The 70647-nt window shown below is 31.3% G+C and overlaps 7 protein-coding genes and 1 pseudogene across 12 annotated transcripts in view; 7 read left to right on the forward strand and 1 right to left on the reverse strand.

The window, feature by feature from the left end:
* Positions 1–2893: 2893 nt before the first annotated feature.
* Positions 2894–5917, forward strand: LOC111294680 (WUSCHEL-related homeobox 11-like). 2 transcript variants are annotated; one of them, XM_089743177.1, is made up of 3 exons: positions 2897–3613; positions 4324–4499; positions 5451–5917. In XM_089743177.1, the coding sequence occupies exons 1-3, from the start codon at positions 3046–3048 to the stop codon at positions 5466–5468; spliced, it is 762 nt and encodes a 253-aa protein (XP_089599303.1). In that variant the 5' UTR covers positions 2897–3045; the 3' UTR covers positions 5469–5917. The 2 variants fall into 2 exon arrangements, with proteins under 2 accessions (XP_022743818.2, XP_089599303.1); XM_022888083.2 differs by lacking the exon at positions 5451–5917 and having other exon boundaries at positions 2894–3613; positions 4324–4789.
* Positions 5918–12358: 6441 nt separating this feature from the next.
* LOC111294066 (uncharacterized) lies at positions 12359–14443 on the reverse strand. Its single transcript, XM_022887234.2, has 3 exons — positions 13796–14443; positions 13129–13548; positions 12359–12972 (listed from the first exon to the last, which is right to left on the reverse strand). The coding sequence occupies exons 1-3, from the start codon at positions 14250–14252 to the stop codon at positions 12704–12706; spliced, it is 1146 nt and encodes a 381-aa protein (XP_022742969.2). The 5' UTR covers positions 14253–14443; the 3' UTR covers positions 12359–12703.
* A 31660-nt stretch (positions 14444–46103) lies between these two features.
* Positions 46104–49597, forward strand: LOC111294420 (zinc finger protein VAR3, chloroplastic-like; annotated as a pseudogene). Its single transcript, XR_016327388.1, has 4 exons — positions 46104–46540; positions 47001–47284; positions 47472–47570; positions 47674–49597. The product of XR_016327388.1 is annotated as a zinc finger protein VAR3, chloroplastic-like (transcript).
* Positions 49242–54123, forward strand: LOC111294681 (putative lysophospholipase BODYGUARD 4). Of its 2 annotated transcripts, none has more exons than XM_022888084.2 (5): positions 49242–49381; positions 50634–50966; positions 52130–52479; positions 52903–53096; positions 53663–54123. In XM_022888084.2, the coding sequence occupies exons 2-5, from the start codon at positions 50696–50698 to the stop codon at positions 54006–54008; spliced, it is 1161 nt and encodes a 386-aa protein (XP_022743819.2). In that variant the 5' UTR covers positions 49242–49381; positions 50634–50695; the 3' UTR covers positions 54009–54123. The 2 variants fall into 2 exon arrangements, with proteins under 2 accessions (XP_022743819.2, XP_089599304.1); XM_089743178.1 differs by having other exon boundaries at positions 49243–49381; positions 50639–50966.
* A 1394-nt stretch (positions 54124–55517) lies between these two features.
* On the forward strand, positions 55518–58399 carry LOC111295197 (putative lysophospholipase BODYGUARD 4). Of its 2 annotated transcripts, none has more exons than XM_089742869.1 (4): positions 55518–56281; positions 56910–57259; positions 57421–57620; positions 58173–58399. In XM_089742869.1, the coding sequence occupies exons 1-4, from the start codon at positions 55849–55851 to the stop codon at positions 58249–58251; spliced, it is 1062 nt and encodes a 353-aa protein (XP_089598995.1). In that variant the 5' UTR covers positions 55518–55848; the 3' UTR covers positions 58252–58399. The 2 variants fall into 2 exon arrangements, with proteins under 2 accessions (XP_089598995.1, XP_022744324.2); XM_022888589.2 differs by having other exon boundaries at positions 55527–56281; positions 57906–58399.
* A 1417-nt stretch (positions 58400–59816) lies between these two features.
* LOC111295095 (NADH--cytochrome b5 reductase 1-like) lies at positions 59817–64884 on the forward strand. The gene is made up of 9 exons (XM_022888460.2): positions 59817–60197; positions 61590–61731; positions 61849–61939; positions 62046–62123; positions 62560–62640; positions 62866–62955; positions 63502–63567; positions 64315–64401; positions 64527–64884. Exons 1-9 carry the CDS (start codon positions 60083–60085, stop codon positions 64617–64619), a joined length of 843 nt encoding a protein of 280 aa, XP_022744195.2. The 5' UTR covers positions 59817–60082; the 3' UTR covers positions 64620–64884.
* A 1240-nt stretch (positions 64885–66124) lies between these two features.
* Positions 66125–69323, forward strand: LOC111294221 (putative arabinosyltransferase ARAD1). The gene is made up of 2 exons (XM_022887453.2): positions 66125–67679; positions 68256–69323. Exons 1-2 carry the CDS (start codon positions 66729–66731, stop codon positions 68808–68810), a joined length of 1506 nt encoding a protein of 501 aa, XP_022743188.2. The 5' UTR covers positions 66125–66728; the 3' UTR covers positions 68811–69323.
* Positions 69324–69894: 571 nt separating this feature from the next.
* The window catches only part of LOC111294222 (S-sulfo-L-cysteine synthase (O-acetyl-L-serine-dependent), chloroplastic-like), a 5481-nt gene continuing 4728 nt past the window's right edge, over positions 69895–70647 (forward strand). For both annotated transcript variants that reach the window (XM_089743179.1, XM_089743180.1), the window contains exon 1: positions 69895–70239. In XM_089743179.1, the coding sequence (XP_089599305.1) occupies positions 69997–70239 (243 nt within the window). In that variant the 5' untranslated portion in view covers positions 69895–69996. The remainder of the gene's footprint in view (positions 70240–70647) is intronic.

Genomic DNA, 70647 nt, shown 5'->3' on the forward strand with positions numbered 1-70647 from the left:
TTTAAAAATAAATATCTCAAATTCAAATATTTTTTTTAAAATTACATATAAAAATATTATAGTATATGGTTGCGGAGTATACTTGAGCAAGAGTGACAGATTAATAATAAATGAAAATGGAGAAATTTTCTTTTTTTTTTTTGTGAATTTCAGGTAATTTTTAGGCTTGATATATTTCAATAAAAAAAAAAAGAAAGGTAGAAGAAATCCCTATTTTCATAATTTATTTTATTCTAGCAATAAAGAAAATTTTTTGAAATGTATAAAAATCTTAAATTACCTGTTTTAATCACATCATTACGCCAATATAAATCCACCTGCCATCTTGTTATCAAAAACATTGTACTAAAACTCAGTTTTTATATATTTTTTTAATTAAAGTGTCAATTAAAGCCCCGGTTGGCTGTCATTTGGCAGCCAATTAAGACTTCTGGTATGTGTTTTTTTTTTTTTTTTAATAAAAAAATGAGGCTTTTTTGGTTGGCTGGTGTCTAAAGTTGTAAACAAGTTATGGTGGGTACATTGGAAAAAGCTTGTCAAAGAAAAATAAGAGAGAGAAAGAAATCTAAAGGAAGAGGGTGGAGGGATAAGGGAAGAGAAGGGGGAAGAAGGCCAATTGAAAAACCAAAGAAATCAAAATCTCCAAAAACAGTTAGCAATGATATTTCTGTACATGTGAAAACTCATTGAATTTAAACTGAAGAATTCTATAAACCTCAACTCTCAGTCCCACAGGAAATTTGAAGTTGAAGCTTGGAAATTGGAAACTTTGAAAGTTATTTGAAAGGATATATGTATAAATTGTACAAAAAAATTGGCAGCATAAGAATAAAGAAAGAGATTGCATGTATTAAGATTTTAATTTCATGGTAACTAAATGAATCAATTGAATTAAATTTTAAATTTATTTATATATTATTGAATGAATTTGCTATTAATCATCATTGATATAAACATTAAGGTGACCACAATGTTATGCCAATATCATTTTCAAAATAATATGATTATTTTTAATGTATATAACAAAATTAAAATTTGAAAAACAGGAAAAATGTTTATACTTTAGAATTTAGTTGTTTTTTTTTTCTTTTTTAAGAAAAATCATAATGCAAATTTCTTTTTTTTTCCCTCTTTTTTACCATTTTTCATTCAAACTCAATCTATTAAGGGTTGCAAAAAATATAAATACACTCATGATCTCTTGATATATATGCTCGGTCCACTATTTTCTATTTCAACCCTTGTATTTAAAAAAATTTAAGAAAAAGGATTTAAACTGTCTTTTTAAGCACAAGAACACATGCATTTCATTAATTACCATTGAACCAAAAACTCATGCACTATTCCGTCACCTTTTTAATATAAAATGAATCATATACTATATTTTTATTCTAATAATTGCATCATTTTTTTTTAAATAGCGAGGAGAATCAATCTTGAAATTTTGTTTAATCTTAATTTCTTTCTCGAATAATTTTAAGTCTGAGCTTATATTTTTCAATATTGATCATGCATGCATCAAGTTAAGATTTTATTTTGAAAGTATTTTTTAAATCAAAACTTGATTGACAAAATAAATGAAACTCATCTCTTTAGGATCACAATTAATTCTTGTGAGTAGCTACATCATTTTACAATATACAATACATGTAGCTAGCTTTGAGTCATGAAATAAATGTAAAGAAAGACAAAACAAAGCACCGTTCTATCACCTTTTTCTTTTTTAAAAATTTTTTTTTTTATGGTTGAGTTTGTTCAGTATTCTATTAATAAATTACAAAACTGTTAAACCGATACCCTTATCAAATAGAAACTAGACCAGCATGCATCTACACGATACAAATCCTTAGAAACTAAGGAAAAAGAAGAAAAACAGAGACTGAAAAACCCAGAGTCGGTTCCTGTTTTACACTCTCTATATGAATATAATATATGTAAAATACAGAGAGAGAGAGAGAGAGAGAGAGTGTAGACAAAGTGTTCGAAGTTTAAGCCAACCTTAGTGACCTATTTTCCTCCTCTCGTTTAATATAAAAAGTTCTGAGAGAAGATGGCGGTGCCTCTGTAATCCACGTTAGCTTCATGTCAGAGTTCAGACTCCCTTCGTTGATAAATTATTCCGCTATTTTTTGACCGTCACTTTGGAATTTTCTATATATTTTACTTTATTTTTGCCGTCACTTTTAGATTTTATTATTATGAAAAACAATAATAATAATAAGTTGTCTCTTCCCTTTACATTGATCCAGCTTTCCATGCATTCCTTCACATGCACTTGCCATACAGCCGAAACCCTAGCTTTTCTTCTTCTACCCTTTCACATCCTCTTTCTTTCTTGTTTCCTTTACCATTTTGACCACTCTTTTTTGGGTTTTTCCATGCATTTATTTTTTTTTTTATTTTCTGTAATATTTGCATCGTTTTTATGTCTATTAATATTTAAATGGCTCATCTAATCTTTGAAAATGGTCAAATTTTTTTGGTGTGGCAAATTTGAACTTATTTCAAAGGATTATGTAATTAACAGAATAAATGCAATAATAACCATACCATATACAAAAATAGATATATAAATTAAGTATAATGTAAAAATCCTGCACATCAATTGGCATTCTCTTGGCTGCTAGTCTGCTAGCTAATTATGTTTCGGTGCTGATCTAAAATGATATTTTAATAGATTAAAGTCTAAAAGACACCAAAAAGTATGCTTTTCACCTTTTGTCAAGTTTGAATAAAAGGATGCAAAATCCTAAAACCAAGGAAACTAGCTTGAGTCGGTCGATGAGTAGCAAGAGCAAGAAGATGGAACACTTAATTTGATAAATTAGCTTTGACAGGCAATGAAGTAATTTCAACTCTAGGAGGTGCAAGCAACAAAAGGGTAATTTGGTAACTTTAGAAAGTAACATTCCATCAAGATATTTATATAAATTCACTCTCTCTAATGTATTATTGACTGCGTGTTCATGTGCTTTGTTTTTCACCCTATATTTTAAACCTAGGTTTCAGCTTCAAGACCATTTCTTTTTTTTTTCCTTCTTAGTAATGGAAGATCAAGCTCCAGGGCCAAATAGTTCGATCCATGGTTCAGAGAGGAGTGAACCAGTCAGATCAAGGTGGACTCCAAAGCCGGAACAAATCCTCATACTTGAGTCCATCTTTAATAGTGGCATGGTAAACCCTCCTAAAGATGAAACTGTGAGAATAAGAAAGCTGCTTGAGAAATTTGGTTCTGTTGGCGATGCTAATGTCTTCTACTGGTTCCAAAATAGACGTTCAAGGTCTCGCCGCCGACAACGACAGCTGCAAGCTAGCCTTGCAGGAGAACAAAGAAACCAAGCACAAGTAATTGGTGGTGGTGGTTGTGGTGGTGCAATTCAGCATGAAAATAGCAGCAGCGCGCCTGCTATGGGGTTTGCAAATTCTCCTTCTAATGTAGCTTCTTCTCCTCCTTTCCTCGTTGGTTCCTCTTCTTGTGGTGTCATGGTTGATGATGGAATGGAAAATCTACACCCAATGTCTCCTCATATGGGGTTTCAAGAAATTGGGCAAAGCTCCAGTGTAACATCAGTTTTGTGCCCATCAGAAACCTCGAATTTGCACTACCAGTCTGGTAATTGCATGGCAGATAGAGTTGATTAATTCCTTCTTTTACTAACATTTTGTTTGGAATCTCAATTTCTTTCATGCAATTTATGAAATTAATTTTCATGTTGGAGGACTGTGGATTATGGTCATCCACTTCAAAACTATACTTTCTTCGCCCAAATTTTTGTTTTAAATTCATGAATTTAAAAATCAGAGTTTTGTTTTAAATTGAAAATGACAGAGAATAAAGTATCTATAACAGTAACTTTCTTGTGATGGAACAGTGTATTTATTGTTTGAAAATAGAGTTGCACTATACCCCGTAAATATACTGCATTATTTTTTTCATATTCAAGCTTTATCTTGGCTTATTCAAGAAATTTTTATGTGTTTTCAAGAGAAATCAATTTTATACAGGAGGAACTAATGATTGAAAGAAACTTAAAGAACCTAAGCCAAGCGCTTTAATTTTTCTGAAGTTTTCTTAAAGATTCTCTGCTTTACGAAGTCTTTAGACCTAAAAGCTAGCATTATATTTTGAGAATAGGCTGCTATTACACCGGTTTTTCAGAATTTCTGCTGCTATTAAGTGCTGAAATTCTGCAACTGACTTAAAAGCTGCAAATCTTGCAGTTGCAAAATGGAGAAATGTTATCCTAATAGCTAGGAAATAAAGTTAATTATTAAACTAACTCATGAATTCCCTTGTAATTAATTCTTTTAGCTGTTTTTCAGGATTCATCACAGTCTTCATCAATGGAGTACCAACAGAAGTTCCAAGAGGACCACTTGACATGAAAGCCATGTTTGGTGAAGAGGTAGTGTTGGTCCATTCCTCGGGTGTGCCTGTCCCCATGAATGAGTTTGGCTTCTTACTTCAGAGCTTGCAGCATGGCGAAAGCTATTTCCTTGTAAGTACATTTGGGAGACAACTATGTGCCAAGCTCTATGGCTAGCCACCAAGAATTTTAGAGCTGGCTGTTGCCGTAAAATTCTATGTTTTTCAATAACTTTGAATTCACATTTCTTTTCATCCGCTCCGTTCTTCTTTTTCATCGTCTCACCGGCACATCCGTCTTACTTGTATGGAACACTACCTCTCCCTCTATCAGAAAAAATCCCTCTACATTTGGAAATTTGCTTTGGCAATACAGAGATTTTGATTCCAATATTATATCCTAGTAGTATAAATCAAAATATTTCTTTCTCAAGTTAAATTTTTTTATGTACTTTCTTATAAGATCTTTTCATGGCAAAGTACATAAAAATTTTTTTGTTTAAAGTGGGGTGAGGGAATTTTTTGGAATTCGTCTAAAATTCTCACACGGCGCACACAATCTTTAAGTTTATAAAATTTAAAGATATGTACCGTACCCTTAATTAATTGTTTTTATGTTAGGTTTCTACACTTAATTTTTTAATTTAATACTTATGCTCATAAAGTAGCATCAAATTAGTTCGAATCAACTTATCTTTTGACCTTAATACGGTGTTTGGTAGATGTGAAAGAGGAACGAAAGAGGTTGGAAGAAAAATTATTTTCTTTTCTTTTTTTTTCTCGCATGGTAGGAGAGAAATAGGAAAAGAAAAAAATGATTGGATTTGTAATTTTTTTTCAAATTCAATATTTTTAAATGTTATGAGAAAACATTTATTTAATTTAAATTAACAATTTTATTTATAATTTTAAACTTAACTTCTCCTTATATTTTTCATCTTTCATACTAAATACAATGGAAAGTAACTTTTCTAGCTTCCTTTCGTTCTTTTTTTCCCTACATTTTACTTCTGTCCAAACATAGTATAAGGTACATAATTTATCAATTACATCTCATTCAGCTGTATAAAAAAATTGATTACAGGTTTCCAAAACAACTTAAAGAGGAATTACAGTTGCAAGCAAACTAGTGGGAGCTGCCAGTATTTTGTGATGATATGCAACTATGCAACAAGACCCAAGTTTCCTTACCTATTTTTGCTTATTTATATCTCCTTGATTTCTTTCCTTTTTATTATCTCTTGTTTTATAGGAACTCACTCAACCTCAATATTACATAAATCTACAGAAACCTTTTCTACAACCCAAGAGGGTAATGAAAGCACAGGATACATATTTATGTAAGTCATAATTTTATGCTGCATACTATGTTACCTCCTATATCAGGATCATACAATTAGTGATCTTGATCCCAGTACTAGTACTGCTTTACATCTGGTTTCCAGCCATGGTTTTACCATGTATATTTGGCTGTTCCCATGTTTCAAATAGAAATCTGCTGGTTTATAGGCATTCAAGGCTGAAAATTGGGGGCTTCAATTTTCCATTTTTCCTTCATGCAATTGCTTTGATACCAATTGGCAATGACAACATTAAAGGGTTGGTTTTCTTTCTTGTATTAAGATTTATTCGATCGTCCCAATCACTCGAGCGAATGCCTTAAACTGTTAGACTAATATATGGGGCTTGAGAGGAAAAACTTTGGAGCAAGTCAATGGTTGGTGGGTGGACACAAATGATTCCAAACTGTCTTTTACATTCCATCGGTCCTTCCTTTGCTGCTTAAAATGTCTTACATATGTTTTTTACTTGAAAGATTCTTTCATTTGATTAAAAAGGAATTACGGCAGATCAATTTGTCAAAGAATGGTCAACATAACCTCATTTTAATCAAAATTTACATCCATTTAATTAATTTATTTTGGCCGATAGAGTAAACTTTAACCAAAATGGCATTGAAACTTATTAGGATAATTGAAGAATTGAATTTTTTTTCCCCAAATAAAACAAAATCAACAAATTAAATGAAATCTAACACCCAAGGTTTAGCCTCAGCGGTTGTTCCCTTTTTTATAAGAGGTTCAAGTTCCTAATTTTGAGCCTTATAGAATTCTGGATTCCTTCAAATCCCCAGATTTTCAAAATTCTACTTTCTTTAGCTACTCAAATAGATGAATTTAACCTTTGGAATTCACAACTTCATATATTTTACAGTGAAAACTTGTATACATTGGTTTTCCTTTTGCTGTACTAACCTAAAAGATTCTCTCGAAAGAATATGTTCTCAAGCCTGTTTTGCTTTCTCTTTTTTTTTGTTGAGAATAAAATTAAATTTCTTATTAATTGAATCTCTTTTAAGAAGCTTAAATTTGAAGTTGTGGCATTTTAATCTTCTTTTTCTTTCTTTTCGGTTTTTCTATACAAATTATTTTCAAAACAAAGAAACTGATGTAAAAGTTAGACAACATGCAATAAAAAAACAGCATAGTTATCTACTGAAAAAATATATAGTTTGAACATAAGATTTAGTTTTATTGATTCATACAATGATTTTTAAAAGATGATATTTAACAAATTTAAAATTCATAACATAATTGTTGAGAATAATGACTCGAATCTCATAAAAGATTTGTTTGGGATTTGTTAGAAATTTGTTTGGGATTTATCAGATATTATTTGATGAATAAGAAGACTTGTAAAAGAAGAATTTTAAGAGAAAGAGGATTTTTAATAGATAAGTTTGACTTGCAAGAGAAAAATTCTAAAAGAAAAATGATTCTTAATAGACAAATTTGACTTACAGAAGAAGAATTCTGAGAGGAAAGGGATTTTTAATGAGCAAGTTTATATGGTTATAAATATGTGAAGTCTCTATAGGGTTAGGGATGAGAAAAAGATGTAAGAGAGTTCTAAGGGATTCTTAATGGGTAAGTTTATATGGTTATAAATAAGTGAAGTCTTTACAGGATTAGGGATGAGAAAAAGATGTAAGAGAGTTGTAAGATTTTGTGAGATAGACACCCCATAAAATTATTGGGGCTCTACGTCTTATGAGTGTATATGTTTGTTTGTAAGTAGACTAGATGAGACTGAGAAGGTCCACATATGTATGATATATGGAAGCATATGGGTATGTGTTTTACATCTTATGAGTGTATATGTTTGTTTGTAAGTAGACTAGAGGAGACTGAGAAGGTTCACATAGGTATGATATATAGACTAGGTATGTGTTTAGTTATGTTGAAAGGGTGCACAAGGGTTTGGGTTTGTTTGGGTTGAGAATACTTCATAGGACTAGAGGAGATTGAAAATGTTTTATGAGTATTGATTGTTGAGTGAGGTTGATGATTTGATGTATGTTTGTAATTCTCTACAACTAGTGGATCTTGTTCCTCATCTGTGAACGTAGGTTGATTGGATCGAACCATGTTAAATTATTATCTCTTGTATGTTTATTTATTGTTTGATTTTACTTCCTTTGGTGTGATTGGATTAGAGGCTTTTAGCCCAACAAATGGTATCAGAGCTCTGGTGTTTCCCAACAAGTGGTATCAAAGCTGAAGGTTTAAAACGTAGGAAGAGTCAAAGGTTTGAAATGTGAAAAGAGCTAAAGATTCAAGACATGTAAAGAGCTGAAGGTTCGAGATGTGGGGAGAGCATAGTTCAAGCTATGGGAAAAAGCAAGTCCAGAAGAGCTTGATTCAAGAAAAGAATTTGAGTTCAAGTTTTGAAGATTGATGATTGGTTTGCATGAAGACACACAAAGAATATGGTTGTGAGACTTTTATTGCAGGTGGAGCCAATTATGTCTAACATGAAGACAGATGATTTATGAAATTTGAGTCAAGATGGAGATTGTTGGGAATAATGACTCAAATCTCATCAAAAATTTGTTTGGGATTTGTCAGATATTACTTGATAGACAAAAAGACTTGTAAAAGAAGAATTTTAAGAGAAAAAAAATTCTTAATAGGTAAGTTTGACTTGCAAAAAAAAAATTCTAAAAGGAAATAGATTCTTAATATGCAAGTTTGATTTACAGAAGAAGAATTCTAAGAGGAAAGGAATTCTTAATGGGCAAGTTTGTATGGTTATAAATAGGTGAAGTCTCTACAGGGTTAGGGATGAAAAAAAGATGTAAGAGAGTTGTAAGATTTTGTGAGATAGACACCCATAGGAGTATTGGGCCTCTAAGTCTTATGGGTGTGTATGTTTGTTTGTAAATGGATTAGAGGAGACTGAAAGAGTCCACATAGGTATGATATATGAGAGCATATGGGTATGTATTTTGTTATGTTGAAATTATGCACAAGGGTTTGAGTTTGTGTTTATTTGGATTGAGAATACTTCATAGGACTAGAGGAGATTGAGAGTGTTTTATGAGTATTGATTGTTGAGTGAGGTTGATGATTTGAAGTATGTTTATAATTCTTACAACTAGTGAATTTTGTTTCTCATCCGTGAACATAAGTTGATTGAATCGAACCACGTTAAATTCTTGTTTCTTGTGTGTTTGATTTATTGTTTGATTTTGCTTCTGCTGGTGTGATTGAATTGGAGGCTTTTAACCCAATAATAATTACTCTAAGCATCATTACAAAACAGCTTAGTATTCCAATATAGAAATTTATCTTAAACTCTAAAATAAAACTATATATTATAACTAAGTGGTTGCTTGCTAATAATAATAACAACAATTGCAGCTGCTACATTCCACGAAGGAACCAAAAGACAGTTTCCCTGAAAGTACCCTTTAACTTAGAAACCAATTTTTTTTTCCAATATTTTTACAAGTTGTTGAAAAGATATTGCATGGACAGTACGTGGATTCTCCCATTGAAGGGAAGTCTCAAAATCCAAAGAAAATAAATGATTAATTCAAACAACTTGGCCTTCAACACCGACCAATATAACCAATCCGAAGCAGACGAATGTTTGTTATCCTAAATTTATTTTTTTCATAATATTCTGAGAAACATATGGCACATTTACTGAGATATGCGCCATGTGAAAATTCCCAAGTTACAAATTTTTATTGGCTGGCATGTGAATTATCAAAATTTTGCCTTTGTTGTTTTTTTCCCCCGAAGTTTTGCCTTTGTTGTTTAGATTCTATGTAAATATAATTTCTTATCTTGCTGACCAGGAAACAAATAGTCAACTTACATTGGGGAATCCAAAGGAGTTTGTAATTTGTAAATTAGAATCATGCTCATCATTTGAAAGGGGAGCAAATGGGTTCCTCCCTTTTCTCAAGTTTTTCTAGATGTTTGTGAAGATTAAGTGGACTCAACTTTGTTCTATGATTAGTCTTTCAATTTTAATCTTTTTGGGGTTACTTTAATTTGGTTTCATTAAACATTTTTTTAAAGATAATAATTTTCAAATTCAACACTAAATTCAGTTAATTTATACAATTATTTTAAAAAATCATATCTAATGAAGTTTAAATTTTGACAATTGCAATCTATTCTTTCACCCAACCAATTGTGACTTCTTTTATAAAAAAAAAAAACCTTCAAATCCACTCGAAATCTTTTCATTTCGTTATTAATTTCTACAACTAAGATTTTGTTTTTTCATAGTTTAAATATGTATAAAAAAAATATAAACTAAATTAATTACTCAGAAAATGAAAATTTGTGCTTTGTTTCCCAAGGAACAATGAAGAAAACAAGAAAAAAATTGGGCTATCTAATCTGATTTTGTCATTCATCGGTTGTAGCATAGGCAACATATCCTTTTATTCTCCCATAGAATATTATAATCAAGTCATGCACATGGTAGCTCAATTAAAGTGCAGTACAATTTAAAAAAAGAAAAGTATTTGAAACGATATCATAAATTTAGTTAACCTAAACCTAATTAGTTAAGTTGCCTAACACATGATTTATTGTTCTTGCACTCTAGAAACTTTGATGCAGTTTCCTATAACTTGTCCCATTGAAGAGCTTTTGTGGGCTGTCATCATAATCACAATTCACACATACCTTTGAGATCAATTTATCATCCACAAGTTCAACTATACATTTTTAGTCTATACATCTTCAACCAATTATCTTGCTTTCGATGGCCTTTGAAATCATAATTACCGATGTAGCTATGAGGGAAGATGTCATTTAATCGTTGAAATATATTTGTGGATTCAAATGTAATTCACAATTAAATACTTATAAGCATATAACTATCTATGAGAATTTACAGAATCTCTTCCTACCACTAATGGCATGTTGGCTTGGAATTTGGAGAGGGGGATTAGGAGTTTTGAATTTCATTTTGAGTTTTCTTGGCTACTCTATCTTTGTATGCCTCACAAGTTGGTGGTCAAAGAAACCCTAATCAGCATGTAAATTTCATTCCAACTCAAATTCCTCTACATGTAAGTGACAAATGAAAGATAGGGTAAATTTTTTTGTACATAAAAAGTTATAATCTGAGAATCAAAGAAGAGATTACAGGTATTACGATTCAAAATTTAAATTTATTAGATATTATTTTTTAAAAATAATTAAATTAACCAAATAAGTTATGATTTAAGTTCAAATCAGATAATTTTTTTGGCTATTCTAAGAAAATATTACCGTTCTATTGCAATCTACATCTGTTTTCTTCAACATAATTATTTTGCTAAGGCGTCACCTGTCGCAGGTACTGTTTATCTTGGTTGGATCCTTTACTTTTTTATTTGATTAAAAATCCTCGTCAAGTTTTTTTTTTTTTTCTTAAAGATCGGTTTTGGGAAGCCCTTGCTTCAAAGAGTGAGAGCCCACTGGGTTAAAGCCTATTTTAGATGCATGAAGATTATTGGATGGACCAGCAACATTTCTATTTTATTGGGCCTGAATTCATGTATTTACTCATTAGTTCTGCACCTTTTGCCTCATGTCCATATCCAAACCCAATAGCTTCTTAGCCCAATGTACAGAATTTCGTAAATCAAATATACGATGTGAAGAGTAAGTTGCTCAAATGCAAAAATATTGCTTTTTTATTTTGTTTGATGTAGAAAATATTTCCCAAAACATAATAAAAAAATAGTTGAAAATTGTGTTAAAAATTAAAACTTTTTTTTAAAAAATTGTAAGTGCTTAGAAAAATCTTAAGAGAAACATAATTTTCTCCATTATAAATTAAGACATATGTTCAATTTTATTTCCATAAACGAGAGTTAGATTTCTTTTTTCATAGACATATGCAATGGTATTTTTTTTTTTTAAAGGATATCGCTGTTTGAAAATTCAAAAAAACAAATATAAGTATTAAAATTAAAATTGTTAAATATCATATTTTAAAAATAATTATATAAATCAATTGAATTAAATTTTGAATTCAATTACAATTGTATTCTAAATTTTTTTTTATAGATTTTTAACACATGTTTTATCAAAATATATGCACTTATCATTGAAACAAACATGAACAAACCGTTAAATTATAATCTCCTTCAAAATTTCTCTACCATAAATTAGTATTGATTCACATTTAAAAAATTAAAACATTCTTATAATCGACTAGATAACAACCCTAAATTTCTATTTATTAAACTTATATGCTCCGGCCAAATATATTTTCTTATTATCTATGCATTAATGTATTCAATTTTTAAAAGATTACGTAACTTTCCTATAATTGACTACATAACAACCATGTTAGAGCCGAAAAAACATTAGGCTATTCCCTGACCACTTATTTTCAAATTTATTATTGATAGATTAAGGAATTCAACCTTTATAAAATTATATATAACATTTTTATAATTGACCATTTAACAACCAGGAAGATTTAAATTATGGAAACTTTGGAGACTGATGCAAGATTTGTAGACCCCATTTGATGTAATTTTGTTGATATTTCATCAGAGTGGTCCTGGCTTTAGCCTTGTCTCAGACAGGAAATTGACTGGCTAAAGGGAAAAGAAAAGAAACGAAAAGAAAGAAAATAAAATTCATGGTATTAATTGGTAGGAGAATTGGAGAGTGTAAGTCAAAGAAATCAAATCAAAGATAAACACGGTTGTGAGAAGTCATGAAAGATGGGCAGATTCATTCAATTGAGTTGATTGTATTGTTAAACTCATAACTGCTTAGAACTCTCTCTTTCTCTCTCGTCGTTTTTTTTCATTTAAAAAAAAAACTATGGTTTTTTTTTCATTTATGGAAGTAAACTGTACATACAAGACCATAGAGATGATGACTGCAGAAGATCACATTTTTGCCCATTGGATAGAGCTTTCACATGGCTAATTTTGCCCAACAAAAGTTTTGCTCTTGTTTCTTCTGTTTTCAGCTGAGTCTCTTTAGTTTTAACCAAAAACAACCCCCCTCCCCCAAATCGTCTTTAAGAAGCTCCTACTCCAAGGAAATCAATGAAGGGCATGTTGATCTTCTGATTTCCATTTGCACTTTCCCCAGACATGGAGTGGTTGGTCCTATTTGTGGCCACTGACTCGGTTGCTGAAACTTCTGAGTTCGAATCTGACGATTGAGCAGATTCGTCCACACCCGTAACCACTCCCATTGGTCCTTGCTGGTAAAATACATTAACGGTGCCAAAAAACTTGTCAAAATCCCCATTTCCCCTGGTCACAACTTTTTCACCTACTGAACCTGCAAAACACAAAATTACAAAGCATTTATTTAATAAATTATTATAAGATCATGATTAAAAAAAAATTCAATCCACCATGACAAATATAAGCACTGTATATTTGGAAAGCAAATAATCATCAAAAGTGTTGGTAAAAAAAGGAAAAATAAACATACCCATTTGGTGAACTGGACTAAAACTGCTGAAAAATCCAGGGGGTACTTTAGCTGATAAAGGAGTGAGGGATAGATCAGTGCAAGTAGAGGCAGATTCATCTATGTTGCTAGAAATGGTTGATTGATCACTGCAGGCATTGTTTTGAACAGTCACATCTAATCCTGCCTGAGTGGCAGAAGAAGAAGGCTTTCTCCTTCTATAAATGCTTGATTCCTCTCTATGTTTCCTAGCCATGATCACATGCCAATGGTTCTTTACTGCATTATCAGTCCTGCCAGGAAACAGTCTAGCAATCATTGCCCATTTGTTACCATACAATCTATGAGCAGCTAAGAGCCTCTCCTCTTCTTCCTCAGTAAAAGCTTTCTTGTTAATTCTTGGATCTAGCTGGTTAAACCATCTTAATCTACAACTCTTCCCTGACAATCATACAAAAAAACCAACATCCATTTAGCAAAAATATTAAACTTTTACAAAACTAATGATAGCAAAACGGAACTTTAATTTGGTTTAACCAATCAGATGCAAAGCATTGGTAAGATCTTCCCTTGTAAATGTAGGAGAAAATAAAACAAACTCTCCATTTTTCTAGTGGAGATCAATCCAAACCAAAAAGACTTACATAGAATGTTGATCATTTTTGTTTGACATAAAATTTTGAGTTACCTGATCTTCCCTCAAGATGTTCAGCTATCAAATTCCAATTTTGAGGACCATGTTGAGCTACAAGCTCCTTTAGCTTAGCATCTTCAGCTTCTCTCCAATGACCTCTAGCACAAAGCTTAGTGTGTCCATTTTTGCTACCACCAGTACAACAGGAGTTCTTATTACGTTCCTCTTCACCACCAAAATTCAAAGACAGTACCTTTTTTTCAACACCCAAAAATCCATCTTTTCCATCAGAAGCAACAGCTCTCGTAGTGACCCTGCTTTCTAATGGCTCAAATGTCAAACATTTATTGCTTTGTTCCAATAAAGAGCTTGAAATCTGAAACCCCATATGAGATAGTGTTGTATCTCTCTCTGTAGAATGAGGAAAAATAGCAGGAGGAGCTAAAAATTTCATCTCTTGAACCACCCCAGAATAGCAGTTAAAATCATTTTTTAGATTTTGCAGACTCATTGTCACCAAAATCCAGGATAAACCCAGAAAAGAAAACCAAGAAAAAAATTTGTTAAGAGGTCTAAGAAGAAAGGAAACAGATGATCAAATAAGAACGAAGTTAGCCATCGCTCTCAACCAGTTGAAGGGACCGTTTGGGAAGATGGAAAGGAGAAGAAAGAGAAGAGACAGAAAATAGGAGGATGAGTTGATCTATTGTAAATAAAAAAAAAAAAAAAAAAAAGGTGTGGGGTAGAGAAGAATTAAAGGAAAACAAGCTTTAAAAGGGAAGGGTTTTTAGTTTTTTTCTTATAAAGTAAAAAGCAAAGTAAAAAAGAGTAAAAATATTCGTGAATTATAATTTAATAATTATTTAAAATTTTAAAATTTTATTATAATTAATTAAAATTTTATTTTTATTTTGATTCAATTAATTTATTAAATGAACAAAATTTAATAATGTGATAAGATTTAATTAATTAATTTTTAAATTATAGTGATTAAATTTTTAAAAAATTTTAAAGAAAAAATAAAGAAAAAAAAATTATTTTATTTTATTTTATTTTTATATTTTTTAATTATGTTACATATTAAATTTTAATTTATTTTATTAATGTCAGATAAAATTTTATTTTAATTGATAAAAATATTTATGATATTAATTTTTTGTCAAAATAAAAGGTTAATTAAATATAATATAAATTAATAAATTATAATAAAAAATAAAATTTTAAATAATTTTTTAATTATAATTCAGAATTTTTTTAACCTTTAGCTTAAAAACAAAAAGAGAAGAACCCACGCGATTCTTGATATCTTTCACTTTTCTCTTTCCTTCCTATCTTTGGGTGTTTAAAACGGCAAAGAAAAATGAGGTCAGGCCAGGGCCGGAGGGCTCAGGAGTCAGGGCCGAGTACAGGGAAAGGGACTGATTTAATAAAGAAATGAAAGAAAAAAAAATGGAGAAAAGTCAGTGGGTTTGCATGCAAGTGAAGAACCGCTCGTGTGGGTGAGTGTGTCTTTGTCTCTGTCTGTCTTTTGGATGTGTTGACGGGTATTCATGTTGGCTGTGCCTCACTTTCTCTTTTTCATCGGGCTTTGGACAAAAACGAGAATCTGTTTGTCTCCTTCTCAAAACCTTTTGCTTCCTTCTCAAAACCCTTTGCTTTTCTCTGAGAAAAAAAAAAACAAAAAATAAAAGGGTTACATCTATGGTTGAGACTAACTATTGCAATTAAATTAAATAATTTAAAAAATAATATAATGATATGATATAAATATAAAATAAAATAATTTAAAATTTTAATAATTATTATATATAAATTTAATAAAATAAAAAAATATATTTCATCTTTTTATATTTTTATGTTGATACCAAATATCACGTAATGATCAAAAGGGATGAACTTTCCAACATAAAGATAGATTTGTCTATTCTTGGATAAGTGCCTCTCTTTGTAAATTAAACATATTAAGAATATGATTAATCATTTTTAATATCATTGTTGTGTTAATTTTTTTTATAAATTGGCACCCATGCATGTATATTTTTCTCTTTTTTTAATATTAAATAAAATATATTTTAATATTTTAAACTTTATAATATCATTTTTTATTATTAAATTATGATTTTATTAAAAAATAATTATTTCTATCTTTTAGGCCAAAAAATTAATAGTGATTGCATATTCCATATATAGAAAGAAATCTTCAATTGGTTTAATTTTAACACTATACTTCAATTTAGGTCAATACATGTCAAAATTTTACAGTAATTGCATATTCTATCATTAATTTCTTAAATGTACTAAAATGAAAAAATGTTAAGATTATTTAGATGTGAAAATAGGGGTTGATACCTTAAATTCTTACTCTTGATGATGGTTTTTTTTTTTTTTTCTAGTTGGAGTACAATTAAATATGTAATGCCCTCTAGAATAATAGGCCTAGTTGCTCACTCAAAAGCCAAATTTGTGTTCATTTAAAGTTACAACTTTAGATTTTCTCTTCTTTCTAAAATGATGCACTTGAGTAATACTAATATTGAAAAGCCCTGCTTTTTGGTTGATATATACATGTACAAAAATGTGCATTAATTTTTCTTAGTATCATAGATGTTAATGGGGCAAAACAAAAGCAATTTGTTCGTCATTTACGAGATGGAAGCTTTGCATGCACATGACAAAGCAATGGAACTCGTAAGCAGCCAAAAAACAAGTTGCAATATTACGTAAACGTTGGTGCAAAACCCTACAAACATGAAGAAATTAAAATTTTTGAATGATTCCCACCACTTAGACCCATCACCAAACTTGAAAGCTGGAAGTATAAATATCAGCAACATCTGTGTGATATGTACATCAGTGAAATGTGAATTTTTAATTTTAGAAGCTCATAATTTTCGTAATTAAGATTTAATTTTTTAATGATCTCAAATATTTTAAAAAAATATTTTTTAAAATTTAATGGTCTAAAATGTAATAGATATAATGATAATAAATTAATTAAGAAAGTGATTGATGATAATAAAGCAATTGCTTGACTGGCTTTTCACAATTAAAAATAGTATTCTTTTTAGATTGTGGGAATCAAATATTTTAATTAATGTAGCTTTTTTTTTCTTTATCATTTTATAGAAAAATAAACAAAAAAAAATCTGTTACTTTCTTTTGGTGGGGTGAGTCATTAAACCTCCCTTTTCTTTTTATTGATTTTTAGGTGACTTTAATTATTTTTGTAAACTTTCCAAAGGCAATGTCCATTTAGCAAACCTATAAAAGATTAAAAGTTATTATATATTATCCTTTTTATTCAATCTTTTTGACTTTTGAAATCATTGTCCCACTTTTATGCTTTCATAAATATTTTATATTTTCCATTAAAAAGTTGAGTATTTTATATTTACTGATTAATTATTTTGCCCATATGCATTGGCTTTGATCTTATTATAAAAAGCGAATATTGAATCATGCATATTACACATGTTAAGTACAGTGACTGACTAACTAAGAAGTTTTGAACCATAATATTCTTTTTTTAATTAAATATTGAACTATGTAGTTTTTTTTTTTTTTTGTCCTATGGACACAATGTAACCCATTAAATTTTGCAGTTGGTGAGATCAAGAGAATTAGTATATATACATGCCAATTAAAATGCTTCTATAAACCTAAACAAACAATTTCTTTATCTAAATTATCTGTGGATTTTAGTTTACTTTAACAATAGAAAAAAAATAGTATTATTCTTCTTTAACTTGTATAGCTGTATTCATGATCCAAAAATTAGGTGAACAAAAGAACAGAATTCTTTGGTATCATTTATTAATTATAAAAACTAATAGTGAATAAGTTTCCACTAGCCAATTTCCTTGTAGAGTTTAGTCATAATATATATGTTTTATCACTTCTCTTTAACGGCAAAATTATTCAAAATTTTATTTAATTAATTCATACAATTATCTTTAAAAGATAGCATTCAGTAGATTTGAAATTCAATTATCAGTGCTGAGAATCTCTTCTCTATTTCAGATTGCAATCTACTTTATAAAAAAGGTTGAGACTAATCAATACAAAGTGGGAATAAGCACAAGGGTGTGTAGGAAAATTAGCATGAATTAGAAGGATAATATTTCGCATGCAAATCAATGATGTAGGAGGGATAACATGAGTTAGGAGGATAGATTATATATAATATTGAAACCCCATGATATCTACGTTGAGTTGATACATCTTTACCTGCAACAATAAACCCTATGATTTAAATAAACAAAAAGTAACTGAAAAAATTATGACTCCCAAATTATGCCTCCCTATTTTGATTAGCAATGTGTAATATTATTGTAAGAATCTAAATTGCAATGAGCTACTTGCTATAGGCACCAAACTTGAAGGTCGAATTTTGCAAATTTACCCCATATAGTAAAAAAAATTAAAATTAAAACTAAGACTAACTAAAACAAGTACTGATGTAGTAGTAAATTTAAATTATGGTATTATACATATTTTGTTGTAAATGGAGAAAGAAATCACACTTATCATGCATGCAAGAAAAACCTCTGTCACAAGAAAAATGTTTATGCAAATTAGGTTGTAACGTTTTACAGAGACTTTTGTTTTGTTTTGTTGTTTAAAGTAATAATTATGGGTTTGTTTTGTTTTATTTTGCTTTGCTTGTTTGACTGTGGAAGAGATCATTGTGGGTCTTAAGGGAGATCGCAATAAATAAATAAATAAATAAATAAATAAATATTAATACTAAATTATTAATAATTTTCTTCTGCCTATAATATTTTCTATAAATACTAAATTTTCAACCAAATATTACGCTTTTTAATCAAGAGTCAGATACATCATCATCACTATATCACACGCAAATATCATCTTTTTTCCTTATTTGGCAAGATTCTTAATGTTATAAGGCAAAGAGTAAAAGAAAGGGAAAAGAAAAACCCAAACTTGCAATTGCAAATACAATCATGAGACCATCATACCAAGTGCTTTGAAGGATTGAGAAAGGGAAGTAAAGGGGGTAGTGCTCTTTGTTTAAGTCCAAGTGACACGAATGATATAGACAAGACTATTTTTTTTGTACTAATCAAAGTAATTATAGTGTTGTGTTTTTGTTTTAAGTGTCATCTTAGGTGGAGGAGACAATTATTATGGCTTTAAACTCAATACCATAAGATTAAAGGATTTGAGTTTAAAATATAATTTGTTTGGTACAAAAAATTTAGTTGAAAGAAAATTATCTTACTTCAAATTAAAGCATCCCGTCGATTTCAGCAAATACACATTTAAAAGAGAATTGCTAATTGAAATGATCATATCTAATATTGATTTTAACTTTATTAATCGGTAGAAACCAAAATGTCATCGCAAGTGTTTATCACAGGACATTCTAGCAATTAGGAATAAAAATCTGAATTATAAAAAAAAAAAAAGGATAAGTTATTGATTTAAAATTAAAATTCATAAATATAAATATTTCATTTAAAATTTAGTATATATTAAAAAAAAACATGATAAGTTGTTAACCTATAATGATTTTTGCACAACATGGAAATAAACTATTTATACAAAGTTTATAATTAAAATTATAACAGAAAGGGAGAAAATAATAACAATAATAAAAGAGCCTCTGAGTACGTTACATGCATTGCAATGTGCATTTAATTTTTGATTAATTATAAAAAATTCTTGGTCAAATTAAATTAAAAAAAAAAGATATTTCAACAATTAAAAATTGAAATCCTATCTTAAAATTGTTCAACAATTACATTTTATTATGTAATTCGAAATTGATGGATATCTTCTAAGTACAGAAAAAGATAATTACATAATTATTTTCTTAGTAATTAAAATTATAAAAAATTTAATTATAATTACTAAAATTAAAAAAATGTATTTTATTAACAAATCAAATCATGCGATTATGAATATTTGACTCAAAACCAATATACCATCCACACACGTATATTATTCTCCTGCACATATTTAAGTCATACAAAAAATCAGCGATTGAACAGTTACAACTTTATTAAAAAAAAGACAACAAAAAAAAACAAACTAATTGGTTTTTAAAGGCTTTTGTCATTAGCGAAAATTCTTTTATTATTTAATTTGATATTGTTTTGTTTTTTAAAGCGGGTTTGGTTTTGCCTCGTGCAAGGATTTCGTCCCTTTGTGGAAACCGTTTCGAAAATTTGGAGGGGAGGGGCTTTGATGACGAAAGGATTTCCAACTCCGTTACACGTGCGGGTGGATCGTTGCCGAACACGTGTACGGTTGATGTGGGTTTTGTTGTCGGAAAGAGTGGAAAACGTAACTAACGATTTTTTGGTGGGTAAAGGGTGGGAGACCTTAACCAGATTTTGAACTTAGTGGGCCCAACTCTTTTCTGATTGAATCGAAAGACTAAAACACCCTTATGGTTAAAGAGTGAAAAGCATAATGTAAAAACATTTTTTATTTTTTCAAACGAAGGCAAAGCCTTTAAACGTGGGAGAGGAGTTGGGGGAATTAAAATTTACGTTCAGATTTTTTTGTTTTAAAGTCTTATAATTATTAATTTTAGATTTAATATAAAACTTGACCATCTAGCTTAACGGGTAGCCAATATCATAAATATTTTCTTTTTTTATTAAAAATTTTAATTATAAATATTTTATTATTTTTATATAATTTTATTATATTTAAAATTATCTAATTTATCGTGCATGATTGCATCTCAACTTTTCCACCAGAGCAAATTTAATTGAAATGGTTTAATTGAAAGTTTCAAACTGTCGGCAAGAAAATCACCGGCAACCCAATCAAGGAACTAAAGCAAAGCAAAAAAGAAACATTAATGGAGACAATAGCCGATGATTTGGCATTGTGTTAGAAACGTGATACATCAAATATGAACAAGAAAACAATACAGTGATTGTAACATAAAAAAAAACGTGTTTTTTTGGGTTAGTGCCGGTGTAACAATCTAAAGAAAAGAAAAAAATTCATGAGATGACATAGAATTTTAGTTAGGTCTTGTGTCCTTTTGAAACACAAAAGGACATAAAAAGCAGCCATTATTGAAAGAGGAGGCAACAAAGCATCTTGTATGTTACAACTTTATTTGACTTACCATTTTCTAAATGGAATTTTGGGTGATAAGACTAGCCTTTAACGACAAACTTTTAAATCAAACATGGAAATAAAAAATTGTCCACATTAGTGCTATTGTATATTCGATAAACTTGATGCCATTCTTATTAAAAATAATAATAAAAACTATTGATGGATTTAAAAAAAAAAAAAGTTTGGACAAACAAATTCTCCTAAAATCTTAGTGATTCGGTGAGAAATTTTCCAAGAATATATATTAATAAAAGAATAAAAAACCTCCATAGATACAACAATGTTACATTGGTAAACATTTCTTGTTTTAAAAAATAAAAATAGAACGAATATGTAAAAAAAAAAAAATCATAAAACCCAATCATTGTATAAAAATTTATTTCATTGATATTATCATTAACTTATAATTAAATTATCTTAATTAACGAACCCTAAACATGATGAAAACTCCATGTCTTGAAATGATAATTTGACTAAACCTAAAATAACTTTGTTATTTATTGTTGTAAATTATTGGATATTTCCGATTATTTTACTATATTTCCTTGTATATTTTAATGTGAAACTTAAAAAAAAAAAAAATGGAAATATGTGGACTTAAGTGGTATGAATGTAAATCTACTAAAGCACTAGGTATGGTTCGAATCCGTCGTGGAACATGAATTTTGAAGTTCAGATTTGATTTGATTCAACTTGTCTTATCGCTAAACAAATAAAAACTATTTTTATTATTATAATTTAATCCTAAAAATATATAAAATATTAGTATAAAAATATTTTAATATATTTTAAACAATAATCAAATATATTCAAATTTGATGATCAAATTTTGTCAAAAAATTTCAAAGATCAGTGAGTCTAACTCAATTCAGCCTAACCCATAAACATGTGTATGTAAATGTTAAACAGTTTGGTTTCCTTTTTTTTTTTTTTCTCTATTTATCTCTCCTAACAACTTTAAATTTTGATGTGATATCAATATAACTATAAACAAATTTAACAGATTAATTAGCTAATAACATAATCAATTTAACACTAAATATGTTCTTGTTAACTATATGTATGGTTAAAATTAATGCCGTGCTTGTGATACAATAAGATTTCGTGATTATTTTATTTTAAACCAATATCCTTGTTCATAAAATTATTAGTCAATGATTAAATTAAGAATGAAAAAAAAAAAAAATCCTTTGGTCGTCTCAACACCTATGGGACAATTTCTTTATAAGTGTCACTTTGGCACTAGATAAAATCAGAACAATCTAAGATTAGTAAGTACTCCGGTAACTAAGATTATAAACCATTAAATTGGTGTTCCTTTAAATATAAACATAATTAGATGGTTCATTTACATATGCGAAAAATTAAAAAAATCCTCACTTATGATCAATTCACGGATTTGCTTCACGGGAGAATAATTAATATCATAATAATAATAATTAAACTCTATATAACTTAATTTATATTTCTTAATCAATAAAAAAAGGTAAAAAACAAATCACATGGATCCAAATTTCGAGCAAATTAATCCGACCAAAAGGACTCTCACCTAATAAACCTAGAAAAAAAAAACAATAATTTTTCCTATAATTAAGCAGCAAAGAGAATCAAATTACATGGATAGATTCAGATGCTGACTTCTATGCATTACAGTTGTTTTAGACCTAAAGATAACGATCAAGATATTGATTTTTTAACTCTTTTTTTTCATTTCATCCCAAATCTCTAATTAAATTGCTGCATTTCCAAGAATCTCTTACTTAAAACAAAACAAAATTAAATTAAAAGAACAAAGAATCAGCTTAGCTACTAGACAGTCATTCAAATTTAGGTCAAGATCTTGAAAAGAAAATATACATTTTCCAATAAGCCAAAGGACATTGCTCTTGGCGTAGTTATCAATATCACCTAACTAAGCAAGATTCTATGTTACAATTTTTTTTTTTAATTTTTTCAATTTAAAATTAATCCTCTCGATGTCTACTTTAAACCATTTCTTGTTAAATATTAATTTTTTTGACTATTTATTGTTGAGATTTATCTTGAATCTCTTAATCTTACATTGAAAGTTAAGTAAAGTTATAAAATTTGAGAATTTATCTTGTATTACACATCAGAAATTCAGTAAAGTTATAAGAAATTTTTCGTTTATAAATAAAATGTTTTGATTTTAGTTTGATAATCTTTTATAGTTAAATACAAAAAAAATAGCTAAGTGAGTAAGTTAATTATTAAAAGAGTGTAATTGAGTTTTTGGTTTGAAAAAATCATTTTAGGTTGGATTCGGGGTAAATTATTTTGAGTTAGGTCAAAACAAATATATTTGTGTATTTTTATTCTTATTTTAATCTTATTCACAATTGTAAAAATTAATTAATGGATTAGGTTTAAAATATGTTATTTTGATTTGGACCGAAATAAATGTATCTATATATTTTTATTTTTATTTTAAGCTTATTATTTTATGTGTGAATGTTACATACATTTTGCAACACTTATTCCATTGATAAATATATAATTTTCTTACTTCAATTTTGATTAGATATAATATTCGATGATAGTAACAACGATATTACACCAAAGTAGTAGTCACTATCATGGTAGTTACTTGCTAATTGCGATTTGATGTTCCCATTAAAAAGAATAAAAACCAATCAAAATGGATGAACTTCTTATCTTATCATCAAACTTAGAAAATTAGCATGTACCAAGTGATTAGTGGTCCCCCTTTTAAATCAGCAACCAATATATGTACATATTAGAAGACCAAATTTTGATCGTCTTTGTTCTTGTAGGGTTCAAAATCAAAAGCTTTGTTGAAAAAATATATATATGTTGAATAATTAGTCAACATATAAATGCCTTTTTCTCTTTTTCATTTCACTCTGATTAGTTATTTTGCCTCTTATGATGTATCTTTTCGTTATGTTACGCTTTCACAGTATCAGTTTCCAAGGAGCATGATTGCATTTTCTTTCAAGATCATGTTAATATTAATTATACGTCTCTAGATATCATATCTAAAATTTTGTAATTTTACATGGACAACCCATGTGATATTCTAGATGATATGCCACATGTCAAAATGAAATAGCACGTCAATTAATAATTAAATTTAATGGTTGAATGATACAAAATTGAAATTTTAAAAATATTAATATTTAAATCATCATTTTTTATAATTGAATAATTATAATAATTTTAGTGATTAAACTTATAATTTATCTTTTTTTTTTTATGTATAAAAAGAGCTGCAAGAGGGTCGAGACTAGGGACTTTGAACATGTTTTCTTCTAAGGCTAACAATCATTAGGTCGAAATCTTACTCGTTATAATATTAAAATTTAATTACATCAAAGAAAAATCTTCATATGATTTTAGATTTCATAATAAAATAATTTTAAGTATTTATCTCAAAGATCATATATTCCAATCTTAAGATAATTAAGATGAGATTAATGATATAAAATGGATTAATTTTTTCGAATAGTTCAAGATCGCATGTAAAAGATAATATTCAAAAGAAGGGAGAAAATGGAAATATTTTGGAAGAGATGGGTGTTTTGTGGTATATTAGTGATTTTGGCTTAGTGGTAAGAAAGATATTTTAGAATTTTAAGATTATAAGTTAAATGCAATTGTAAGTGGGTTTGATTTAATTTTGTATTAGATTTGTTTAGTTATATTCTAATTCATTGATTGATTTGTTTGTATGATTATGCTATAATTTCTTAATTATATATGGATCTACTATTTGATTATAATAATTTATACTTGTAATTAAAAAAAAAAAAACCAAAGCTAAGGACTCATAAGAATATGTGAAAATATTTCATGTTCTTGTGATGTTGAATGCAGCCTTGTCCTAACTCCAAAAAGAAAAGAAAGAAAATAATTGGACCGAAAAGGAGTAATGAGGGCATACCTTTTCTTTTTTCATAAATGTTTGTGACAAATTTGAAGATTGGTTGGAGTTGTCCTTTTGTACGCAGAAGGAAACGTTAATTCGCAGCTTTTGTTGAAAATTAAAAGAAGATTTAAAGGGATAAAGATATCAGTGTTTTTCTGCTTCTTTATTTGACTGTACATGTTTCAACTTATATGTCCAAATGAATAGAACTGACCAGTTTCCTAAAACAACTAGAACTCCATCTCCTCTTCCATAATAAACACATGTTTTTTCTTTTTAACATATAATTTTATATGAAACAAATTAGAAAAATTGTTTTATCAATAAGTAAGTGATTGATTCAAAAGATTTTAGTTTCGAATTTTATTGATGATCATTTGAGATTATTTTAAATATATAATTTATAATTATTTGTATTAAATTATTAAATATATTTTAATTTAATTTAAAGATTGAATAATTTATTTATTTTAAATTTTTTTATTTAAAAAAATAATATTTATTTTTAAATAATTCCAGTGGTTTTTGCCTGCCCCTTTTTTCCATCCTTGGGTCTAATCCGACCAATTTATGATAATATTTATTTTTAAATAAATAATTTAATTTAATTTAATTTATATTTAAAAATATTTTTTAAATATTAATAATAAATTTAAATATACAAACATAATTGAACAAAAATTTATTAGATACATATCAACTGAACGTGAACTGACCCAAATTTTACATCAAGTTTTTTATAAAAATTGGGCTTTTTTTATTTTAGATCCCTAATGAGCCTAACATTGTGCTGTTATTGTGTTATTGTGGGCCTTGGGCTAAAATTCCACATCTTATTGGGCCATTCAGTTCAATTGGGTTGTGTTACAGTAATAATGAATCTTTTTAATTTGGCCTAACACCTAACTCCAACAATTTATTAAAAAACTTAAAACGCGTTTAAACATTTATAAAGGACTCAACTTTTCTCCCTTGCACGACTGATTAATTCCCCTCTTTGTTTTTTTGGGGTCTCTTGTGCGATAGCGGCTGTACTTTCTAAAGGAGATGAAGTTGAAGTATGCAGCAAGGAAGATTACGAGTTTATATTTTAAAATTAATTTTTAAATTAAAGTTTATATTTGATTTTAACGTTTTTAAAAAATATATTTTCCATCTCCAAAGATGGGAAAAATCTCTCCGGCCAAAAAAAACCATAAGGTAAGAAAAAATCTAACTGCTACTTGCTTCATAGCCATAAGCACAGAACCCAGAAGATAATGCCCTCTCCCTCTTCCACCACTAAAACCCCTATAGGTCTCTACGATTTAGCCCGATGACCCAACCGTATTTGGCTTCCTGCCACCACTTCCCCCGCTGCTACCACCACTATCATCCCTAATGCAAACTTGTGAGTTGTGAGTAATAAAAAATGGGCAGCAGCAGCAGGTTCCTAATCATCCTTTCCCCCTCTTCCCCTCTCCTCCACCACCACCGTCCTCCCTCCTCCCTCATTCGCCTCTCCCGCCACCACATTCAGCTATCCTTCCTCCAGCACCACCACTTTTCGTTACCTCGCCCTTTGCCACCCACAACTAAAAACGGAAAAAACTCACCTTTTTTCCTTCTCGGCGCTTCCCCGCGCCAATTCCACACTCAAATCGCCTTCCCAAATTTCGCTAACTCCCCCCTATTATCTTAACGATTTTGAGACCGTCAGATATAAATGAGTTTTAAAATAAAAATAAAAGAGAAAAGTTATCACTAATTTTTGTTAGAATATAATTGATCATCCAAAAATTTATTTTTTTAATAAAATTGTAAAAGTGAATTTAAAATTTATCAAAAAGATGAATTTTAATCTACGAAAATCATATTAAGGTCAGAAGTCAATTACGTGTAGGGAAAGGTTAGTATCCCCACAACTTGATACCATTTAATTATGCGTTATTTTCGATGTTGGATAAAAATAATTTTAACATGAAATTTAATACTAATTCCTTTCATTTAAAAAAATAAAATTTTGTTAAAGCTCTTTATTTAGGAATATCTAAAAAATTTTAAAGTTAAAGAATTATTTTAAAATTCTTCAACATCTAGGCAAAATTTAAAATAACTCTTTTTGCTTAAGATTTAACACGATAATCCTTAAAATGAAATAACAATATTTATAGAAGATAATTGTTAGTGACTCTCTAACATCTAGACAGAGTACCAAGAATTATTTTTTACGAAATATTATTTTTATTTTATTTTATAATATCATAATTTTTTTTAAATGTATTATTCTTTTTTTATTATAAAATATTTTATCATTAAACAATAAATTAAAGAGAGAATAGTACCGACAATTATTGATGATAACACGCTAACGTATGTATGCTAATGGATGTCATGTAAAATGAAATACTATTTAAAAGTTGGGTTCTTAAGTATAATGAGACCACCCCGACTCTCTAACATCTAGGCAGAGTTTAGGTGTGATTTTTATATTTAAGATCCCAATTTATTATTATACTTTTTATTTATTAATCTTATTATTAATTTGAATTAAGAACTCATGTGAAAAACTTAATGAAATGAAGTTTCCTAAATACCCCATCATTTAGGTAGCATTCGGGAACAAATCATTTCATGTGAGATTTTCGCACGTATCCTTAAGGTTTTGAAATAGATTTATGGTAAAGATTTAGGGTTTAAGTTTGGTTTCATTAAAACGTGAACATCTCTAAAAATCTTCAACATCTAGGCGGACTTTCGGAGTAAGTTCAATTTCTATAATTTTTAAAAATTAATCAAAAATTTCTTATATATTTCATTTTTTAAAAATTTATTAATAATAATTCTCCAACATTTCGACGGAATTATTTTTTACGAATATGTTTTATTCCTTCCAACATCTAGGCAGAAAAATAATCAAAAGTATTATTATTATTCCTTTTTAAGCATTTTTAATATATATTTTTAATTATTATCTTACTTTTATTATTATTTATTATTATTAAAAATAATTAGATATTTATCATAATAAATTTAAACATTTTTATCATGCATAAATATAAAAACTTAAAATAACAAAAATAATAATATATAAAAAATTCAAAAATTCAAAAAAAAAATTTTTTTACCTGAACCGGACCTGTCAACGGTGGTTCGATTGGACCGAAAAAGGTTCGGTTTGACACACGGTTCCATTGAGGAATGGTTCGAACCGGTTTGATCGGTTCATTGGCAGTTCGTCTGAACCGATTGGAAGTTGGCTAAAGCGGGTCGACGGGTCAATTTGCGCGGATCTCTAGTCGGGCTCGATCCACTCACGAATCCTCTTATGCTTGAAACGACGTCATTTTGCTTCTATGTTTTCTATAAAAGTAAGTTTTTTTCAGCTATTTCGCCATTTTCACCAAAAAAATTTTTCAAAGCTTTCGATTCTCTTGTCCTCCTCCAGAATCCAGTGACATGTGCTGCATCGATCGTTGTGTGGGTTGCCGTCGGTTGTGGTCGCCGGTGATTGAAAATTTTAAAATCCTCTTGGAAGCTTCTTTCGACGCGATCTTTCCAGATCCAATCTCCTCTTTATTGAAAACTACCTCAATCGATGTAGATCGGAGTTTGAAGTTTTCTGTTCTTCTTTAAAAAAAAAAAAACTCAAACTAATAACCTTTCTTTTTTTGTTGCTGGTATCTCCTTTGCGCTGGGTTCCTCACCCAATACTGTGGTTTCTATTTTTATGGTTTTTTTGTGTTGATTTTCGTAGATCTGTTTGTTTTTCTGTTTGGGTATTTGGGGGGATTATTTGGGTTTTTTTTTCGTCTGAGAGGTTGTTAGTAGAGGTGTGTGTTTTTTGGTGTTCTAGTGAGGGGATATCCGATCGTTTTAGAGGAGGGAGATCAAGTATTTTATAAAGTTAGAAATGGTGGTTGTGTGTGCTAATGGAGTGAAGGGACTGGACGATGGGTGGTATGATGGCTGGGGTAGCTTGGCAGGGCGTGGGTGGCTTGGCAGGGCATGGGTGGCCAGTGGTGCCGTGAACGACATCCATTGGCACCAGTCCTTTCCATTTTGTTTCTTCTGTTTAGATTTTTCGTTTGTCTTTTTTTTTTTATTTAAAATTTTAATTTTTTTAATTAATTAATTTTTTTGGATTATAAAAAATGTAGATCCGGATAAAATTAGGTGTCTACAGCTGTCACTTTTTGCACATTACTGAAAATCAATAATAGGGCAAAGATAAAGACAACGATTTTGTCTGAAGCTAACTAACTAAATAGAAGCTATTATGATTAAATCGTAAGTCAGGAACATAGGAATGATCGGGATTAAACCATAAGTCAGAGATTAACGATAATTGGGATTGAATCGCAAGTCAGAGAAATAAAAATGACTGGGATTAAACCACAAGTTGAGAAACTATAAAAATGACTGAGATTAAACCGCAAGTCAAAAAGCAAAAGCGACCGAGATTAAATCGTAAGTCGAGAAGTAAAGAATCGATTGAGACAACATCGCGAATCAAAGAATAACAAGATCAGGATTGAACTCGGATTAAATCACTAGTAAAAAATAAGGAGAGTGGGATTAAACCACGAGTAAAAGAAATACTAAAGATCATGATTAAATCACGAATAAGAGAATAAAGAGATCGGGATTAAATCATGAATTGAAGAATAAAGAGATCGGGATTAAACCGCGAATCAAAAAATGATGTTAACTTGGATTGAATCACAAGTCAGAAAATAAAATGACCAAAAATAAACCACAAATCGTAGGTTAATGACAACCGAGATTAAACTACGATTTTAAATTAAAGCGATCGGGATTGAATCACGAATCAAAGAATAAAGAGATCGGGATTAAATCGTGAGTCAAAAAATGACGTTAACTTGGATTGAATCACAAGTCCAAAAATAAGGAGATCGAGATTAGACCATGAGTTAAAGGTTAACAACAATCGAGGTTAAACTACGATTTTACATTAAAGAGATCGAGATTGAATCACGAATTGGAGAATAAAGAGACCAAGATCAAACCGTAATAAAAAAAATGATGTTAACTTGGATTGAATCACAAGTTAGAAAATAAGGAGATTGGGATTAAACCACGAGTCAAAGGATAACAACAACCGAGATTAAACTATGATTTTAAATTAAAGAGATCGGGATTGAACCATGAATTAGAGAATAAAGAGATCGGGATTAAATTGTGAATAAAAAAAATGATGTTAACTTGGATTGAATCACAAGTAAGAAAATAAAGAGACCGAGATTGAACCACGAGTCAAACGATAACAACAATCAAGATTAAACTGCGATTTTGAATTAAAGAGATTATGATTGAATCATGAATCGGAGAATAAAGAGATCGGGATTAAATCGTGAGTCAAAAAATGAAATGATCGAGATTAAACCATGAGCCAAATATTAATGATGACTAGGATTGAACCGTAAGTCAGAGAGACAAAAGAGACTAGGATTAAACTGTAAGTCAGAAATAAAAAAATGATTGGGACTAAACCACGAGCCAAATATTAAAAATGACTGGGACTGAACCGCAAGCCAGGGGCCTATATAAGACTGAGTTATAAGTTGAAGGGGATTAGGTACCTTATAGATCGACAGTTTCGATTTTAAAGAATGTGCTAACATACCATCTTCAAGGCCATCATCTTTGTTTCTAAAAAGAAACATATTGATTTTTCTTGATGTCTCATAAAAAAATCGTCTGTGTAACTTATCAAGAGATATGTAATGCGTGTAATGATTATAATGAATGAAAAAATAAAGATGCCGTCAACGAATTATATCATGCATTTTCATCAAAGTTAATTCAACTTTTGGTTCAATTATTTCAAACTTTAAAAGCAACTTTCAATAATCTAGTCCTTTTAAATTTTTCAATTTTCGATTAAAAATCTGTCTTATGATGGACCCATTTGGCTTTTAGTCACTCAAAAATCTTTTTTATTCTTTATCCCTTTCTCTTTTTTATCTTCAGTAATCAATCAATTTTATTTCATTCCTTCTGCCTTCATATTACTATTTTTTGTCATCCTTATATTGTATTTTCTTTTTGAGCGGTGCATTGGTCTATTATAAACTTTATCAATCACTATCATAATTTTAAATGATAAATGCAATGATTTTAGATTCAAAATTGGGTGTGAAGCAAAGTCAGTAATAGGGTATTTTGGGTTTAGAAAGATAAGGATAAGCCTTTCAAGACACAAAGAACAGTTAATTCAAAAGTATTTCAAGAACCAAATTATCAATTCTCTAGATAATGAACATTTGAATGACCTTGGCCTACTCAGACCAAGTCTTTTCCAAAAACTCATTATATTTGCGATCTTGTCGCTTGTGATTTCATATGACCAATCATTGCCCCATATTTGTGACTAATGAGAACTCTTCCCCTAAAAGTCATCTCTTTTAATTTTGGTGACAATCATCCATTCGGTGCCACTCTTTCATTCTCTGAAAAACTTTCTCCGAGCTTTACCTTTATTCAAGCCACTTTTTCAGCTTAAATGACCCCCTTTTGATTCAAACCACCTATTCGGGTTTTCAATTTGAATCACTTCTTTTTTTTATTTTTTTTTGTTCATTTTTTTTTTAAGCAAAATTTTCTTGATAGTATTCGAATTTACAGGGTTTGGTAATTCACTTCCATCCATTTCTGTAAGGATCAGAGCTTCATAAAAAAAAATCTTTTTTACCACATATGGACATTTCCAATTGAGGGTCCATTTTCTTCTATTGTCATGTTGACATGGCAAAATTTTTTTCAAAACCAATTTGCCCTTGCGAAAGCATCGAGGTCGTATTTTTTTGTTATGTATTCGCATGACTCTTCTTTGATACATTTATCTATAACTGAGTGCTAAGAGCCTTTTCTCTTCAATAAGATTCAGTTGCTCGAAACGATCCTGAACCCATTTTGCCTCATCCAATTTTATCTCCAACAACACCCTCAAAGAAGGAATTTCTACCTCAATCGGTAATACAGCTTCCATCACATACACCATTGAAAATGGGGTGGCCCCTGTGGAAGTTCGAATTGATGTTCTATAGGCGAGCAAAGCAAAATATAACTTTTCATGTCAATTCTTATATGTGTCAGTCATTTTTTCCAGTATTCCCTTATTATTTTTATTCGCAGCTTTCATTGCACCATTCATTTTTGGGTGATATGATGCTGAATGATGATGCTTGATCTTGAACTGTGCACATAACTCTTTCATCATTTTATTTTTCAAATTGCTAGCATTATCTAAGATGATCCTTTTCGGGAGTCCATACCGGTATATTATCTCTCTTTTTATAAATCTACATACCACTGATCATGTAATACTAGCATACGAAGCTACTTCTACCTATTTTATAAAGTAATCGATTATCACAAAGATAAATTGATGCCTATTTGAAGTTTTTGGGGTTATGGGTCCGATCACATTCATTCCTTACATAGAGAAAGGCCATGGTGGTGTCGAGATGTGTAGCAAGACTGAAGGAGAATGAATTTTATCTGCATAAATTTGGTATTTGTGGTACTTTCTAGCATAATTGACGCAATCATTTTTCAATATAGACTAGTAGTAACCAGCTCTTATGATCTGTTTGGCCATCATATGCCTATTAGCATGTGTTACATAAATTTTTTCGTGTACTTCTTCAAGTATCCTTCTTGCTTTCACAGCATCGATGCACCTTAGCAAAATTTGATCTCGACTTTTTTTATACAGGACTTTTTCATCAAGCACAAAACCTAATGCTAATCTTCGAATGATCCTCTTATCATTTTTTGAAGCTTGCTCTGGTAGTTTTGACACTTGATAAATTGTACAATGTCATAGTACCACGATTGTCGATCTACCTCTTCTTTCACATTTGAACAGTGGGCTGGTGAAATTTTCATTTGTACTTTAATGGGCTGAATTCTCGTACTATTATTTACCTTAAACATTGTTGCCAAAATAGCCAAGGCATCAACAATTTGGTTTTCTTCTCGGGAAACATGTTGAAATTGGATCTTTTTAAAATGTTTCATTAAGCCAATTATATGCTTTTGATATAACACTAATTTTGGGTCTCTGGTCTCCCATTCACCTTTTAGTTGATAAATCCTAAGGCTGAATCCCTATATACTTTTAGTGTTTCAATCTTTTTTTTAATGGCCATCTGTAATCCCATTATGCATGCTTCATATTCAGCAACATTATTTGTACAGTTGAAATCTAACCTTACGATACAGGGATAGTAATTCTCTTCTGGGGATATTAGCATTGTCCTAATGCCATGCCCCATTATATTGGATGCCCCATTAAAAAATATTTTTCATACTTCTTTTACAGACTTTTTATCTTCATCCTGTAAGATCGCTATCAAATTTTTATCTAAAAACTCAAACTTTATTGGTTCGTAATCTTCTATAGTTCGATCAGCAAGAAAATCAGTAATTGCACTCTTTTTTATGAAGTTTTATGTCACATACACAATATCATATTCTGAGAGCATGACCTGTCATCTCGCTATCCTACCTGACAAAGATGGTTTCTCAAAAATGTACTTGAAGGGATCCAATTTCGAGATTAGCCATGTTATATGATAGAGCATGTATTATCTGAGTCTATGAGTAGTCTAAGCTATTGCACAGCATATTTTTTCTATTTAGGGGTACTTGGTCTCATACTTCGTAAACTTTTTACTCAAATAATAGATAGCATGCTCTTTCTTGCCAGTTTCATCTCTTTACCCCAATACACATCCCATCAATTTTTCTTGAACTATTAGATATAAAATCAATGACGTTCCTACAACTAGTGGAATCAACACCGGTGGGCTTATCAAATACTCTTTAATCTTTTCAAATGCATTTTGGTATTCTTCATCCAATTCACCAAGATTATTTTTGTGAAGTAACCTGAAGATTGGATCACATTTTGAGGTAAGTTGGGATATGAAGCGAGAAATATAATTCAATCGTCCCAAAAAACCTCTCACCTCCCTTTACATGCATGGTGTTGACAATTTTTGAATGGCTCAAATTTTATCAGGGTTTACTTTTATAACTCTTTCACTAACTATAAACTCTAACAATTTTTTAGATTTAACAGCAAATGTGCATTTAGCTGGATTCAACTTGAGCTGATATCTTCATAATCTTTCAAAAAGTTTTCTGAGATTAACAACGTGATCTTCCCCTTTTTGAGACTTAGCTATCATATCATCAATATATACCTCTATCTCCTTATGCATCATATCATGAAAGAGAGTGACCATCATCTTTTTGATATGTGGCACCAGTATTTTTCAACCCAAAAGGCATGACTTTATAGCAAAATATCCCTCACATTGTCACAAATGTAATTTTTTTCATATCTTCATGAGCCATTTTGATCTGATTATAACCGGAGAACCCATCCATGAAGAAAAAAATGGAGTGTTTAACAGTGTTATCCACAAGGTTGTCAATATGTGACAATGAAAAATTATCCTTTAAGCTGACCTTATTTAAATCTTGGTAGTCTATGCACATTCTAACTTTTTCATCTTTCTTAAGAATTAGAACTATATTGACTACCAATTCAGGGTACTTGGTTACTTCTAGGAAGCCAGCATTAAATTACTTTTTTACTTCTTCTTTTATCTTCAGTAACATTTTTGGCTTCATGCATCTCAATTTTTGTTGTACTGATTGACATTCTAATTTTAAAGGTAACCTATGCTCAACCACTTCTATGCTAAGTGCTGGCATATCTTGATAAGACCATATAAATACGTCTGTGTACTCTTACAGTAAATTCACCAACTTTTGCTTCTCAATCGGTGATAGTGAAGTATCGATCCTAACTTCTTTCTTATTGTCAACACCTTCAAAATTTAATGGGTTAGTTGATTCCTGGTGGGGTTCTATAATTTTTTTCTCTTATTCTATCCATTTCAATAGATCATGAGATAAATCATAGTCTTTTAAATCAACATCGTTATCAAGCTCGCTAATGTGAGTCAAATTTTCAAAATCAAAGCCGATGTTATTACCTTGGTCATTCATAATGTTCACTATTAGAAAACTTGAAAATTGGTATAATCACAAAGAAATATATACTGATCTTGGCAAGGGCAAAGAGAATGGTAATAAAAGAAAAATAAAAAATAGAAAATATGGTATAAGTGAAATGCATTGCATTCATCATTTTATTAAGACAATGAAAATAAGCCCATACACTTAACCTCCGCATGCTCTTGGGCAGAAGCAATTGAAAATTTTGAGTTAAAAGGTTCAAGGACAACAAAAATAGTACACCATTCTTTGAGTCTCTTAAAAAGAAAAAAAAGTCTCTTCATCTTGCATGACTCCTTCATCTGCTTCAACTTGAAATCATGAGAAAGCTTCTTTTAATCTCATTACTAATCCCCCTTGTTCAACTTCTGTCGACCCAGGATAGACATGCCTGGCTGAACGAAAGGTTTCATATAAATAAGAAAATACTATTTTTTAATCAATTGAATTTTACCCTTTGAGGTGTGCTATGCTCTTTTCTTTCTTCTCTAACATTATGTTTTTTTTATCAGCAGCCATAGGCTTATAGCCTAACCCTCATCTTTCTTTATTTTCAACCGAGCATGGTGCTCTTGTGATTCCTTGTAGAGCTTTTTCTAAGCCCTGCTTGGCTCGTTAACCCTTACCAATAGTCTGCTTGATCACCATATTCTTAGCTTTTGACAATTGAGAGATCTGTATCCTTGACCCTTCTCTTATATAAGTAGCGTTTGCTGCTTTAAAAGCTTTGAAAGAACATTCGATCGCTTCTTCTATTGCCTCAACGTAGGGAGTTGTTAAGATTTTTGTTACCAATAAATCTTTTTCACCATCCATACAGATTTTTTTTTCTTTCATGATGAATTTTACCTTTTGATGTAAAGATGAAGGTATAACTCCGATCGTGTGAATCCAAGATCTTTCAAGTAGACAACTATATGTAAAAATTATATCTATTACTTGAAATATGACATTGAAGATATAAGGATCGATCTACAATGAGATCTTTATATCGTTAATTATCTCTTTTCACACCCCATCAAATGCTCTTACAATCGTATGGCTATTTCGCATGTGAGAGGGATCTACTGAAAGCTTTGATAATATCGTCAGAGGTATAACATTAATAGACGATCCATTGTTAATCAGCACATTGTCCATAGTGTAAGATTTACACTTGACAGTAACATATAAAGTCTTAACACTACCATGTCTTTCCGGAGGGATTTCATCATCATTGAAGGTGATGAAATTAAGGGCTGTAATATTCTCAACCATGTGATCAACCTTCTCAACAGAAATATTATGCTCGACATAAGCTTGATTGAGCACTTTCAACAAAGCATTCTTATGCGACTCAGAATTCAATATTAGTGATAGTAAAAAAATACAAGCTGACAGTTTATTTAGCTGGTCAACCACACTGTACTCACTGTGTTTGATGATCTTTAGAAACTCACAAGCTTTTTTTTTTTTGACACTAGTTTGTTAACTTGCACTTTTGAACTTACCATCGGTTGAGAATCTTGGCTTTCCCTTCTGTCTTCTTCTCTTATCTTGTCTTTTCCTTTTCTGGCCCTTTTTGACATTTCAGAAGTATAAATTCGACCACTTCAGGTCATTCCTCCTATTCTCGCTATGTTGGTCGTATTTTTCGCACTTGAATTATTCGAGGTCATATCAGGCCCTTGCATCACTACATCATAATCGTATCTCCATGGGACTACTTTATCAGTTTGATAAGAGAATAGACTAGAGACATAAATGGTTATTAGTGTCCTAGAAGAGGAGATGATTTTTTCAGCTAAGGACTTTAATTTTTCATTATAGTAAACAGTGAGGGGTTTGGGGATAAAAGACTTGCCAGGACGTTCATCACCATTCACACTATTTCCATCACATTCATCATAGAACTCAATGATGGCCTCATCCATTAAGCTCTATAATGTTCGCTTAAAGACTCACAACTTTAGATCGAATGTCTAATTATTTTTTCATGGTATTTACAAAAATGGTCAGGATTTTCATGACTTTCGTTATCCAAAAATAATGGTTGAATCCTGCCCATCTCATACAAACAGTCGTACATCCATTCAAAAAGGGTATTCACTTCATCCGTGCATCTTTTGATCTTCTCATATTTTTCCTTACCCACTATATTGATTTTTCCTTCGATGTGATTCGATAAAAGGTTTCCACTGACATTTAGCTTGAATTTGGTATCAAAAGATAAAAGCCCATCCTTTATCAAATCTTACACCTTGTGTTTAAGTGCTATGTAATTTTCAGTAGAGTGTCCTGTAACCCTATAATGATAATCGCACTTGACATTAGGGTCATACCAACTCGGGTAAGGTGGTTTTAATGATTTCGTATAAGTAAGAGTGACAAGGTGGCCTCTCATTAACTAGGGGTACAAATCGATGTAAGACATGAGAATTGGGTCAAAATGAGGTATTTCTCGATTGTTATTATTCTGTGAATTTCTTTGATTGTTGTTTGGATAGGTTGGTTAGGTAAATGGTCGAGCTGGAGGTGCAGAGGTGTAATTGGATGGTTAAGGGCTAAAGCTTAGTCTAGGTAGTGGTTGTTAGGGTATTCAATAATGATATAGTTGTTGAGAAATTTGGTTTGTGGCAGGGTAGTAAATGAGGTATGGATTATATGAGATAAAAAGATGGTGTGAGGGATTTCTGTGAGTGACAGCATGTGTCTCATGCTCTTTCTTTTGTAAAGTTACTGTTTTCTTTTCAGGCCCTTCAATTTTATCATTTTTGATAGCGTTCTTTGTTATCTCTCCTGAGATTACCATGTCAGAAAAGTTTTTCATGGCATTCCCTACCAATCTGTCATAATACAAGACTTTCAGCATGTTGATAAATAGTACAGTTATCTCTTTTTCAATCAATGATGGTTGGACTTGAACTGCTGTATCTCTCCACCGATGCATATATTCCTTGAAGGTTTCATTGATTTTTTTTTCATATTTTGTAATGACAGCCTATCTAGGGTTGTATCTAAGACATGTTTATACTGAGCAAGAAAAATTTTGGTCAAGTCTTTCCACGAGCGAATCTTGTATTGATCTAACTATACGTATCATTTTACTGTTGAACCAATCAAACTATCTTAGAAACAGTGTATTAATAATTTTTCATTATAAGTATGATCCATCATCTTTCTATAAAACATGGTAATATGAATAGAAAAACACTTTGTTCCATCGTATTTTTTAAAATCTGAGGTCTTGAATTTTGGTGGGATAACCAAGTTAGGCACTAGGCTGAGCTCATTGGCACCAATAACCCTATAAATGTCACTACCTTCAGTCGCTTTGAGCCTCTCTTCAAGTTGGTCATACTTGTTTAGAATTTCTGAATTTATAACAGATTCTGACATTTTTTTAGACTTTTCATATTCAATAGGGTCATCAAGATTTGGCATCATGATGGGATCAACTGGGATAGGTCCTGGGTTAACATTCAAGTAGGTCAATTGTTGACTTGCAGAATGATTGACATAGGGGTATGGCTGTGCACTTGGTGGCTGTATGTGTATACCTCGAGAGACTTGAACTTGAACCTGAGGTGGAGTGAATCTTGAAGGGTATAATGACTCTTCCATGTTGACTTCATCTCCTGTCCTTAACTTGCCTGCAACTCTTTTTCCTTTTATTGAACCAAGCAACAGTTGTCTTAATTTAGTCATTTGTGTTTTTGATTCTTTGTTGTATTTCTATCACTCTTTCTCATCTCTCCTCCTGTGCCCTTTCGATCCTTTCAAATCTGGCTGTATTCTCTTCTTTCATGGCTCGAGTCTGAGAATGAGTATTATATCTATGCGAAATTGATTGATTTTGATTTTTCGGCTTTGCTATCCTTGAACCTTAGTTTATTAATCATGAATTAGATCGCATGATATAATGTCGTTGATATTGTTGTTAGTATTTATAATTATGCATGCATGAAATGAATGAAATGCAAATTGAGGCATTGTCTTAGATCGATCAAAACAAAAATAAACTTTCATTAACCATGGGAGTCTTTATACATCATCTGATCATTTTTGCATTAAAGTCATAAAAATATTTGATTTGAGCATATTGCTCCTTAGTTTCATACAAAAAGTGCAATAATCTTTGACTGTGGCTTTGGATTGATACAATCTCTCGTTCCAGTGCTTCTACCTTTTCAACCATGTTACTTGCTTTTCAAACAGCCTTATAGATTTGAGCAGTCAGATGTTTAATGTATTGCTACCTCCCTAAACTTTTCGCTCTCCACATCTCTCTAGCATCCACCTCCATATTGCAAGTGCGAGTCCAATAATCCTCTTTTTTTTGTCACTCAATCAAAATCTTGTCTATATGACTCTGATTACTTGTCAATTGAAGCTCCAAGCTCATTAATTCATGCTCTAAGGCTTTTTTCTCACTTTGCAAATCGGAGTTCTTGTTTTGTTCCCTCCTTAGTTCAGCTTTTAGCTTCTCACTTTCTCTTGGTGCCTTGCTACCTTTTCATAAGCTCTTGAAAATTTTTTTTTCCATTCATGTTGTTCTTTGGTGAGTGTGGAGATCATTTCTTTATTCTCTCGAGCTCTGTTCTTCCAATATTCCATCATATCTCATAATTTTTCCACATTTTTCTTGGATCCCTTCAAAGGTTTACTATCCAACCTCAATTTTTTATTTTCTTGATGTAAATTTTACAGATCTTTTTGCAATACTTTTTGTTTTTTGGTCAATTTTTATACTGCATCATTTTTCATCATTAAATTATATCTCAATTGGTTAACCTGATCTATCATAGCCATCTTCTCTTTTTCTAACCTCTTTTTTCAATCTCAAACTCTCGTTGGGTGACCTCAAAAGTTGACAATACCGGTACTAAAATAGAAGCTGATAACTTTTTTGAAACATCCACTGATAGAGGCCTAATTTCGTTAACCCTTTTCATCCTCCAAGCAAGGTAACCTTCTGTAACATTATCTGTAAATCTAGCTGGACTCATTCGGTTGACTTGCTTTCATGTTGATGATTTTATAAATTTTTTTCACGTAATCGGGTATCCCATAATCGAACTCAAGTGAACTAAGTCCATGAGTCATAGGGATAAACTGTCGTGAGTCATATTGTTTTTGAACTATAAGAGGTGCATAACTCATTGCCCCTCATATTTCTAACAAAGGTACCTATGACTCATCTCTACAACTATACAAAATGGCCATCGTAAGCATCCATGGTGCCTTTTATGTTACATCCTTACTAGTGAGCTTCAGAAAGAATGCCAACCACTGACCTTTTGTCCAATTTTTTCTCCATTCTTTAGCAATAAACTAATTGATAGAACTGAAATGAACGGAGAATGGCCGAAATGATGTCTTTTTTTCCCCAAAAAATAACTTTTGAACCAGATAAAAAGTAATTAAGCACAGTCTATAAATCGTCATTCACCTTTTCTTCAATAAAAATTAAGTGACCTAATAGTCTCTGCCAAAATAGTTAGTGAATGATTTATTCATTTATCTAATTGCTCAAAAAAGTTAATCATTGATGCTTCTATATGTCCTAACACCTTAGAAAATATCATCAATCCATACACAGCCAAAACAAACACCTCCAATCCCTGATCAGTTTCAATATACTTCTTTATATACTCAAACAGAAAAGCTGATGAAATGGTCTCAACTTCATTCTTTTCCTTCTTATGTTTGTCTATCTCTTCAACCTCTACTTGTATGATCTTGGCTAACTTATTTCTATATCTGGTAGTCTTATGCTCCTTTCAATAGATCTTATCTTAATTGGTAGACTCTATCCGGAGTAAAAAAGAATATTCTTCGATCGTGAAGGTCAAGTCTTTTTAGTCGAATACAAAGCATCGATAAGATGGATCCCAAAATTATATTACGGCTCTCATCAGCTATTCATCAACCTTCACTGACATAAGCAGTGTCATATCCCTGTATTTTTTGAAAAAAGATTCCTTTCTCTCTGTTCTCCACTATTTCCAAATAGCTTCTAATTCTGATATATTATTCTGGCTGAGATCCATATGTACTGACTGTGGTAGCATCGATATGTGATCATCTACTAAGTAATCTCTTTTCTTTCTCTTAAATGTTTTTTGAATGACTCTTGATCTCTAAGTAGCTCTTACATATGGATGACATCTTTTAAATTTTTTGAAAGTTTTTTTTACTGAAGATTGATCCAAAATAATACCCTCTAAAAATATGGTACCTATATGATGCATGCAACGAAATTGAAGATAATAAAAGAATTAAACAAATCAATAATGTTAATAAAAGAAACAAATAAAAATGAGTAAATGAATGAACAAGTATAACATGCGTCATAACAGAATATACATAGTGTCCTAATTTAGGTAATTTTCTCGTAAAAGGGACAGTATGGCTCTATCCTAAAGTTGGACCTTATAGTTCATTATATGTCGGGTTAAGATTTACATGTCTAAAGGTTCTCAAACTATTCTTCACATCATCGTTTGTTATAGACTAGTAAGGCTCCCCGATCCTCACCCATTACAGGCTACTAACGAAAAGGGTTTAACATGAGTGAAAGTGTTTCGCTAGCAAATGCGAAGGTTATCACCTCACGAGAGCGTAGCTACTTTACTTCCTCCTAAAAGGGATAACGCCCAGGTCTAGAGCTCATGTATGAATATGCAAAGTGTGTGCAAAATAATGTATTAATCAAAATACCAAAACACAAAATTAAAATAAAATAACAACTAACATACAATTTATCTTATTCATAAACGCATATTTTTTTGAAAAATCAAAATAAAGGAGATTAAATGAAATGTCAAATAAAACTAATTAAATCCAACAATTCTTAATATCGCGTAATTAAAAGTTTTGGTTTGACTCTCAAATTAAAGTCCCCAGTGGAGTCGTCAAGCTGTTGTAATGATTTTGAGACCGCTAGACATAAATGGGTTTTAAAATCAAAATAAATAAGGGAAGTCGCCACCAATCTTTGTTAGAGTGTGATTGGTCATCCAAAAATTTATCTTTTTAATAAAACTGTAAAAGTGGGTTTAAAGTTTATCAAAAAGATGAATTTTGGTCTACAAAAATCAGATTGGGTTCGAGAGTCGATTACGTGTAGGAAAGGGTTAGCACCCCCACAACGCCTATAAATTGGTACCATATAATTATACGCTATTTTCGGTGTTGGATAAAAATGGTTTTGACTTGAAATTTAATACTAATTCCCTTCATTTGAAAAAATAAAATTTTGCTAAAGCTCTTTATTTAGGAATATCGAGAAAATCTTGAAGTTAAAGAATTATTTTAAAATTCTTCAACATCTAGGCAGAATTTAAAATAACTCTTTTCGCTTAAGATTTAACACGATAATCCTTAAAATGAAATAACAATCTTTATAGAAGATAATTGTTAGTGACTCTGTAACATCTAGGCAGAGTACCAAAAATTATTTTCTTCGAAATGTTATTTTTATTTTATTTTATAATATCACAAAAAATTTTTTAAAAATGTATTATTTCTTTTTTATTATAAAATATTTTATCATCAAACAGTAAATTAAAGAGAGAATAATACTAATAATTATTGATGATAACACGCTAACGTATGTATGCTAATTGATGTCATGCAAAATGAAATGTACTTTAAAAGTTGGGTTCTTAAGTATAATGAGACTACTCTGACTTTTCAACATTTAAGCAGAGTTTAGGTGCGACTGTTTATATTTAAGATCTCAATTTATTATTATACTTTTTATTTATTAATCTTATTATTAATGTAAATTAAGAACTCCTGTAAAAAATTTAATGAAATGGAGTTTTCTAAATACCCCATCATTTAGGTAGCATTCGGGAACAAATCATTTCATGTGAGATTTTCGCACGTATCCTTAAGGTTTTGAAATAGATTTAGGGTAAGATTTAAGGTTTAAGTTTGGTTTAATTAAAACGCGAACCTCTTTAAAAATCTCCAAATCTAGGCAGACTTTCAGAGCAAGTTTAATTTCTATAATTTTTTAAAATTAATCAAAAATTTTTTATATATTTTATTTTTTGAAAATTTATTAATAATAATTCTCCAACATCTCGACGAAATTATTTTTTAGGAATATGTTTTATTCCTTCCAACATCTAGGTAAGGAAATAATCAAAAGTATTATTATTATTCCTTTTTAAGCATTTTTAATATATATTTTTAATTATTATCTTACTTTTATTATTATTTATTATTATTAAAAATAATTAGATATTTATCATAATAAATTTAAACATTTTTATCATGCATAAATATAAAAACTTAAAATAACAAAAATAATAATATATAAAAAAATTAGAAAATTCAAAAAAAATTTTTTTTACCTGAATCGGACCGGTCAATGGTTCGATCAACGACGGTTCGATTGGATCAAAAAAGGTTTGGTTAGGCGTGCGGTTCGGTTGAAGAACGGTTCAGACCGATTCGATTGGTTTACTGGCGGTTTGTTTGAATCGACTGGAGGTTGGCTGAAGCCGGTCGACGGATTGGTTTACGCGAATCTCTGGTCGGGTTCGATCCACGCGCGGATCCTTTTATGCTTGAAGTGGCGTCATTTTGGTCCTATGCTCAAAACGACGTCGTTTTGCTTCTATGTTTTCTATAAAAGTCAGTTTTTTTCAGTTATTTCACCATTTTCACTAAAACAATTTTCAGAGCTTTCGGTTCTCTCTATCCTCCGTCAGAATCCAGCGTCGTGCGTTACGTCTGCTACATGTGGGTCGCCGTCGGTGACCAAAAATTTTGAAATCCTCTTGAAAGCTCTTTTCGAAGTGATCTTTTCAGATCCGGTCTCCTCTTCGCCGGAAATAACCCCGATCGATGTAGATCGGGGTTCAAATTTTTCTATTCTTTTAAAAAAAAAAAACTCAAACTAATAACCTTTCTTTTTTTGTTACAGGTATCTCCTTGGCGTTGGGTTCACTGTGGTTTCTGTTTTTATGGTTTTTTTGTGTTGATTTTCGTAGATTTGTTTTTTTTTTTTGTTTGGGTATTTGGGGGGTTGTTTAGATTTTTTTTTATCTGAGAGGTTATTGGTAGGGCTGCGTGTTTTTTGGTGATCTGGTGAGGGGATATCCGAACATTTTAGGGAAGGGAGATCAAGTATTTTATAAGGTTAGAAATGGTGGTTACATGTGCTGATGGAGTGAAGGAACTGGACGAGAGGTGGTATGATGGCTGAGGTAGCTTGGCAGGGCGTGGGTGGCCAGTGGTACCGTGCACGGCACCCGTTAGTACCAACCCTTTCCATTTTATTTTTTCTATTTAGATTTTTCGTTTATCTTTTTTTTTCTTTTTATTTAAAAGTTTAATTTTTTTGGATTATAAAAAATGTAGACCTGGATAAAATCTGGTGTTTACACCTATAGGCCCCACCCAATCATCCCTGATCGGAATTCTCTGCTGTCCTCAATAACCTCTCAACAACCGACTACTTCAATTCCCTCTATGCTTCAAAAGAGTTTGCGACGGTTGCTTCGGAGTTCCCGGAGGAGTTTTCAGGCCTTCTTAATGCGTGCTTGATGTTCGCACGTGATAGAACAGACCTTTTAAGTTAACAAAAAAAAAGAAATTTTGCTTAAATTATAACGTTTTCTTCGATGTTTTGAGTTTTGTATGTTGGTTTATTCTGTTTGTTTTTTTGTTTGGGTATTTTGGGGGTTGTTTGGATTTTTTTTTCGTCTGAGAAGTTGTTGGTAGGGGTGCGTATTTTTTGGTGTTCTGGTGAGGGGATATCCGAACATTTTAAAGAAGGGAGATCAAGTATTTTATAAGGTTAGAAACGGTGATTACATGTGCTGATGGAGTGAAGGAACTGGATGAGAGGTGGTATGATGGTTGGGGTAGCTTGGCAGGGCGTGGGTGACCAGAGGTACCATGCACAGCACCCGCTGGTACCAACCCTTTCCATTTTGTTTCTTCTATTTAGATTTTTCGTTTATCTTTCTTTTTTTCTTTTTATTTAAAATTTTAATTTTTTTGGATTATAAAAAATGTAGACTTGGATAAAATCCGGTGTTTACACCTATAGGCCTCACCCAATCATCCCTGATCGAAATTCTCTGCTATCCTCAATAACCTCTCAACAATCGGCTACTTCAATTCCCCCCATGCTTCAAAAGAGTTCGCGACGGTTGCTTCGGAGTTCCCGGAAGAGTTTTCAGGCCTTCTTAATGCGTGCTTGATGTTCGCACGTGACAGAACAGACCTTTTAAGTTAACAAAAAAAAGAAATTTTGCTTAATTATAATGTTTTCTTCGATGTTTTGAGTTTTGTATGTTGGTTTATTCTATTTGTTTTTTTGTTTGGGTATTTGAGGGGTTGTTTGGATTTTTTTTTGTCTGAAAAGTTGTTGGTAGGAGTGTGTGTTTTTTGGTGTTCTGATGAGGGGATATTCAAACATTTTAGAGAAGGGAGATCAAGTATTTTATAAGGTTAGAAATGGTGGTTACATGTACTGATGGAGTGAAGAAACTGGACGAGAGGTGGTATGATGACTGAGGTAGCTTGACAGAGCGTAGGTGACCAGCGATATCATGTACGGCACCTACTGGTACCAACCCTTTCCATTTTGTTTCTTCTATTTAGATTTTTCGTTTATCTTTTTATATTTTTTTTATTTAAAATTTTAATTTTTTTAGATTTTAAAAAATGTAGAACTTGGATAAAATCCGGTGTTTACACCTATAGGGCCCACCCAATCATCCCCGGCGGGAATTCTCTGCTGTCCTCAATAACCTCTCAACAACCGGCTACTTCAATTCCCCCCATGCTTCAAAAGAGTTCACGACGGCTGCTTCGGAGTTCCCGGAGGAGTTTTCAGGCCTTCTTAATGCGTGCTTGATGTTCGCACGTGACAGAACAGACCTTTTAAGTTAACAAAAAAAAGAAATTTTGCTTAAATTATAACGTTTTCTTCGATGTTTTGAGTTTTGTATGTTGGTTTATTTTGTTTGTTTTTTTGTTTGGGTATTTGAGAGGTTGTTTGAATTTTTTTTTGTCTGAGAAGTTGTTGGTAGGAGTGTGTTTTTTGGTGAGGGATATTCGAACATTTTAGAGAAGAGAGATTAAGTATTTTATAAGGTTAGAAACGGTGGTTACATGTGCTGATAGAGTGAAAAAACTGGACGAGAGGTGGTATGATGACTGGGGTAGCTTGACAGGGAGTGGGTGATCAGCGGTACCGTGCACGGCACCTACTGGTACCAACCCTTTCCATTTTGTTTCTTCTATTTAGATTTTTCGTTTATCTTTTTATTTTCTTTTTATTTAAAATTTTAATTTTTTTATTATAAAAAATATAGACTTGGATAAAATCCGGTGTTTACACCTATAGGGCCCACCCAATCATCCCCGGCCGGAATTCTCTGCTGTCCTCAATAACCTCTCAACAACCGGCTACTTCAATTCCCCCCATGCTTCAAAAGAGTTCGCGACGGCTGCTTCGGAGTTCCCGGAGGAGTTTTCAGGCCTTCTTAATGCGTGCTTGATGTTCGCACGTGACAGAACAGACCTTTTAAGTTAACAAAAAAAAGAAATTTTGCTTAAATTATAACGTTTTCTTCGATGTTTTGAGTTTTGTATGTTGGTTTATTTATGGTCAGATTGCTTCCGAGGAAGGAGATTGAGGTGGTGGCGCGAAATGGGAAGCCGTTTTGTTCGACGATGGGGAGGAGTCAGCGAGGAGGTTGAGGGTGTTTCTAGGTAGTGGTGAAAACAATGTAAGTGTTGGGCATTTTGTTTAACTGAATTGTGTTGAAATCATTTGCTGTTTCATTTGTTCCAAGATTTGCTAGGAGTAAGATTTAACTGTCAATAATGCTGTAAGTTTGCTTTTCTTTTTTTTTTTGTTAAATTCATTGAATGTTGTAGCTGAAGTTAAATTGTATGCTTTTGTTTTAGGATGGAAAAACCAGTAAGAGAATAGATATTTTTGTGCTAGAAAGATGGTTTTAATCAGCTAATCATTTGTTCTATTTTGTAAGTGAAAGAGTTCCTGAAGGCTGATTCTTTCTAGACCTCCTGGAAATGTTCATATGTATGAATCCTGCGCGGTTGTATATGTTCATATTGAGATTAAAAAAAAAGCAAAGTGAGAGTTCTTTACATCTTTGATGTCTGTTGAAGTTAGAGTTGTGAAACTAGTATATGCTATGTTTCTAAGTGTTTTTCAGTTTTTAGGTTGCGGATGTTAATCAAGCAGACCTGGTTGATTTGATGAGGTTTTTATTGAGTTATGCAAGCAATGTTAGTGCTTCATCAGAGAGAAGCAATCTTTACAACAGAGAGCTTGTGGAGTCATCTGTCCGACATTTGCTGGGCGAGTTGGCCAAACTGAGTGACAGTCCTCTGGTTCCAAACTATTCTGGATATGAGCAAACTCAACTTCCTGATAGATATGGACAAACGCCAAGGTCTTTTGGGCAGAATGTTGAAATGAAAAAAGGAGACTGGATTTGCCCTAGGTAGAATCATTCATTTTTTTCTCATCTTCATAATTTGCCTTGGGCTATTTCCCCTTTTCTCATCTCAGTTCATCATATTTTCTGGTGGTATACTTGAATAAGGTGGCATATGTTGAAATTTCATTCCATTTTATCATTACAACCTGCAGCATAATTTCTGATTAATAGCATTTTATTCTATGTGCAGGTGTAATTTTATGAACTTTGCAAGAAATGTGAAATGCCTTGAGTGTGAGGAAGCATGGGCCAAGAGGCAATTGACTGGTGGAGAGTGGGAGTGTCCCCAGTGAGCATTGCTTTTTTTACTTCTTTTTGTTTTGGAAATTAAATTGGTGAATTTTGATTTTTTAACTCCTTTTCTACCGATGTGATTTCTTTAATTATGAGAGGAATACAGTATGCTTAAGGTGTGATTGCAAGCGTCCTGGAGAGATCTTGCTGGGTAATACCTACTCCAAACTAGGTTTGACAAACAGCAATGGGATTTCTTCAAAGAAGGCTGATCTCGATAGGAGGTTATCTGCCAATGAAGAGAAGGCACAACAATGGTTTAGTAAGATTTCTCAGCTTGACAGTACTTCGGATATGAGCAGTGCCATAACAGATGAAGATTTTCCTGAAATCATGCCTTTGAGTAGAGGTGTTAAAAGATTTGTTTTAAGTACAAGAAAAGCACCTTTGGAGAGGAGGTTGGCCAATGCTCAGTATCAAAGAAACATGGATAATGATGGCATTCCTGAGTGTAACAATTCTCAGACTGGGAAAGTAAATAAGATACCAGATGCAAAAATTAGCCAGAGTTTGGATGAGGTCCTTGGTCGTTCATCTACCACTTCTGGATCTAATGATTATAGTATCAATAGTGGAGCGGAAAATCCTGTGTCTACTTCTACTTCTATGGAGGATGGTCATCCTAGAGGAACCAATTCCAATTATGTTCCATTTGTGCCATTACCAGCTGATATGTTTGCCAAGAAACCTGAAAATCCAAAGATTCAAGAGAGTCAGAAGGCTGTATCAAATGACCACTACTCTGTTGTTTCAAATGCAGATGGACAAACGAGTGCTGTTTCAAGGAATGAGGAGTTGAACAAGTCTCTAAAAAGTCAGCAACACTCTGAGAAGCTATGAATGAGAAGGAGATATGTGATAAAGAGCTAGAACACACTGAAAAATCTGACAGATGGTTTAAGAAGGTTGCAGAGCTCCATCATGTTACAGATATTGCCAATGCAATTCCTGATGAGGACTTTCATGAGATCATGCCTTTGCGCAAAGGAAAGAATAAATTTGTAGTCAGCAGGAAGAAAGACCGTTCTTTGACTTCTCCTATTTACAAGAGGCGTGCAGCGATAGAGCAAGCTGGCAATACCAATTATGTTCCCTTAGTCCCCTTCCCACCTGACTACTTTGCTAAAAAGGATAAGCAGCAGCCTGGGGGAACAGATTCTAGTGCAAAAGCAACTTTTGAAACTTCAACCTCTGTGACACCAGAGAAGCATTCAGAGAAGTTATCTGAGGCCTCTGTTACAGAAAATATGCAACCTATGCAAAATCAACAGACACAGAGCGGGAGCTCAAAACCTTCTGGAGAGAACTCAAATGAGATAAGGAGAGATGCTTCTTATTTGGCACAGACTAGTGGATATTCAAACCAGAATTCTATCAATCCCCAAAGGAGGAATGATGATAATTTGATTAGTGGATACTCTAGGAATGAGAGTCAGAAAGAGGTGACATATTCCACAGGAAGTTCACATCAACCTTCTGGGGATCAGAATGATAGGAGCACTTGGACTGGAAAGAGTTTGGAAGGTTCAGCGGTGAAGGAACCAGATCCATTGGACATGTCGGAGGAGGCCAAAGCAGAGAGGTGGTTTCGACGTGCTGCCCAGATAAAGGACATTTCGGAGCTCAGTCAGATTCCCGATGAAGATTTCCCTTCGATAATGCCAATGAGGAAAGGGGTGAATAGGTTTGTGGTAAGCAAGCGGAAAACACCATTGGAGAGGAGATTGACATCTCAACAGTATCGTAGAAATCTCCCAGTTGTGAACTCGGATCCAGGGAAAAAGGAAAGTGACAGTAGTAGCTAAGGTAACAAAAAATAATTTCTTATTATTATGATGTATCTTTTGAAACATCCAACAGTGAAGTTCATTGCTATTTTTTTCCTCATCATTTTATTAGAGAAGAAGAAACCTTCACCAGAAAGTGTAGTACCATTTTACATACTTGAAACTCCTACATCAGCTTGCAGCTTACTTTGTAAAAAATCTATTTATTTGGAGTTTAACGTTTTTGCTTCGATTATTTGGAGTTTTTTAGTATTTATGGGAGGAAGAATTCGAATATAAACTTTTGAACAGAAAATATAAATATATCACTAAACAAATGCTAGGTGCATGTCATCTCATTAGTTTTTTTTTAGATGCTTCACTATCTCTCATTGTTCTATTGATACACAAGAAGACAAGGGCCAAATAATAATAACAATAATAATAATAAAAAACACATATTGGAATTTTTTGGGATCCTCTAAACAAAAGATCTGAATAGTTTCCTTTTAAAATAGTTTTTGTTTTCCATACCTTTAATTATTATTATTTTTAAATAGTAAGATTTGCCAATAATTATTTAGATAATTTTTTTATGTGTTCTAAAAGATCTGCACACATTATTAATGGATTTCTTAATCCTTTCTCAAAAGAAAAATGCAAAAGATTTCCATTTCCTAGTTTTGTAATTGCATTATGGTTTTTTCTTACCTTCAACGTGCATTTTTAAAATACTCAAGACTAATTAGAACTTGTATTAAATTTATCAATAATTATATGATTTGTTGATAAAATATTAAAATTTTAATTTTAATAATCAAAATTAAATCTCTAGTAATCTTAAGTAAAAATACTTGTATCGATTTCATAGAAGAATTAATCAAGGGATATCATTTACAACTCACATGTAATTTTTTTTTCTTTTAATGTGCAAGCCATTATTGTTAAATTTTTTTTGTTTTTCTTTAGCATACATCATAAAATTCCCTTATGGGATATTTAATTTGGTCACAGTCTTCCATCTTTGCCACATTGCCAATTTACTATTATATAAACATGGATATAAAATTCCGTCATCACCACCTAAAGTCTCAAGTCTTAATGTTTTGATTTGCATTTCTCAAACACCACATATATGCTTTCCATGTCTAATTCAACTTTCCCGAGAAAATGGACAACAGAATTCACCAAAACCCTCCTGTCAGCTCCAAATTTCATTGTGTTTTCATATCTTGATTTTCTGGATTCTGTTTTTTGTGTCATATACAAATATCTTGACGTGTTCTTTGAAGGGAAGGCCTCTCCATGTTACTGCACGACCACGAAGATCAGTGAGAATGGGAGCAATGGGAAAATGGGAGGCAATGAGGAAATTGGGATGTCAGAGACTTTGCATGGGAGGAAAAAGAAACTGAAGGAATTAATTGTTTTGATTCAATTTGTGGAGAAATTGTTGAACAAAAAGAAGTGTGTTGAAGGTGATTATCGTTTCAGGAACCAGAAAAAGGCTGCTGTCCATAGGTTGGGGAATAGGTGGTCTGATTGTGGGTGTGATTCTTGCATCTCTTGGATGAAGACCGATGATCCCAAGCTTCACGTTGTAGTGAAGGAGGCCTCTTCACAAGGTACGTGATTGATCATGAGGATGCACTTTTGTCTTTTTTAATTTTAAACGAAAATTTGAAGTCAACTCTTTGAGCAACGGTACATGTATTATTATTGAATTGAAAGAAAATATTTACATGAAATTTTTTTTATAAAAATTTCGTCAAATTAGCTATTAATAATAATTAAGTTAAAATTAAAATTGAAAATTTCAATTGATAGATTGAAAGATTTTATTATATATATCAAACATATAAAATTTAAAAAATTTTTGATAGAATTTTTCTCTTAAATAAATATTGATTAAATTTAAATTATAAACGATATTTTTAATAATTTTTTTTTATATATTATAAAATTTCTTATTAAATTTTATCAACCATCCATTTAAATTTTTATTAAAGTTTTTATTAAAAAATATTAATAAAAACTTTTACGAATTTTATTTAAATAATTTTGTCTAATTTTTTTACCTGAATTGGATACATAATCGACTTATTTGATTTGAAAAACATCACTCAATAAGAATCAATCGAAAACCAAATCAATCTTGCGATTGATTGGTTTAAAATTAATTTTTAATCAATTGTTTATTTTTTAAAATTAATTTTTAATCAAATATTTATTTACATGGGGGTAATGATCGAAGCATTTGAATCTGATGTATTACGCTGCATTTCTTTTATTAAAGTCAAATATTCCTTGAGAAAATAAACTTTATCACATACTTTCATCATGATCATGACCAATAAAATGTTTATTTTAACAACCAAAATTTATATTTAAATACAAAATTATATACTTTAATTCAACCAGTAGTTGTACTGATGAAATCAAGAATCTAAAATGGGTAGTTATTCCCATAAATTTGTTATTTAATACTTTCATTTTATTTGTGAATAATCCTACTATCTAGACAGGCCAACAGCCAACATTTATAATTTTTAGTTAAATAAGCTATCTTATACTAAATTTTAGCTTAATACTTAAATATATCTTATACTACAAATGTTAGTTCTATGCTATTTTAATTGAATTTTTTTTTATTAATTTTAAAAATTTATGATTATAATTATAGATAAATAAAAAATTATAAATTTATTTACATGTAATAAAAAGATCAACGACGCATAATTTCAATTTTTTTTTTTAACTGAAGTTTAGTTTTTAACTGCCATTACAGAGGATTCAAAGGGAAATCCAAATCCAAGTGAAAACGTGATATTCATACATGGGATTCTCAGTTCTTCCTCATTTTGGACAAAAACGCTTTTCCCACAGCTATCTGAATCGAAGAAGAGCAATGGCTACAACATGTTTGCGTTTGATCTATTGGGATGTGGTAAAAGTCCAAAGCCAAGGGACAATTTATACACTTTGAACGACCATGTGGAATGGATTGAGAAATCTGTAATCTCTCGATTTCAATTAAATTCTTTTCACTTGGTTGCTCACTCCATGGGCTGCATCATTGCTTTAGCCTTGGCTGCAAAGCACTCTAAATCCGTCAAATCCGTCACCCTCGTTGCCCCTGTAAGTATATATAAAATTTTAAATGTAAAATAAAACTCTTGAATTCGAATTAAATAATTATCTAAACAATTAATTTTATTATAATTAATTAAATTTTTAAATATTTATTTTCATTCGATTAAATTTTTGATTGGACGAATATGAGTGTTCAAGATTAATCAATTTACATCTAATAAAATCTCAATGGAGAAACAATATATATTTTAGTTCTCAATTAATTACAATAAAAAGATAGAAATTTGAATGATTATTTAATTTTAATTTGAAGTTTTCTTATACATAAGTCAAATTTATAAGATTTTATTTTATGAAACAATCTGACAATTTAGCATATTCAATTTAAAATGACAAAGTTTTAATATGGAAAATCAACTGGTTAAAAGCTAACCAAAATTTATTTACTTTGGATTAATGTTTCTTCAGCCTTACTTTCCTTCAAAGGATGGAGTAGAATTCACGGTGATCAATAGCCTTACGCCCAAGAAATTGTGGCCGCCGGAAGCGTTTCTTTCATCGGTCATGACATGGTATGAGCACTTGGGTCGATGTGTTTGTTTATTAATGTGCCGAAACCATACGACATGGGAGAGGCTTATTAAGCGACTCACAGGAGTAAGGTAATAAGCCAAAATTATTAGTATAACTTTTTTGGTAATACACCCACTTGTGAACATACATATAAATAATATATATATATATATATATATTATAAGAAATTTTTTATAATTTTTGAAATTAAAATTTAATATTTTATAATTAAAAATGTTGTAATTCGATAGAAAAAAATATCGTAAGTATTAGAATTTAAATTACATATTTGTTAGATATTATTTTTAAAAAGTAATTACATGAATCATCTTAACTATCAATATGGTTAATACAACCCATTTAATAAATTTAAAGAAATTATTATTTAAAATGATAACATTAAAATTACCCTTAAAAAATTGATTTAATTATTAATATATAAATTAAAATCTTTAACGAATTCGAAACTTATTATTTAATTCATGCAATTATTTTTAAAAAATAACATCTAATAAATTTAGTATTTAAATCCCAATGTAAATAATCCTTTTCCCTTATTTCCAGTCTCATTCATATAAAAATAAAAATTAAACTCATTAATTATTCGGTGAGAGATAGCCTTTTACACCGGTATGTTGTCTTTGCTGGGTTTTAGGGATCTGAATTTCATGTTTTTGGACTTGACCAAGCACACCCATCATTCAGGCTGGCATACCACACATAATGTGCTATACAGGGGAGTAAAACAGATGGATAGAAACCTGGAAATTTTGATGAAATCAAAGAAAAAAGTGCACGTATTTATGGGAACCAGGGACAGATCTGTTCCACCAGATTGTGGGGACAAGATGAAGAAGAAATTCCCTGATGTGGAGGTCAACAACATCCCAAATGCTGGCCACCGCTCTGTCATCTTTAGAAGAGAGAAAGATTTTGCTCATGATTTGTTGCAGATTTGGGAAAATGCTGCAGCTGATCATCATGATTTGCATGAAGTTTGAAATTCGTGGGTAAAAATATTGATTTTCCAGGACTGTAACTGTGATTTTATTCAAGCCTCAAGGGCCCTTATATTCACAGAAATAAAAGATGAATATGTATATGTTTGATCGGTTATATCATATATAAGTATAAATATATATCGAATTTGATGAAAATATTCATCCAAAAAAAAAAAAGAAATTGATGAAAAATATACTTCATTTAAATTCCAATATCACCCATTTGAAAACTAATATTTTTGGAATAACTTTAGTGTAAAATATTGAAACAAATATTGTGAATTTTCAAAGTAATTTTATGTTCAAGAATAAATATTTGTAATCAAAAAGTTAGACTTCATTTTAAATCAACTTAAAAGATTAAGTATTTTTTTAAATAATATAAATGATATAATTTGAACAATTAATTTGTATTAAGTAAAACTTTATCAAAATATGTAATCAAATTATTTAGTTTAATATTTTATGATTTCAAAATAAATATCAATTCAAAGTTAATAATATATTTTTAAACAATAAATGTTTCCAAACGTAATTAAAAATAATTATTTACACCAGATGTACTTTTTTTTTTTTTAATAATTTCTCTATTTCTTTCGCTTTTGGGACAGGTCAACATGTCAAGCATGATCAAAGAGTAAGGAATCAATAATTCGTGACTTAATCTCGTGTATGTTTCTTTTTTTTTTCTTTTCTTTTTTCATTATAAAATTTGTTAATTGTTATTTATTTTTTATTTTATATGCATCTCATATACATATAGATGCCATGCAAGCATTTAGTTAATTCTTTATCTTTCTTTTTCTTTTTTTTTTGTTCTTTAATTATGATTATATGTATGTTACATAAAATATATGTTTTTATTGTTTAATAAAATAATTTTTTTTGCTTCCATCAAAGCAAAAAAAAAGAGTTGGCAGTCTGTTTTCTTCATTGGACATGAATTTTAATACTTATAATTTTAATTTTTTAATGAAATTTAAGGATTTATTTGAATATTATGTCAATTTTTTATTAAATATTTACAGCACATGAATTATATAAGCTCCTAATAGAAATGTCATTTTTTTTTCTCTGACTGTCCCAATAATCCCGTTGAAATTAGCAAAAACAAAACAAATACTTGCCTAATGGTATTAGTTAAAATGATATTTAAGAAAAGAAATACGTAATTAAAAATATTTTAACTATTTTAAACCGATGCTTATAAGCATCCGGACCCAATAATGCATAATCCTTCTAAAACTTGTACTCATAAATTTTAATTGTTTTTATTGTAAAATATTAGATAAAAAGAGCTGTGTTTTTTGTTAAAAAGTACCATAAATTTAGGTAATCCAACCCTAAACATGCATTTATCACTGATTTAATTGGTTCGGACCCAAAGCTAATGAATTAGAGGTGGGCAAATTAAAACCCAGAAAGCTTATCTGTAAGGAGCATATTCTAAACTCTACAACTTATCTTTTTGTTTTTTCTTCCCTCTATTTGGAACTTTGTGGATACCTTTGCACTTGTTTGGTACCAGCTAGGAAAAATAGCAAGGAAGGAAAATTTTATTCCTTCATGTTTGGTTAAGAAAAAAAAGGCAAAGGAAAATTTAATTAAAGAAAAAGGGGTAAATTTAAACAACAATCTTTTCCAGGATTCTGAAACTCTTTATCTTCATGTTATCGAAAACCATTTTTACTTCTTGTCTTTAACCTGATATATTTTTGGATGACTCTGATAAATATATATATATACTCTATAAATTCCTGTCCAATCCTCAATCCCCGCAAAATTTTTTCAGTTGTCCGGTTCTCTTTATACCAATTTTGCTTCACTTCTTTTTCCATCAATGCCTGTTGCAAATTTACCAGGAAAATGGACAAGGAAGTGTGGCACAATCCTCCTCGACGTCATCACTTTTCTTGTCTTTCTTTTCCTTGACTTTCTTGATACTGTTCTTTGTGTGGTTTACAAGTTACTTGATGAGTTCTTTGAAGGTAAAGCCACTCCATGTTATTGTGGAAACAAGGGAGAGAAAAATGGAGAGTGTTGTGGTGAGGAGAAGGAGTTGTCAGAGACTTTGTATGGGAGGGAAAATGTGTTCAGAGAAATGGGGTTTCTTGGTTTTGCAAGGAAATGGGAATATGGAAAGAAAAAAGATGGTGATGGTAGCAGAAGAGGGTTGGTGAATAGGTGGTCTGATTGTGGATGTGAGTCCTGTATTTCTTGGATGAAGAATGGTAATCAGAAGCTTCATGTTGTTGTGAAAGAGCTTTCACAAGGTAATTTTTAGGCAATTCCTAATTTGGTTTTAATTTTTTTAATCATTACTTTGAACAGCAATGAATCATTAACAATGAAATTGAATTATGTTCAATTTAAAATTACATCCTTACCTTCCTCTTACTTCTTTGAGCAAGACCTTTTCAGTTTTGTAATTGATGGTAGAAATTATCAAAGCAGTTAGCAGCCTTAGCCACGATATTATAGTGATTGGCACATTAATTTAAGTTGACAATGATAAACTGTTAATTAAATATGGTAATTCATGTATTCATATTTTTATTTATTTCATATTTAATACAATAACACATGTAAACATGAAAATTGCTATGTCAAAATTTATATTGACATTCTAAACACAAAACATTTTTTATTTTTATTTTTATCAAATTCATATATGATTTTGTTAAAATTTTAAATTGTATCAATTTTTTTAATCGTTTTGTATTATATTGCCGTATTATGCTTAAAATTACTAAATTTACTGTCAATCCACAGTCATTCATGTTATTTAACAACAATATGTTATAGTAATTTACTTAGAACATCTATCAATTGAATGCAATAAACAGTTGAATGTTGTATCAAATGGTTGCTGATTTTGATGCCAATATTTTCGTTTGACAGTAAGTGCTGAGGTTCCAAGAGGAGACCCAGCTGAAAATGTGATATTTTTACATGGGTTCCTTTCCTCTTCCTCATTTTGGACAGAAACAGTTTTTGAGAATCTCTCTGGACCTGTAAAGGGTCACTACAGACTTTTTGCTGTAGACCTTTTGGGATTTGGAAGAAGTCCAAAGCCAAGTGACTGTATGTATACTTTGAGTGATCATGTGGAAATGATTGAGAAATCTGTAATCTCACCATTTCAGTTGAATTCTTTCCATTTGGTGGCACATTCCATGGGTTGCATAATTGCTGTGGCCTTAGCTGCAAAACACTCAAAGTTTGTCAAATCAGTTACTATTGTTGCACCTGTGAGTAGATAACATTAACCTTAAAAAATAAGCCTTTTCAGTTCAATGATTTCTTAAAACACCCAAAACCTCCCTTTTGTTAAATCTGTCTGTTTCATTCCTTTTCTTTTTTTTTTTTGTATTTATCTCACATGGAACATTTTTTGTGCTTCTACATTTAGCCCTACTTCCCTTCTGCAAAAGATGGAACAAGTACTTCAATGGTGCTTAACACACTTGCTGGAAAAACACTGTGGCCACCATTAGCATTTGGTAAATCTGTTATGTCATGGTATGAGCATGTGGGTAGATGTTTTTGCTTCCTGTTTTGCAGGCACCATAGGATGTGGGAGAGGATTCTGAAGCTATCGACTCGACAAAGGTAACAAATTAATCATTCTTTACTGATAAATTATATATATAGATCTATACACACACACATGCACACAAATATATTTAAATATATTCATTCAAGTCTTCAACTTCTTGATTTAATGATTAAGAAAGCTTAAGAAGATATATAAAGTGAGACTTCGAATCTCACCATCCTGATTCCTTATCCCCTATCCAGTTGACCAAAAAAATATATGCATTCAATATGACAAACATGATAATTATGTAATTGTGGTTTTCCGTGACAAGTTTGTGCCTAAAATTGCTACTCCAGGGAACTCAATTTCATGACAGTAGACTTGACTAGGCACACCCATCATTCTGCTTGGCATAGCATGCATAATACCATATGTGGGGGAGCAAAGTTTATGGATGACTATCTGGAAATTTTGAAAAGATCAAGAGTAAATGTTTGTGTAATCCATGGTGATCAGGACCTGATTGTCCCATTGGAGTGCAGCAATAACATCAAGATAAAGTTCCCAGAAGTGGAACTTAATATTATTCAAAATGCTGATCATCGTACTGTAATCTTCCACAGAAAGAAGGATTTTGCTAAGAGTTTAGAACATATATGGACATCATCCCTGATGCAAGCAGGACAAAACAGAATGATTTAGAAGCTGATAGAACAGGAAACCACTGTCCTTGTGTGATTATTATTTGCCTTAAGACCAATCCGATTTAATTATATTGAAACACAGAGCTGCATTCAAGCCACTTGTATTACTACGGATTTTCTCATAAATTCATCCGAATTTACTCTGATTTTTGCATTATACTATATAACAAATCCCAATCCATGAACACTATTCACACACTACATTTTATGGCAACAGTGTGGTTTTTCCAACTTCAATTGCTTGTTTGGGCTTTAGTTTTGTGGCCCTTTAGGCTTAAAATTCATGGATAAATCTTTGGGCTTTGATACTATTAGTGGATATACATTATCAGTAAATCTTTTGAGAGAATTATTCTCAATAATTTTTATTGGCTTTTGTTTGTAATTTTTTTTTTTAAATTTTGTCAATCAATTTTTAAAGTTCATTTATATTTTTTTCTTTCCTTCTCTTTGATTACCTTTTATCATATTATTTTTTCAGTTTTATTATTTGTATCTTACAAAATTTAAAGACTACCTATTGAACCTTAAATCCCAATTTATCATATTATTTTTAATATTTATTTTTTTCAATTAAATCTTTAAATATTTATTTTCATTTTAATCGAGTCTTTGGCTAAACGAAAATGTATTTTTATTGTTAATCAATTTTTGTTTAATAAAAATTTAATTAATGAAAATAAATATTTAAAAATTTAATTGATAATAATAAAATAATAAAAATTTAAATAATTATTAAAATTTTGTTCGAATAATTTTTTGTACTCTTTAACCTAATTAAAAACATAAATTTATTTTTATACTAAATTATTTATAACTCAATATTATATAAAAAATTATATTTTATATAAAACTATAAAATTAATAATTTTTATATAAAAAATTATCAAAATTTAATTTTATTACTACAATTAAAAATCCAACTATTACAGTGAATCATTTCGCTGGTAGCATTTTTCCATAGGTCAAAGTGGTAAATTTCAACTGTTGCCAATTTTGGGACAACAAAAAAAAAAATTCAAAGCCAGTTTTTAGTTTGTGAAACCAGGTGCGGGCGAAACTGTTGGCGTTTGGCACTTGGGATTAAAGTACATGAAGTTTCCATAAAATTAATTTGCCAAACATTTTAAATTTTTAATTATAGTTTTTTATTTTATTTATTTTTTAGTTTTTTTTCAAGTTTTGATTTTTTATAAAAAAAAAATTTGAGTAATTGCTTGCAATGCTAAGAAAAATTGGATAAAAAAAATCAGATATAAACACATTACCTACAATATTTAAAAAAAAAACACATTACCCACAAATACAATAAATTAAATAAAAACTGAAGATAAAAAAAAAAATCTTTCTCATAATATAAATGATGACGCAATATGTAAAGAATCAACTCAACAAATTACAAAAATAAAAAATTTTGGAAAAAACAATATATACACAAACAAAAAAAAGTCTATTTATATTTAATATTTATAAACAATATGTTATAAGAAAAAAATAAAAGATTATTTGCTGAAATAATTGTATAAAAAATAAGATAATTAGGTCCCACATCATATATCAAGTGTCATAGTGTGAAGCGGAGGTAGGTGCACCAGATCCTTCAGTTTGGTCTCAATAGAAAGGCTAGTGAATTGTGTCTGCACCTACCCATTTCACCATTTTCTCTTCTCAGCCAAGAACCCAACTACACCAAGCCAAACCAAAGCATCAACGTAAAAGTTAAAACAAGGAATACCAACCCACCTCCTTTTTTTGTTCTACCCATTATTTATAAATCTGGGGTCTTTTTATTGGCAGGGTTAGATATTGGGGTGGTTGGTTTTAAGATCATGGATTTGGAATTTTTGCAATCTGTGGATGTTCAGATTCTTGTTGGTGTAGGAGTCGCTGTCTTAGCCATTGTTGTTGGTGCTGCTTATCTGTTTTCCTCTAGGAAATCCAAAGGTTTGACTTTTTACTTAATTGGGTTTTCGCATATATTTTAGCTGTTAAAGGTCTGTTCTTTTATTCAAAGATTATTTCTTTTTTTTTGATTGATTGTTCTTTGAAGTTTAAGTAATGGGTGTACTAAATCCTGGATTTCTGTGAATGTTTTGGTGTGTTTGTGTCTGTTTAATTTTTTTTTTTTTTGGTATGTTTGGTATTGACACAGATATTAACTTGTTGTTACAATGAAGTGAATAAAAGATAAAACTGGGTTGTGAAAATCTTCAGGTTGTTTGAATAGCTTGTAAAATTTTTGAGACTGTTTCTGTTGGTCATGATTTGTTCTGATTCCTGCATGTTTTGGCATGCCGATTGAAAGTATGGTATAGGATAGAGTTCTGTTTCTTCTGTAGAGTTTGAAATTAATGCTCGGGGATTGAATGAATGTCACATAAAACATCTATAGCTTGGTATCTTGGATGGAATAGCTGTATATCTATAGCTCTTTATTGAAGTTTTCTTCTACTTTTTTTTTTTCCTGATAAAATAGAAATTATTACTATACAAAAAAGTGGATACAGCAGCAGATGTACTTTACCCTGCTGTCAAAAGCAAGTTATTACTAATGAAGTTTTTTTTTTTTTTTCCTAGTAAGCAATTGCATGCATTAGTACTGAATGCCAACTTAGCTTTCGTGTCTGATTGTGGAGCTCAGGGTGTTGAGCAATTATAACTTTCTAGGTTAGCTTTATGACTGGCTGAGCCTGGTATTATGTGGCTCCTATAAATAACAATGTATGCTGGAAGAACTTGAAAAAGGTTAAAAGCAACTGAAGTCAATCTTTGGCAATATTTTGATGTGTATTTTCTGAATTTCTGATTGTAACGTTACATTGTCAGACATGACGAGAGACCGAACTACTGTGTTGGTTTTAACATATGACTGCTAGGTTAGGCAATTTTGCAGGTTCAAGTGGTCTGGTTGGTCAAATCTACTTGAATTTGGTTTTTTTAGACTTGTTGATCTCCACATGTATCCTTAGTTCCTTGTACCATAATTGGCCTGTAAATATTTTATTCCCATTCCTCCTCTGCCTGCTTCCTTCTTTCATCTTATTGGGCTCAAACTACTTTATTATTGTTAGTTTTTTGTATTTCAATACACAATTGTTCATTTTGCCAAAATATTGCTTACTAAGATTTTGGGAAAGGTTATTCTCTTTTGCAAATGGATTTTTCTGAGCCAATGCAAATTTTAGAAGTTAATTTACGTTTTTTCTTTGTCACTGTAAAGTTTTACTTATTGAGACTTAAAATATGTCTCTGCCCAAGTAAATTCTTTCTTTCTCTGAGTTTTGTTAATGTGTTGTTTTCTTGTGAAGTTGCTCACTTTATCATATGTGTTTTCAGGCTGTCTAGATCCAGAGAATTTCAAAGAGTTTAAACTTGTTAAGCGCCACCAGCTGAGCCATAATGTGGCAAAATTCACATTTGAACTTCCTACTCCTACTTCAGTTTTGGGTCTTCCCATTGGACAGCATATAAGTTGCAGGTTCAGTAGATTGTATTCATCCTTTATGTATTTCTTCCTTGTCTAGAGGTTGTTGATACTTTCCTAATGCTTGTGAACTGGACTACCATACAAGTTAAATGTTTTTCATATTAACAGGGGCCTGGATAGTGAAGGTACCGATGTTATTAAACCATATACACCTACAACATTGGATTCTGACGTTGGTTATTTTGAATTGGTTATTAAGGTACTTGCCTGAAACTTCTTGCTGCCTGGAGTTGACTTCAGTGTGATATTTAATATCTAGGTGGTCACATCTACTAACTTTATGTTGGAATTTTGCTTGTAAGTAGATGTATCCTCAAGGAAGGATGTCGCACCATTTCAGAGAGATGCATGTTGGTGATTGTCTTGCTGTGAAGGGACCCAAGGTACACGGTTTTTTTTTATATGAATGCATAAGTTGCTCTTGGCTGTAGGATTCTTGGTTCCTTTTGTGCCCTGTTTCATAGGGCTGTGTCTATAGAAAAAGTATGGTGGATAACATTTCTACTGGTTTAGCAACAATTTTTTTTTTTTTGCAGGCTAGTCATTTTTGCCTTTATTGCAACCTGAAATATTAGATTATCCTAATAAAAGTTCATTGTTACTTTCATTACTGATGAGGATGAGGCAATCTTACCAAACATTGCAATGCATGTCCTATAGAATATTAACATATCATGTTTGTTTTATATGTGTTCCTCTTCTTTATTGAAGGCTTGCTGCCTAGCTGGCTTTCTTGCCTGTTCTGAATTATGTTTGACATTATAATTCTCTTTTGGTTCTCATTTCTTTATGTTGTTGTCCTGCGAATTGTTTTTCCAGGGACGATTCAGGTACCAACCTGGTCAAGTTAGAGCATTTGGGATGATTGCTGGAGGCTCTGGCATTACTCCAATGTTCCAGGTATGTTATCATTTATCAACATATATTTTCTCATATTTGAGAGATGTTGGCTTGCTATATGTTTTAGCTATAGTCTTTTGCAAGGTTTAAGTTATATAACATGTCTGCCACTGTATGTGGTAGCCGACCTCAGAGTATGGGATATAAGGCTTAGTGTGTTGTTGTTGTTGGTATATAACATGTCTCCCACTTCTTCTTTCCCTTTTTTTATTTTTTACTGATTAGGTCGCCAGAGCAATTTTGGAGAACCCAAATGACATGACAAACGTACACCTTATTTATGCGAATGTCATGTATGAGGACATTCTTTTGAAGGTACTTTAGATTCCTACGTCTTTGTTGTTAATCTTTCTACTACTCACTTTATTGACTATTCCAAACTAACAAACCAGAGATAGGTTTCTACTGTCTTCCCATTCTGGAGAAAAGAACACTAGCCTGCTTGTATGGGCAATGCTGCCCTGAATGCAATTCTATACAAGGCAAGACCTGTTGTTTTTGGTGCAGCAAAGTCCAAACATAAGATTGGCCAAATCCCTTGCTTATGTCTTTACTACCTAAAGCTAGAGCTTTAGACTTACCTCATAGGACAATGACTCAAAATTTATTTTGTTTTATAATAATCATCATCATGGTGGATTTCATTTCCATGTTATCATTATTAGAGATCACATTACGAGCTGTGATTATTTTTTAATGTTGCACATTTAATGTGCAACGATTCTTTTGGTTACCATGGATGTACTTGCATAGGAAGAAATACAAGCATGGGTGGTTAGTGACTAGTTCATAGGAATTAAGAAATGCAATACTTCAAGATGTAAATGGATCAAAAGTAATATTCAAATGATTTATTTTCAGGAAGAGTTGGATAGCCTTGTTGCCAAGTACCCTGGTCGCTTCAATGTCTACTATGTTCTGAACCAGGTTTGTTACCTTTCCTATGTGGCAATCTCCTAACATGTTTTATCCATTCTTCATCTGCTTATTTTTCTGTAAATATTGTCTAAGGCCTAGGAGCAGGGTAGCTTGTTCTGAATCTGAAGTGCCATTATGTTCTTCCCTTCTCTTTTTCTTGCATAGCAGCATTGCAAATACAAAGATGGATAATGCTGTTTAGCTGTTGTTGGAGTAAAGAATAATAATGCCAGAAAATTTTCTGCTTTGACTAGAACACAAACAAAAAAGATTTTTGAAATATAAATGCTTTTCAAATGTAGAAAGGACAACTGCAGTGGCGCCTCTGAGAGAAATTATTTGAGAAGCAAATGGGATTTGGAATTTATATCCATGATATTCTTTACTTGTCACTCCATTTGGCTGCACAGACACAATTTCCTCTGATTCTGTAATGCACTTAGTGTGTGGTTTGAACTGCTTGAACAATGTTTGATAAGTGTTACTTTAATTGAAAATCATGACACTCTTGGACTAATTAATGGTGTTCTTACATGATTTACTGAACTGTTCTGATGTGTGGTACAACTTGCATGTGCATTTGAGTAGCATGCATATGGCATTTGGGAAATAAAGGTTCTATCGCTGCATCTCTTTTTCCATGTGTATGTATTCTTGTGGTTGAAGAGCTGCAGTTGGCTTCTTTTTACACACTGCATGTCCAAGCTAATGGTCATTTTATTGACAAACTACATTATGATGATGTTGTTTCCTTAGCCTCCTGAAGTGTGGGATGGTGGTGTCGGCTTTGTGTCAAAGGAAATGATTCAAACCCACTGCCCTGCACCGGCACATGATATCCAGGTATTATACCTATTTCTTTACATTCTTGACCTGAGTTTGCCTGAACTCTCTAAGTGTTACGTATCTTGCCATGGATACAAAAAAAATACCAAGAAGAAACTGTAATTTGATATTGTGATTCGTAGATTCTAAGGTGTGGGCCGCCACCCATGAACAAGGCCATGTCCGGACACCTTGATGCTCTTGGATATTCACCTGAGATGCAGTTTCAGTTCTGATCCCTCTTAGACAAGGTCAAGCTCCACTCAGACTGGTATTCATCTTCATCAATTCCAGTCAGACTGTTTTTTATCTTCTTCATTGATGCGACCAAAGCCTTTTGTTATGTACTCATCTCCTGTTCTAATTGGAACTTTCCAATAATTGGAGCCAATGGTCTTAAATTCAGATGCTTTGAACCATTATAAGGATTTTCCATTACCCTGTACTGGAAAATGTGAAATTTTTTTTAATAAAGTTAAGCTAAACTTAGTATTTTTTTTTTTTGGTAACTTATAATCTTACTAATGAAGAACAAGATCAGTAACTAATATCCAAGCAAGAATAATTAAAATATATTTTTAAACAGTATTGTGCCCGGTTATCAACCGATTAAACTATAGATCCTAACCAACTACATGGAATGGGCCAAATCCCTACCTTAATGCCTTAACTAATTTAATGATTTTTGCATATTGAACAAAAGTGTTATTCTATAAATTAATGGTAACCTTAAATAATGCTCTTAAGCTCTTCCTGATAACATTTGATGCTCTTTCTGATTTGCACAAAACCACTAAGAAAAATTTAAAAGGTGCCAGTTGGATCTGCTATTGTTTACATAAAGAACCATGGGAAAGCGAAATTCAAAAAAAAAAAAAAAAAAGCAGGAGGTTTTCATGCTCAAGTTTCACCTGCCCTAATTATGAACGTTTTTTTAGTCATTTTCAAGTTAATGATATAAATTGTTCCTATATAAAGGTTCCAAACTATATTCTAAATTGTTAATTAAGTCATTATTTTTTTTATTTTATCTTTAAAATTATTAGAAATTAAATTTTGATTATTACAAAAAAATCGAACGCTCTATCAATAAAACATGCTGTTAATGACAATTAAACCATTATTTTGATTAAAGGAGAATAAAAAATGAATTAAATAAGTTATTCCAATCGTTATCATATAGAGAACAAATAGTTAACTTGGATTAAAGTGTGTTGAATTTCACATCCACTTACTTAAGCAGGAAAAATGTGTGCTCAACCTACCTTAACAATCATGAATTTTTGAAAGTTCATGTGGCATTAGAATATTCAGCATTTTTTTTTATTGTTAAATTACCTCTCCTAGATTTTTTTTTTTTATATAAATGAATTTTAATATTTTTTATGTTTAAATTTATCAAAATTAAATTTTAATTAAAAATTTAATATATTTTATAAACAGATGATACTCACAAGTTCTAACATTTTCAGGCAAACCATTAATGAATATGTTGACCTAATCCCCTTTCCCTCACATTGATATCTTGAAGGTGGTTGGTGTCAGAGAAATTAAAGAAGAAAGAAAATCACTAACAAATTTTAATTTGAGATTTATAAAATAAAATTACCTTGGGTCATAACAAATTTTTACTCTGAATATATGCATTTCTTCTATAATAAAGCAAAGAATTAGTACAACAACCAAGCTTATTTCAAAAGAAAACTAAAAGAATCTGTTACTTCAATTGCTAAAGTCATTTCTCATATTTAAGTGGTTTGCGATTTGAGATTAAGGGTAACATTTTATTTTAGAAGATAATATATTTTTGTTTTACATCACAAGAAGTCTAGTTTGAAGAAAACTAAAGCCCGCTTCTTCGGAAAGATCCTAGTCCCACGCTTCATTTTCTTAACTCTTTTGCTTACAAGAGAAAGAGATAGAAAATGAGAGAAAATTGAAACAGAAAAGAATCAAAAGCGTTACAGCTTAGTTACAACAACTATTTACCATTACAATTTTTTTGACAGTTTTTTTCCAATTTTTCTTGGTGGTCAATCCACCCAATAATTCAAAAATTGTGCTTAATTTCCCTTCCAATCTTTTTGGATTCATCCTTGGTTTTCTTTGCTTCATTTCTCAGACTTTGGATTGGTTTTTCACTCTGGGGTTGCTTTGTTTTCTACATTGGTTGCTCCCTTCGTCAGCTGGTTTCTTGCTATTGACAGAAACTAGAGATATTTTGGTTGTGGATGAAAGTGATTTGAATCTTTTTTCTACAATGGAATTCAATACGAAGGTGATATAGATTCTTGGGAATTGGATACATTTTCTTCTTGTTGCAGTGGATTTTCTTGGATTAGTATATGTACATTACCATGGCTGAGAAGCATCGCTCCGCTATCACAAGGAAATCTTTCTTTTGCTTGTTTTTAACGACTACAATGTTGTTTGTATTATCCTGGTTGTTTGTGTTACGTTCAACAGGCCGTCCTAGCTTCTTTGATCGTAAATTGTTGCCTTCTGGAAAGCTTCTTACCGTTATTAACAATGGCGATTCCGAATCTTCAAATCGAGCGGTTCTTACAAATAATGAAAGAGAACATGAAGAAGAAGGAGAAGAACCTCCAAAGAGAGAAGAAGGATTCCAAGATAGGGATGGGGCAATGAATTGTAATGGGAATGTTAAAGAACCACTGAAGATTTTCATGTATGATTTAGAACCTGAGTTTCATTTTGGACTCTTGGATTGGAAGCCCCAAGGAGGTAGTGTTTGGCCTGATGTTAGAACCAGATTACCCTCTTATCCTGGTGGATTGAATTTGCAACATAGTATAGAATATTGGCTGACATTGGACCTCCTAGCTTCAGAAATTTCTGACAATCCCAATAACCGTGTTGCAATCAGAGTGCAAAATTCTAGTGAAGCTGATCTCATATTTGTACCCTTTTTTTCTTCATTGTGCTATAATCGATTTTCCAAGGTGAACCCCCATCAGAAGAGGAGCAGGAACAAGGTGTTGCAAGCCAAGTTGGTAAAGTTCGTGACAGCTCAAAAGGAATGGAAGATGTCAGGGGGGCGAGACCATATTATTATGGCTCACCATCCCAACAGTATGCTAAATGCTAGGATGCAACTATGGCCTGCAATTTTCATACTTGCAGATTTTGGTAGATATCCACTAAATATAGCAAATGTTGACAAAGATGTGATTGCACCTTACAAACATGTAATCAATAGCTATGTCAATGATACATCTGATTTTGATAGCAGGAAAACTTTGCTGTTCTTCCAGGGAGCCATATACAGGAAAGATGTAAGTTCCCTTTTTCTTTGACATATATATATATATATTTCTGTTAGTGTAATTATTTATAAGACTGGTTTTGCTTGTTATGTTACCTGTTTTCTGTTATCCAAGTGAATGTTCTGAGAGACTTTCAGTGGAGAATTTATTGATCAAATTGACTCACTGAAAGCCCTTTACGTGCACAAAGCAATTTGGTCATCACGATGGTTCTGCTCTGATAAATGAGTATATCAGCTTTTATTTTGAACCCTCTCAATCTCCTGCAAGACAAACAGTTAAATGTTAGTAATGGGATTTTAAAGGCCATTCAATTACCTCCCAATTTCCTGCAAAACAAACAATTAGAAGTCAGAAATGGGATTTTAAAGGCCAACCAATTAATTAAATAATGTTTTGCTTCTGCATTTTTTTTTAATACAAAAGAGGCTGCAATCTGATGATAGAGAAAATAGTTGCAGGTGCTGGAATTTAAACTTTAGACCTGCTAAATGTTACCTTAGCCACATGAATCAATTGAATTAAGCTTCATATTTCTTTTCTTTTCCCTGCTGGATTTTTTATTCTTTTCTTTGTTGTTTGTAGGGTGGATACGCTCGGCAGGAGTTGTTTTATCTTCTAAGAGATGAAAAAGATGTACATTTCTCATTTGGAAGTGTTAAAAAGGACGGAGTCAACAAAGCCAGCCAAGGAATGCACTCATCCAAATTTTGCCTAAACATAGCAGGTGACACCCCATCATCCAATCGCCTCTTTGATGCCATTGCCAGCCATTGTGTTCCTGTCATTATCAGTGATGAGATTGAGCTCCCATATGAAGATGTTCTCGACTACTCCGAATTCTGCATATTTGTTCGTACATCAGATGCTCTAAAAGAAAAATTCCTCATAAACCTCATTAGGAGCATTAAGAAGGAAGATTGGACTCGAATGTGGGACAAGTTGAAAGAAGTTGAGCCTTTATTTGAGTATCAATATCCATCAAAGGAAGGTGATGCTGTTCAAATGATATGGCAGTCATTGGCACGCAAGGTTCCTGCTGTTAAGATGAAGGTAAACAAGTCTAGGAGATACTCTCATTCTGTTCCTCGTAAAGAGAGAGGGTTAATAACTATACCAGCACCAAATAACTTCTGGTGAGAAAGGGAAACAATTTTCACATTCTTTTATGGAGTTGAAGCATTTTTGAGATCTTGATATCAAAGATGCCCTAAATTTACTTCAGATGATTGACACATCAATCCTCATCCAACAGGTTTGTAATTTAAATCCTACCACCTGCAATCTCTTCCTCTATCTTCAGACTGTGACCGTTAAAGAAAAAAAGAACCATACTAAGCAATCACTTCCATTTGTGGCTGATGTTTTAAATTCCTTGTTAATGAACTCACTCTTCATCTTTAAAAGGGTATGTGGCTTCCATGTAACTGAAGTTCGAATCAGTTGAAGTATTAAAAATCGGTTCAGATCTTTGTAGTTATGTACATATATTTACATAACATATTTGTCCTGAAAGAGTGTACATATTATTTTGTTCTTCACAAAGTTTTTGCTCAATTTTTAGAAGTGCAAATCCTGGATGATGAGGTCTGCTGCTCTGGTTCTATGTCTATTCTATAGCGCAAAAATGAATTTCATTTCATTTCTACAGTTGAAATATCAGATACCAGCAGATTCTTCAGTTTAATGTTTTATAAGCTTTGTCATCTAAATTAAGCTACTTCTCTTGAAGAACCCCTACAAATTCTCACGCTCCTTCATAGTTTCATATTACTAGCTCCAATGAATTCAAATTTTTAATATGGAACTACGTTCTGTTGAAAGCTTCTCAAACTTAATTATTCACATGGACTTTTGGTTCAATGTCACACGCATTTATTTTTAGGATACAAAATTTTTTTCAAATAAAAAAATATTTAATTATTATTTAATAGATTTCAGTAATTTATATATTTATATGGTATTTAATTCGCATTAGATATGAAATTTATGATGTTAAAATTTATATAAACATATCAAACATAAAATATATTTTTTAATTTTACGAAATCTATATATAATTTTTATCAAAATTTGAAATCAATTCGCTTTCATTTATTTATTCCTATCATGTTATATCATGCATAAATTTATTAAATCTATTAATTAGGGAAGATGTGAACCAAGGGCCAACCATGGAGAAGGGACCTTAGGTAGCCCATAATTGAGTTTCGTAAGGTAAGGAAAAAGCAAAGATAAGGTTTCAAAAACCGAAAAAGGAAAAGGCTATTTGACTGTGGAAACAAAAAACCCAATCCAAAACCTCACGAAAACCTCAACAGAAAAAATGGCACTATCATCTTCTCTGGTTCATCTCCCTGCTTCAAAATCCTTTATTTATCCACCCAACCGGCACCGTTTTCCAGCATTCAAAACTCCATTTAACTTTTCATTGTATAATAAAACTAAATTGAATGTAAAAAATGTCTCCTTTGCTGCAACAAGAAAAGCTTCTTCTTTAGTGGTTGAAGAGGAAGAAGAACAAAAGGAGGAATTTGAAGCTGTTAACATTGCTGAGGATGTAACCCAGGTTTTTTTTTCCCCATTTTCCCCCTCAATTCCAGGAAAAATTATTTTGTATTTTCATGTTTAAAGTTGTCTTTGGGGGGGGGGGGGGGGGGGTTTAAGGCTATGATTGTTAATGGGTTTTTCGTAATTTTGTTGAAATGGGGGAAAAAGAGAAGTGATCTGCTATGGATTTGGATGTCAATGGTTTTCCCTTTTTTGTTGTTTCTTTAACCTCATGCAGTTGGTGGTGATTACATCTGAGAATGGTGTTGTCAAATTTTTTGCCATTGCCAGTTTAAACCATCGTCCTTAATCTTCTAGACCAATAATATCTTGCCATGTTGGTGTTACTTGTTATGCCTTAGTTTGTTTACTTTGATAGTAATGCTTATGTTTCAAACGGTTACTGATTTTGAGCACTTGTGACAAA

Source organism: Durio zibethinus, chromosome 14 (genome assembly GCF_047325235.1).
Source record: "Durio zibethinus cultivar Kanyao isolate XHJ-2024 chromosome 14, ASM4732523v1, whole genome shotgun sequence".
Classification (NCBI taxonomy): Eukaryota; Viridiplantae; Streptophyta; class Magnoliopsida; order Malvales; family Malvaceae; genus Durio; species Durio zibethinus.

What these genes read in the sequence shown, in the direction of transcription:
- LOC111294680 (XM_022888083.2), top strand. Translation starts at nt 3,046, where the DNA reads ATGGAAGATCAAGCTCCAGGGCCAAATAGTTCGATCCATGGTTCAGAG. An exon ending in GAATTTGCACTACCAGTCTG is followed by an intron (nt 3,614 to 4,323) that starts GTAATTGCATGG and finishes GCTGTTTTTCAG; the next exon opens with GATTCATCACAGTCTTCATC.
- LOC111294066 (XM_022887234.2), bottom strand. Translation starts at nt 14,252, where the DNA reads ATGAGTCTGCAAAATCTAAAAAATGATTTTAACTGCTATTCTGGGGTG. An exon ending in ACATCTTGAGGGAAGATCAG is followed by an intron (nt 13,549 to 13,795) that starts GTAACTCAAAAT and finishes TATGATTGTCAG; the next exon opens with GGAAGAGTTGTAGATTAAGA. An exon ending in TAGTCCAGTTCACCAAATGG is followed by an intron (nt 12,973 to 13,128) that starts GTATGTTTATTT and finishes TGTGTTTTGCAG; the next exon opens with GTTCAGTAGGTGAAAAAGTT.
- LOC111294681 (XM_022888084.2), top strand. Translation starts at nt 50,696, where the DNA reads ATGGGAGGCAATGAGGAAATTGGGATGTCAGAGACTTTGCATGGGAGG. An exon ending in CCGTCACCCTCGTTGCCCCT is followed by an intron (nt 52,480 to 52,902) that starts GTAAGTATATAT and finishes ATGTTTCTTCAG; the next exon opens with CCTTACTTTCCTTCAAAGGA. An exon ending in AAGCGACTCACAGGAGTAAG is followed by an intron (nt 53,097 to 53,662) that starts GTAATAAGCCAA and finishes GCTGGGTTTTAG; the next exon opens with GGATCTGAATTTCATGTTTT.
- LOC111295197 (XM_022888589.2), top strand. Translation starts at nt 55,849, where the DNA reads ATGCCTGTTGCAAATTTACCAGGAAAATGGACAAGGAAGTGTGGCACA. An exon ending in CAGTTACTATTGTTGCACCT is followed by an intron (nt 57,260 to 57,420) that starts GTGAGTAGATAA and finishes TTCTACATTTAG; the next exon opens with CCCTACTTCCCTTCTGCAAA. An exon ending in AAGCTATCGACTCGACAAAG is followed by an intron (nt 57,621 to 57,905) that starts GTAACAAATTAA and finishes TTGCTACTCCAG; the next exon opens with GGAACTCAATTTCATGACAG.
- LOC111295095 (XM_022888460.2), top strand. Translation starts at nt 60,083, where the DNA reads ATGGATTTGGAATTTTTGCAATCTGTGGATGTTCAGATTCTTGTTGGT. An exon ending in GGACAGCATATAAGTTGCAG is followed by an intron (nt 61,732 to 61,848) that starts GTTCAGTAGATT and finishes TCATATTAACAG; the next exon opens with GGGCCTGGATAGTGAAGGTA. An exon ending in GCATTACTCCAATGTTCCAG is followed by an intron (nt 62,641 to 62,865) that starts GTATGTTATCAT and finishes TTTACTGATTAG; the next exon opens with GTCGCCAGAGCAATTTTGGA.
- LOC111294221 (XM_022887453.2), top strand. Translation starts at nt 66,729, where the DNA reads ATGTACATTACCATGGCTGAGAAGCATCGCTCCGCTATCACAAGGAAA. An exon ending in GAGCCATATACAGGAAAGAT is followed by an intron (nt 67,680 to 68,255) that starts GTAAGTTCCCTT and finishes TGTTGTTTGTAG; the next exon opens with GGTGGATACGCTCGGCAGGA.